Source organism: Pistacia vera, unplaced genomic scaffold (assembly GCF_008641045.1).
Source record: "Pistacia vera cultivar Batoury unplaced genomic scaffold, PisVer_v2 Contig654, whole genome shotgun sequence".
In the NCBI taxonomy this organism is placed as follows: Eukaryota; Viridiplantae; Streptophyta; class Magnoliopsida; order Sapindales; family Anacardiaceae; genus Pistacia; species Pistacia vera.
The window spans coordinates 224553-296641 of record NW_022196506.1 but is presented as its reverse complement, the minus strand read 5'-3'; the positions used below and the strand labels follow the sequence as shown (position 1 = coordinate 296641).

Genomic DNA, 72089 nt, shown 5'->3' with positions numbered 1-72089 from the left:
TTTAACTGGTTGGATTTGATTTTTTTGGGTGAGTTTGAATAATCGGTTAACCGGTTTTTGAACCAAATTATTGGTTCGGTTAGAAACTGATCAGCGCAACTCTTATTCGGGAAGAGGATAGAATTCAATGACCAGTGTATTATACGAGCAAACGATTACTGGACGCCAAGCCAAGGTATCCAGAGTTGGAACGATTAGCTTCCTTGCTGATCGCTTCTTAGAAGCTGCGACCTTACTTCCATGCCCACACCATTCATGTATTGACAAACTATGATCCACTCAAATAAGTCCTCCAAAAGCCAGAGGCCTCAGGTAAATTGCTCAAGTAGGCCATGGAACTAAGTCAGTTCGACCTGCATTATAAACCGAAAGTAGCTATTAAAGAGCAAGCTATCGCTGATTTTATATTAGAGTTCCCTTATCAACCAGATCATGAACCCGAACAGCCAGCTAATGAAGTCATCTAAGAAACTATTCGAAACTTGTCAACATGGAGTCTCTACATTGATGGGTCTTCTAACAGAAGAAGAGCCGGAGTTGGTCTTCTACTCATTAGTCCTGAAGGCACTCGCATCTATAGAGTCCTTAGGTTCGGATTCAAAGCTCCAAAAAATGAGGCTGGCTATGAGGTGCTATTTGCTGATCTGCGACTAGTAAGAGAAATGGGGTTAGATATGATCGACATTAATAGCAACTCCCAACTGGTAGTCAATCAGATTTTGGGAGAGTATCAAGCCAAATAAGAGAATATGATCAGTTGCTTGAAGAAAACCAAGGTCGCACTCAAGCCCTTCAAGCATTACACTATCAGATAAATCCCGAGAAATATTAATTCAGTCACAAATGCTTTGGTAAAGATAGCGTCATCGCTGGACTCCGATGCATCAGATAGTATCCTAGTCAAATACATCGAGGTTCCAGCATTAATTCACCCAAACAGATAGTGGCTATAACGGGTTCTGTGTCTTGGATGACTCCAATCAATCAGGTATCATAAATATAGGGTCCTTCCTAACAGCAAAACTGAGGCAAGGCTCCTACAGACTAGAGCTGCTCGTTACACTCTCATCGGAAATAAGTTGTATAAACGAGGGTTTAGCACCCCCTTCCTCGGATGTTTAACAGATGAAGAAGCAAACTATATCATGAGAGAGATACATAAATAGATCTGTGGTAATCATATTGCTGCATGATCTCTCGCCAATAAAATTATCCACCAGGGTATTATTGCCCTCTACTTCATGAGGAAACCTACAACTTTGTGGAGAAGTGTGATAAGTGTCAGAGATTCGCAAACATTCTGCAAGCTCCTTCTTACTAGTTAACAACGATGACCAGCTTGTGGCTATTCACTATATGGGGAATTGATCTCATTGGTCCTATGCCAACTAGTAAGAGCGGCGTCAATATGTTGTGGTCGCAGTGGATTATTTCACTAAGTGGGTCAAAGCAGAACCTTTGGCCACGATCATTATCAAGAGGCTTAAAGACTCTGTCTTCAATAATATAGTGTGACGCTATGAAATTCCTTATACACTCATTTCTGATAATGGGAAACAGTTTGAAAATGAGGATTTCAAACAGTTTTGCAAAAAGCTGGGGATTCGTAAGAAATTTGCCTCAGTAGAAAGACCGCATGCTAATGGTTAAGTTGAAGCTGTCAACAAAACCATTAAGCACATATTGAAGCCCAAGCTTGGCGCAACCAAGGGCAACTGGGCCGATGATCTCCTAAAAATTTTATGGGCATACAGAATAACTCTAGGGACCTCTACTTTAGAAACACCTTTCTCGTTAGCATATGGTTGTGAGGCAATGGTCCTAGTGGAAGTAGGAGCTGGTTCATTTCGGAGAGAATTCTACAATGAAGCACTTATGTATGTGAGTCTAGACTTAGTTAAAGAACACCGCAATTGTAATAACTCTCTCTAGCTAGTATACTTTAGAAAATATAATATGAATTTACTAAATATGTTATGGAAAACATATATGTATACAAGTATAAGATAGTGGGCCCAGAAATTAACTTTACTTTATGAAAAAATTCTCTACATCAAGTAAGAAAGTCATATACATAAACTCAAAATACAACAAGAAAGAAGTGTCGCTCTCCTCCGCTTCTTGACGTTCCATCTAACCATTTCTCACTTACTACCTACAAAAATAGTGAAATCAACAGAGTGAACACTAATTGCTTAGTAAGTAAATCCACTACGTTACTCTTCTTCCTCCGTTACTCGTATTCTAAATTTCTTTCCTTACATCAAGCTTCTCTATTCTTTCTCTGATTATAGTTTCTCACTGACTGGTATATAAGCACACTTAGTGAAACTAATTCTGAATAGTAAAAAAATGGCATAATGCATATGGACAATGCATAGGAGATGCATTTTTTTTTTCTTATTCTGTTTTCTATTTCTTTTCTATTTTCTTTCTTTTTCTGTTTTTTTCTTCTTCTTTTCTATTCTTTCTTTCTTTTCTATTATATTCTTTCTTTGCTGATCGAGCTCAGTTGAGGCGTGGATTTGGAACCCTGGCCGTGTGAGTGTATTCTCAAATTCTTTCTTGATTACAGTCCTCATTCACATGCACTTCTTACGGACTGTACAAATTCTTCTTTCTTATTCTTAGGCTGCTCACTGAAGGCAGCGTGCATGCGGGAAAATTCTTTTTCTCTATCACTCACGGGTCCCTCATCGCGACAACCTTCTCTTCTCTTATCTTTCTTTTAAAAATTAGTTTCAGTTTCTTTTCTTTTCTTTAATAATTGAATCTATAATGAATTTTTCTTTTCTTTCTTTCTCTTTGTTCTTTAGTGTTCTTGTACATGTATGTATGCATGTAGATGAGCTTATTCTTTGCCATTGTTTCTAAATTCAAATGTTTAAATGTAAGAGTGCAATATGGCATGTGGACATGTCATGCTCTACTTTCTCTACTTTTGCTACCATATACAAACTCATATCAAGATAATATGCTATCATAGTCATACATGCACTTCACTTTGAAATTTCATCAAACAATTTGCATGCACAAATAAAACACTAAGTTAGCTATACTTCTATCTCTCTCTCTAGCCACCAAAATTTGGAGCAAAAGTCTATAAAATCAACTTCAAACCTGGCCAAGAAATCACACTCCAAAATTCTACTCCAATTCTTTCATAATTCATCCTAACTTTCACCAATCATCATATACACAAACACTACTTCTCTTGGTGGAATTCTAACCATGATTCAACATCAATTCCATCAACAATTCTCAATATTGAAACACATAAATACATATAAGAATTTCTCTACACAATTATTGCTCAAATCATGACTAAGGTTGGATTTACTTACCTTGAACTTGAGTAATTCCAACTCCATAATCTCTCTTTGGAAATTTGATGAAGAAAATTGAGAGAATTTGGGGTGAAGGTGGCGTGTAAGGGAGTAGAAATGGCTAGTGTTTCAATTCTTGAACCCTTAATATCACATAATATTATTTATAGGTTCCCATTTTACCCTTACACTTTCTATGAAATTTCATCTTTGCCCTTTAATCAATTACAATAATGTCCTCATTTCCATTGCATTCTCCATGAAATTCTACTATTTTCACTCCCCACATTTTCAACTAATTATGGGTGGAATGACCATTTTGCCCTTAAGCAAGTTTTCCAGAATTTTCTCAAAAATTCCGATAGGTTATTTGCCCTAGCGAAATTGTTTCTTCACCTTGGCAAGAAATTCTAGAGTGTACATTGCCGCGGCGAACTTCTTTCCTTGCCACAGCGAAGTCTGCAATTCTAAGAACATGAATTGGGCACTGTGTACAATGCCGTGGCAACAAAACTCCTTTGTCGCGACAAAGTATGCAAAATGCCAATTTTTCAATCTTTCACCTCAAAATAAATAATACTAAGGGAAGTAAAGCATAAATAGAGTTATGTACCTCGATGTGGGTGTTACAATTCTCTCCCCCACTTACAAGAATTTTGCCCCCGAAATTCAAACGAACAACTCTGAGTAACGATTCTGCATATCTTGCTCTACTTCCCATGTAGCTTCTTCTACTTTGTGATTTCTCCATAGGACTTTCACTAACGGAATACTCTTGTTTTGGAGCTCTTTAATCTTTCTATCCAATATCTGTAGTGGATGCTCCTCATAAACGAGATTCTCTTCTAAGTCCACTTCTTCTACTTTTAGTATATGGGAAAGATCGCTGACATACCTTCGAAGCATCAAGACATGGAACACATTATGTACTCTGTCCATATTAGGTGGTAACGCCAACTTATAAGCTACATTTTCCACTCATTGCAACACTTCAAAGGGGTCAATGTATCTCAGTGCTAACTTTCCTTTTCCGCCAAAACGTATTACCCGTTTATAGGGGGAAACTTTAATAAACACTTTATCACCCACTTCAAATTCTACATCTTTTCTCTTTAAATCTGCATAGCTTTTCTGCCTGTCTTGAGCTTGTTTCATTCTACTTCTGATCAACTTTATGTCTTCTATCATTTTCTGAGTTATCTCCGGCCCAAGAGCTATATTCAACACATCTTTCTCTCCTACCTTATCCCAATGCAGTAGAGATCTACATCGTCTACCATACAGGGCTTCGTAAGGAGTCATCTTAATTGTAGACTAATAACTGTTATTATAGGCAAACTCCACCAATGGTAATATCTCATGCCAGGTCATTCTATAATCCATACAACACGCTTTCAAGATGTCCTCAAGTACTTGATTCGTTCTCTTAGTTTGGCCATCTGTCTAAGGATGGTATGTTGTACTAAATGCTAACTTGGTACCTAAGTTTCTCTGTAGACTGGTCTAGAAAACTGAAACAAATCTAGAATCTCTATCTGATACTATTGTCTTGGGCACCCCATGGAGTCTAACCATCTCCTTGATATAAATCTGGGCCAATTGGTCTGAGGTGGTACTATCCTTTACTGGAAGAAAATGGACTGATTTAGTTAATCTGTCTATTATCACCCATATTGCATTATACCCCTTTTGAACTCTTGGAAGGCTTGTGATAAAATCCATTGATATACTTTCCCATTTCTATTCAGGAATGCTGAGTGCCTGAAGCAATCCTAATGGCCTTTGGTGTTTAGCTTTCACCTATTGATAAACCACGCATTTAGCCACATAATCTCCAATATCTCTCTTCATACCTGGCCACCAATAGCTCTTCTTTATGTCTTGATACATCTTAGTTGCTCCAGGATGAGCAGTGTATGATGTATCATGAGCCTCCATAAGAATCTTCTTCTTCAACTCAATATCTTGGGGAATGTATATACGATTCCGGAAATGGAGGACAACATCTAATAGGTGGAATTCTGGTATCTTGCCTTCAATCACTTGTTGACTTATTTTTTGGCACCACTCATCAACAACTTGTTTTTCTTTAATCTCTTCCAGTATAGTAGACTGAATTTCTAACCTAGCAATCCTTCCCGGTATCACCTCTATTTATTCCTTATACAATTCTTTTAATAATTCTTTCTGCATTGTGAGTCGAGACAAATAGGTTTTTCTACTCAAAGCATCAACTACTACATTGGCTTTTCCAAGCTGATACTTAATTTCACAATCATAATCTTTTATCAACTCTAACCATCTCCTTTATCTCATATCCAGCTCCCTTTGAGTGAAGAAGTACTTCAAACTCTTATGGTTAGTATACATATTACTTTTAGCACCATATAGGTAATGCTTCCATATCTTTAATGCAAAGACTACAGTTGGCAACTCTAAATCATGTGTAGGGTATCTCGTCTAATATTCTTTCAACTGTCAAGAAGCATAAGCTATTACCCTATCCAACTACATCAACACAGCACCAAGTCCCTGAAGTGAGGCATCTATATAAATATCATAATCTACATCTTCTTGTGGTAGCACCAAAATGGGAGCAGTGGTTAATCTTCTCTTTAACTCTTGCAAACTTTCTTCACAAGCATCCGACCACATAAAAGGAGTTCTATGTTTGGTAAGAGCTGTAAGCGGCTTAGCCAACTGGGCAAATCCTGCTACGAACCGCCTATAATAGCATGCTAGCCCCAAGAAACTTCTACCCTCCTTTATTGTCTTCGGCTTTTGCCACTCAAGAATTGCCTTCACCTTACTAAGATCCACTGATATACCTTCCTTTGAAACAGTATGGCTCAAGAACATAACTTGATCCAACCAAAACTCATGCTTAGAAAATTTGGCAAACAGTTTCTTATCTCTCAATCGCTGTAGCACAAATCTTAAGTGTTCTTCATGCTCCTCCCTTGTCTTAGAATAAACCAGTATGTCATCAATAAACACCACTATAAATTGATCAAGACAGTCATGAAACACCTGGTTCATTAAATCCATAAAGACTGCTAGGGCATTGGTTAACCCAAAAGACATCACCACAAACTCATAATGCCCATATCTAGTCCGAAAAGTAGTCTTGGCAATATCTTGCTCCACAACTCTTACTTGATGATAACCCGACCTCAAATCAATCTTTGAAAACACTGCTGCTCCTTTAAGCCGATCAAATAAATCATCTATGCGAGGTAATGAGTACTTATTATTCACTGTCACTTTTTCAACTCTCTGTAATCTATACACATCCGTAGGGATCCATTTTTCTTCTTCACAAATAGGATTGGAGCTCCCCAGGGAGAATGGATGGGTCGAATAAAACCCTTTGTGTAGGAGTCCTTGGAGCTGCTTCTTCAATTCCTAAAGCTTGATTGTGGCCATACGATAAGGGGCTTTAGAAATCGATGTTGTCCCTGGTGCTAGTTCAATGCTAAATTCTACTTCTCTTTCCAGAGGTAAACCTGGCAAATCTTCCGAAAATACATCTAGAAACTCTCTAACTACTGGCACACTTTAAATCTCCGGTTGTGGGACATCTCTACTTTGTACCACATGGGCAATATATCCTTACCACCCTTTTCGTAACATTTTTCTAGCCTTTACACTACTAATTAACATACTAAGTTGGTGGCCCTCTCCAAAACTAAACTTATCTCCTTCATCAAGATTAAATCTTGCTTTCTTCTTTCGACAATCAATCTCTACTGCATATCTCCTTAGGAAATCCATGCCCAAAATAACATCAAAGTCAGGCATGTCAAATACAATCAAATCCACTGTTAACACTCTTCCATGGATCACTACGGACTCCCCTGGAAGCATCTCCTAGGTTACCACACTAACACCATCCAACAATTCTATCTTAATAGGTTGGCTCATTATAATAGGTTTCAAACATAATCTTTTTATCATCCCATGTGTAATAAATGAATGTGTGCTCCATAATCAATTAATGCATAAAGGGGAACTAAATGAAATAATAACTGACTGGTAATCGCAGATGGGCTAGCCTCGGCTCTGCTCTGTGCTACTGTGAAAACCTGAGCATTAGTACCTCTGGATGTCTATGCTACGGGTGTAGAAAGGGCTTTGCAGTCTTTCATCACGTGTCCTGACTGCCGGCATCTATAATATACATTCCAGCCTAACTCTCTTAGACACTCCCCTGGATTAGTTCTCCCACACCTTTGACATGGGGGAAAATCAGTAGTCCTTGGCCGTTTATTCTACCAATCTCTTCTATTCTTTTTGGGCTGAAATCTTTTCTTATTTCTCACTTCTTTATTTCTGGGGACATCACTTCTATCTCTTTGTGGAGCGGGAAGTGGATCACTAGGTACTACTGTTGATGGAACTGTTGGGGTGAGCTTATTTACAAATATTTCAACCCGTAGGGCTCGTTCCAAAGCCTCACTATAGGTTTGAGGGGGCTGGGCACCTGTCATCACATCTCGAGCTATTTCTGGTTTCAGCCCATGCCCAAACTTATCCCTCTTCAACTCTGGTGTGTTCACTACACCAGGCGCAAACCTTGCAAAGGAATTAAATCTCATAAAGTACTCCGTCACCAAACTAGACCCTTGCTATAACTTAATAAATTCTTGAGTCTTCTCATGAACTCGATCAACTATTCTATATTCTGCCTCAAAATATCTTTTGAAATCTCCCTAGGTCATAGAGGCTATATCATGAGTATCTTCCATCAATTCCCACCATATACGAGCATCACCCCTAAACAGAAAGCTCGCATATCGAATCTTCTCCTAATTGGTCATAGGGAAAAGTGTCATCATACACTCTACGAACCTAAACCACTCTTCTGCCATATTGGGTCCATTGTACCCCTGAATTCTAATGGTTGATGTTGACTTGGCAACCCATATATAGGCTCGACACGATTCTTCACTATTGGGGGTACCGGCCTTTCTTCTTTGGTGGTCGGTACAGTAACTGGGGTTTCAACGCTCTCTAGTACAGCTCTTCCCTGATTCTCTACCAATATTACAGATCCTCGCTTCATCGAGAACAGGGGGAATAGCTTTTGACGGGTTGGATGGTACCCCCGTACTCATTGTATTCTTACTACCTGCTTGGGTCTTACGTCTCATCTATATAACACCGACACTTTTAGTCAACTAAATTAACTCATCTACTACTATAAGTAAGGAAAGAAATAACTTACAATGGTCGGCTTCAAGACGTCAATGCAGCGGGAGAGCCACACTGTCAAATCTAAAAATCTTGGCTCTGATACCAAAAATGTAATAACTCTCTCTAGCTAGTATACTTTAGAAAATATAATATGAATTTACTAAATATGTTATAGAAAACATATATGTATATAAGTAGAAGATAGTGGGCGTAAAAATTAACTTTACTTTATAAACAAATTATCTATATCAAGTAAGAAAGTCATATACATAAACTCAAAAAACAACTAGACAGAAGTGACGTTCTCCTCCGCTTCTTGACGTTCCATCCGACTGCTTCTCACCTACTACCTACAAAAATAGTGAAATCAATAGAGTGAGCACTAAGTGCTCAGTAAGTAAATCCACTATGCTACTCTTCTTCCTCTGTTACTCATATTCTGAATTTCTTTCTTTACACCAAGTTTCTCTATTCTTCTCTGTTCTTTCTCTGATTCTAGTTTCTCACTTACTGATATATAAGCACACTTAGTAAAACTAATTATGAATAGTAAAAAAATGGCCTAATGCATATGCACAATGCATAGGAGATGCATTTTCTTTTCTATTTTTTTTTTTCTTATTCTCTTTTCTATTTCTTTTCTATTTTCTTTCTTTTTTTGTTTTTTCCTTCTTCTTTTCTATTCTTTCTTTCCTTTCTTTTCTATTCTTTCTTTGCCGATCAGACTCAGTTGAGGCATGGATTCGGAACCCTGGCCGTGTGAGTGTATTCTCAAATTCTTTCTTGGGTACAGTCCTCATCCACATGCACTTCTTACGGACTGTACAAATTCATTTTTCTTATTCTTAGGCCGCTCACTGAAGGCGGTGTCCATGCGGGAAAATTCTTTTTCTCTATCACTCACGGGTCCCTCATCGCGACAACCTTCTCTTCTCTTATCTTTCTTTTAAAAATTTGTATTCAATTTCTTTTCTTTTCTTTAATAATTGAATCTATAATGAATTTTTCTTTTCTTTTCTTTCTTTCTCTTTGTTCTTTAGTATTCTTGTATATGTATGTATGCATGTAGATGGGCTTATTCTTTGCCATTGTTTCTAAATTCAAATGTTTAAATGTAAGAGTGCAATATGGCATGTGGACATGTCATGCTCTACTTTCTCTACCATCTACAAACTCATATCAAGATAATATGCTATCATAGTCATACATGCACTTCACTTTGAAATTTCATCAAACAATTTGCATGCACAAATAAACACTAAAATGGCTATACTTCTACATCTCTCTCAAGCCACCAAAATTTGGAGCAAAATTCTCTAAAATCAACTTCAAACCTGGCCAAGAAATCACACTCCAAAATTCTACTCCAATTCTTTCATAATTCATCCAAACTTCCACCAATCATCATGTACACAAACAATACTTCTCTTGGTGGAATTTTAACCATGATTCAACATCAAGTCCATCAACAATTCTCAATATTCAAACACATAAATACATATAAGAATTTTTCTACACAATTATTGCTCAAATCATGACTAGGGTTGGATTTACTTACCTTGAACTTGAGTAATTCCAACACTACAATCTCTCTTTAGTAGATTTCCTCTTCCTCTTAAACCCTAAGCATATAAAACTATAAGAATTCAACACTTTAAAAATCTAAACTCGCATCTTAGTGCAAGAATCTTACCTTTGGATGCTTAGGATTAAAATTCTACCAAAATCTAACCAAAATCCTATAAATTGCCTTGGAAATTTGTGAAGAAAATTGAGAGAATTTGGGGTGAAGGTGATGTGTAAGGGAGTAGAAATGGCTGGGGTTTCAATTCTTGAACCCTTAATATCACATAATATTATTTATAGGTTCCCATTTTACCCTTGCACTTTCTATGAAATTCCATCTTTGCCTTTTAATCAATTACAATAATGCCTCATTTCCATTGCATTCTCCATGAAATTCTAATACTTTTCACTCCCCACATTTTCGACTAATTATGGGTGGAATGACCATTTTACCCTTAAGCAAGTTTTCCAGAATTTTTTCAAAAATTCTAGCAAGTTCTTTGCCCCGGCGAAATTGTTTCATCGCCTTGGCGAGAAATTCCAGAGTGTACGTTGCCGTGGCGAACTTCTTTCCTTGCCACGGCGAAGTCTGCAATTCTAAGAACACGAATTGGGCAGTGTGTACAATGTCGCGGCAACAAAACTCCTTTGCCGCGGCAAAGTATGCAAAATGCCAATTTTTCAATCTTTCACCTTGAAATAAGTAATACTAAGGGCATTAAAGCGTAAATAGAGTTACGTACCTCGATGTGGGTGTTACAGCAACAAAGCTCGGTTACCAGCAGTGAGCAAAAATATTTTTCGACTCCAAAGTCAGGAGAAGAGACTTCCAAGTTGGTGACCTGGTTCTAAAAAAATTGTCTTTCTCGGTACAAGAGAACCAACCACAGGGGTATTGGGACCTAACTGGGAAGGCCCATATTGTGTCGCTAAGGTGATACGACCTAGAACATATCATCTCAAAAGGATTAACGGTTCTGAAGTACCGCGAGCTTGGAATGTTGAGCATCTACGCCTTTATTATCAGTAATTCTGGACTTTTATATAGAGCTTAAGTGATCTATTTTACTTGTAAATGTTTCTTGTAAATATCATGAATAACATTTTCTCATTTCTTCTTCAAAAATTACTTGTGTCGTAATCTCAAGTTTTAATAATCTTATTATTTACAATGTTTTACAAGTTTTACAATCAGAAAAGCTATATTTATTTTGTAAAGTACTTAAGTTATAAAAGTGTTATCACAAGTGGTCAAAAGTATATTTATATATTTCTGGAAAATATATGCAATGGACGACCAAGAGAGCTACAAAGAAAAGCGAAAATAGAAAAGATTCTTTACGAACAAACAAAAAAGAGATCGACCACTTGTCTTAAATTTCAGGATCCCTGACTTTGGTCATTACGACCTCAAGGTCGATTGCTTGATCCTCATGGATTCTTGTTTCTTGTTGATCTTCCTCTTGGATGGATTCTTGATCTTCTTGCTCTTCAATAGATTGCATTAAAGCAAGAGCTATCTAATACTCCTCGAAGAGGTTGGAAATGTCTAAGTTTGGGTTGTTCGGCCACAGGCTATGAATGACTTTCAACTCCCAATGAGTAGCTTTCCTTTCCACCTCATAATTCAATTGCTTTATCTACTATGTCAGTGAAGAGATCCGCCTATGAGCCATCTCGAGCTCTATGCCTTTCGCCCTTCTATCCTTCTCTGAGTTTTCCCATAACTTAGTTCAAGTCTTTTCTATCACCTTCTTCGCGATATATGCTCTCTTGCAACTCCTTTGCTCTTTAGCTCAAATCTTTAGTGAGCTTCACTATTTTTATCTGGATATCTTTGGTGTGGTCGTCCTTCTTTTGAAGCTCAAGCTTTTGGAACTGTACTGTTCTCCGAGTAGAGTCCCTTTCTGCCAAACATGTGCTCGCTTGAACTTGAGCGTTACTTGTAGCTTCGTTCGAAGTCGCAAGGGCTTGCTTCAGTTTGGTGAGCTTTCCAAAGGAATTTATCTTCATCTTATTGTGAGCGACATTCGAAGCAAGCAAAGATTGAAAAAGAAAGTAATAGAGTTAGTTTTTTTTTTTTTTTTAATGAAAACTAAGGAACCCGACACGTACAAATGAGTTTGTGAAAAGAAAAGTTTGTCTTACCTGGCTTTGCATATTTAAAGTGCAGTGGCCACCTGGTCAAAAGGTCAAGAGGTCACATACCTCTCAAAGGTCGATGCCAATTGGCATTCCAAAAGGGTGAAAACCACCGACCTTAGATGGTCTAGCATCTGCCCTAAAAGGTCTAGCATAGTTTGACTTTGCCCTTCTGTAGTGAGGACCTCTTCGGTTTGTCCTTCACTAGTTTCCCCTTGGATGGCCGAAACTTCCTACACTTGCAAGGTTCCTAGGGCACCCTTTGAAGCGACCTTCGAGGAAATAGATTGGTAGGGCTATAGCCCATCCGAAAATATCCCCAAGTCTTCTGACCCAAACTCAGATGCTTTGGTCAATATTGCTCTCCTTTTCCTCGAAGCCATGGTTTTCTTCTTCGTCAGGCGAGCACTAGTAGGCTGGGGAGCTTCTTCATGTCACTCCACAACTGGTTGCCTTTCAGCACTAGCTTGTGTCTCCATCACTATTTTAAAAACCAGACCGGACTGGCCGGTCTAACCGGTTGGACCGTGAACCGGTCACGTGTCCGGTAAAACATTATATGTATTAAACCATTTTAAACCGGTTAAAAATCGAATAATATCACTAAACAGTTGGACCGGCAGAAAAACCGGTCCATAATAACAACCCCTAAATCCTAAATGCGACGCATTCATTCTCACGCCCCTTTCTCGTCTTCTTCAATCTTCAGTTCTTCTCTTTCAATCTTTCTCCGTTTTTCTCACAAAAATTTCTAAGCAATCACTCAGTTCTTTGCGAAAATTGTCACGGTTTCGGCTCTGTCTTCTGTTCTCTTTGAAATCCCACCCAGATCGCGTTTGAACTCTCTGAAATCGACGACGTCTTCCTCCCTCGCCGGAAATCGATGATGACAGCTCCGTTCCTCGTTGGAAATTGACGGTGGTAGCTTCATTCGTTGATGATAGCTCCATTCCTCGATCCAGGTATGCCATTCCTCGCTCCCTTTACATTTAAGTTAACACCCTTTACATTTTTCAATCTAAAGGCAAACCATAGCTAGAAGGTGTACAGCTATCGGGTTTTTTAGTCTGAAATTGTTAGGGTTCTTTTGTGTTGAATAAGCAATTGATTTGGGGCTTTTTGCTGGGGTCTCTGATTTCTTGCAGGTTATAGAGAATTATTGAGTGATTAGGCTTGGGTTAAAGCATTGCTCTGTTTCGGCAGATTGAGTGTGTAATTCTTGATGTTTGATTTCTTTGAATCTTGTTTGTGTTGGATTGATTTATGTGTTGGATTGATAGGTTAATTGTGTCATATCATTTTTGTTATTTTCCCATCTCCATTGCTATTAAACATTTGAAAAACTCTGCGAAGTTCTATACCGTCCATGATAATATCTATATAAAGTTTGCAAAACTTAACAATTAGATATAAAAAATAAAAATGAAAAAAACAAGTGTTAAATTACATATCGATGTGGGGGTTCATTCATGCATGCATGGGAAAGTTTGATGTTATATTGAAGAGAAATGGAGGAGATGATGATGGAAGGATTCTTAGGGATTAAGACGGTTGAAGAAGATAAATAATTGATGAATTGATTAACAAGATATGAAAAATATGTGGTGATGAATTGAGTGGTGTTCAACATAATAAAGTTTTATGTGATGGGGTTTTTTTTCTTTCTAAATTTAGGGTGGGTTTGTTGAGCAAGTCTTAAAATATGATGAGAGAAATTGGATGGTTAATTTAGAATTTGGAAGATATTACAAAATGGAATATATATTCAAGGACAGCAAAGCTTAAGTTAAATAAAGTAAAGGTTCATTATTAATTAAAGTAGATTTAATGACATGGTTCTTACAACGGTGGAAGAAGTGATGTGGTGGCCGTGGCGAACGTGAAAAACTTCAAAACTTTGTTAGAAATGGTGACAAGCCATCCATCCTCAGATTTGTTCAATTGTGTTACTCTTGCCATTCATCTATGGCATGTGGGGATGCTACCAACTACAACTAATGATTTGATTTATTATTATGAATGTGAGAAACATTATAGGCAGCATTCAAACTTGTCATTTTTGTTTTTAGTATTACTCAAATTGGGGTGGGATCTGATATCCATTGGACCATCTTCATTGGATTGAGCACACAGTCTGGATTAAACAGCTGAAGGTCCCTCTTTTTTGTGGTCACTGCCCAATGTGTTCCATTGTGTTTTTGAAATGTGCTTGTGTTGACAAATTTAATGTGGAGTATGCTGTTCTTTCCAAAACCTTGAAAGCTTCTTGTAGGTATATCTCTCTGTGACAATGGATTATATGATATTTGTTTGTCTTTCTTCTCTTTTGGTGAGTCTTCCTTTTTATGTGCTGCTGAAACTTTAATTATTCATCTTGGATTCTGAATTGAAATCTCTGTGATTCCATTGCCATGTTCTATTCTTGATTTTTTTTCTGATTTTTTTTTCTGTTATTTTTGCGTAGAGGGTGGTGATGGTTATGATGATGATGATGGTGATGAATTTTGATACTAGTATGTGAAGCTCAATCAACATAGAGGCGGATCAAAGAAAAAACACTTGCATCAAATGTTTTGTTATTAATTATTATGTATTTTGTCATTTGATATGTAAATACAACATCATGTTTGGATTTGGACTTTGAATTGTTGTTAAATACTTAAATTATGTTAGGATTGTTGTTGAATTTGAACTTTGAATCATGTTAGATAGTAATTAAATTGTTATTGTCTTATTGAAAAATAGAAATCTAAAAAAAAAAAAAAATTGTTTTTTTCTTAAAATGTGCTGACGTCATTATGATGTGTGATGATGTCACCAGTTGGACCGGTTGAACCGTGACCCGACCATCAAAGCGGTTTGCCCTCCGGTCCGATTTTTAAAACAATGGTCTCCATTACAGGGACATTATTAGGGGTCGCTGTAACTGGTCCAGTCGGATTTAGTCGGGGGAATGTGAATCTCGTAGAGTTCTTTGGCGTCTTTGACTTCTTTGATTGCATGGCTACCGCATGGCATACAAACACATCAGCAAAAAGAGTCTAATTTTATAAAAAGACCTGGGTTTTTTCTGTTTAAGAAATACTTACGAGCTAAACTGTCTAAGTATGTGTCGAGGGGAAAAATCCATACTTTCAGAGATTCTCAGTTGTTACGAGCACTTTTGTGTCACGACTTTACTTAGGAAGTCGATCAAACGCTTCGATGCAACTATGATCAATTAGCAGTGACAACCTGGTCGTTTTGTTTTCTAAAAAAAAAAAAAAAAAAAGAGTTTGTTAGCTTATTGGCTAAAAAAGAATTAAGTTTAAAGGGCGAACGACCTGAAAGTTAAAAGAAAAACATACTCGGTTCCTTAAATTTAAAGACACCATCATACTTGAAGAAAAAATATTTGGTTTCATAAGCCCCCATGTTGCTGGGGTAACCAAATATCCCTCCCTTGATTGATGATCACTTGGAGAGGTAGTACGAGTCCTTATCCTTACTCTTCTTTAAGATGTAGGCATAAGCGAGCACCAACGTCGTTGGCTCCCTGAGTTCGTGCTCACCAAATGCTATATACATAGCAACAACTATCATATATGCATTCGGCATCAGTTAAAATGGTGTAACCTGGAGAGGATCGACCTGATGTAGGGGTGAAGAGGTATCCTCACTCCACAGTCAATTACGTACTAGTCTACTACACTCTGGATCTCATTCGTTGTGGTAGTAGATCATATCACCTTTCCGAGACATGCCGAGGTGCCCGATGGTTGCAAGCTCCCCTCTCCAACTGTTCTCGTCTCAAGGACCTCCATTGCCCTTAGAGTCTGTAAAGATGTGACATTTAGGGGAGACTCAAACCTTGAATAATTTACCTCGTACGACGACTCAGAAGAGTAAAAGAACCCTGGTTACTCTTCCATAGCAGTCAAAGCTCCTAAAAATCCTAAAAACTCTTAAGAATAATTTCCTAAGACTTTTTACCCTAAGTCTTGAATCTTCAAAGTGTTTCTTGTGAACACAACCCAAATATGCTCCCCATCTAAGCCTACTAGACGCCCATAACATCTTGGCTGCTTGGAACGGGTGCTATGTTGTAACATTGGGTTCGCATTAACTAGAAGCGAAAGAACAAATTTCTGGAGCTTGAAAACGTTGTTTTTCTTTCTGAAGAATCTAAGTTTTCTAAAAACTTAAGGTAAGGCTAGGGTTTTATAAGGTGGAAGACGACATTCAGCCTCTTTTATAAAGCGATGTTTGTGCAGAAACGCGCTCCTAGCCATTGATTGCGACCACGTGTGATCAATCCATGCGAGAAGTAACCCCCACACTTCATGAAAATCAACTGACGCATTTTTGTATTGAAAATGCCAAACGTCGGTATGATTATCTCCTCCACATTAAATGTGCCCTCATCCGCATTTAATGCTCCAAAAGAGAATATCGTTTTAGCATGACTTGCATTTAATGCTCATGGATAACACTTATTACGCAAAGACACATCTGTCAAATAAAGCTTATTTTATTGGCTGAGCCAGCTGTCAAACGCAAAAGATAACATCTGAAGAGTTCGTTCAAAAAAGACAACTGTTCAACATGTCAGACTCGAACACCGAACAAGATGATTCACAAATTTCAACAGCAAAATATTCTAAGTGTTTTCAGGTCGTGAATGACAATTGGAGTTTAAAACACATCCTGATAACACATGACAAGGTCAAGCTCAGGTCCATGGATCTATGTAAACAATCACGTTAGGTCGCTTGTGTTGCTCTCAAAGTATAAATCATAACCTACACTTAGTTCGCCAGTCAGGTCAAGCAGTCAGCTTCAGGTCATCTGCAACGATGTGACTACTCTCGACTTTCATTTCGAGCAAACATTTCTGAAGACAAGTCAGGTCGCAACATAATCATGAAGTTCTCAAGATCCAATTCCTTGAATCTTAAGAACTGTAGAGCTTTTGTTATGCCTAAAAAATAAGGGCTAATGCAAGCCTACGTCAGCGAACACCAATCAGAATTCAGGAAGGCTTTGCATCGTTCAAGATTTGCCACGTCGCTCCAAGATAAAGAGAGTATGGCTATCACCAACTCATCAGATTTAGGTTTTGTCTACAAGTGAATGGGGACCGCACACATGTCCAATCCTCGGATAATTTGAGGATATTTCCTAAATTATCAGCCAATTGGATGTAAAGAAGGACTTGCACAGCACCTACCCACTTATAGACTTGTAATCATCAAGGGCTAATGCAAGCCTATGTCAGCGAACACCAATCAGAATTCAGGAAGGCTTTGCATTGTTCAGGATTTGCCACGTCGCTCCAAGATAAAGAGAGTATGGCTATCACCAACTCATCAGATTTAGGTTTTGTCTACAAGTGAATGGGGACCGCACACATGTCCAATCCTCGGATAATTTGAGGATATTTCCTAAATTATCAGCCAATGGGATGTAAAGAAGAACTTGCACAGCACCTACCCACTTGTAGACTTGTAATCATCAAGGGCTAATGCAAGCCTATGTCAGCAAACACCAATCAGAATTCAGGAAAGCTTTGCATCGTTCAGGATTTGCCACGTCGCTCCAAGATAAAGAGAGTATGGCTATCACCAACTCATCAGATTTAGGTTTTGTCTACAAGTGAATGGGGACATGTGGACTTGCACAGCACCTACCCACTTGTAGACTTGTAATCATCACCTTAAATTTAGCAGCTATAAATAGAGGACTTCCCCTCGCAAAATTAAGATCTCTAATTTTCATAACAATCAATAGCAAAGACAACCCACGGGTAAGAAATTGTCTTAATATTCTCTCTTAATACCAAGCTTTTGTATCTCTGTTTGCTGTTCGTGACCTCTTTTAACACACTTATATAAAAAAAAAAAAAAAAAAAAACAATGGATGTAAGAATCGCTTTAAGCATTCGAACCACTATAAAATTTTCACTGTCTTATCTATTATTAAGTTTTTGCTCTTTATTATAACCTTGTCCTAACTCACAAATTAATCACGTGTTACTTCTAAGACCTGCTTAGCACTTTGCACGTGCGAGGTCGTTGGTGTCAAAATTAAGTATCAACAATTGGCAGTACTACTTTATACAGTTTAATGGTTTATAATTTTGTTCCAATCGGATTCTTCTCTTTAATCAGTTTTTTATTTTAATATGTAATTTTTTAGAAATCTTCTTAAATATCACTTCTTTTGTTCAAATAAAAGAGGGTAATGATAATCATATGCTTTTATAATTTTATTTCTTAAATATAATATTAATCATAAAATCATTTTATTACTTAAATTCGATTAACTTTTATATTTTTTTCTATATTTTACCATGAATAGGTGAAGTGTCTACTATTGTGAGAATACATTAATGAGTCATCTTCTAGATCTATCAACCACGATTATTGGAGGGTATTACTATTTACTATTAGATGATCAAAGTGTAATAATGGTGCAATGTTGTTTGTAATCAGTATGATGATCCGTATGTATATGTAATATATTGGTTATTATCGGTATGATGATTAGAATGTATATGAATATATATAATTAATTAATTAAACCATATAGCAAAGTATTTACAAATAAAACATAAACTAGTTAAAAACAAAAAAGGAATAATGTTAGTTCACAAAAAGCTTATTGCATGTTTGGCTTAATATTTTTATCTATATTCTGGATCCTATTCTCCAAATAATGTTTGGCACATTATTCCAGAAATATTACCCAATTTTTTTAATTACATTTAAACCTCATAAGGTTATTAATTTCACTAAATACTCCCTGAAAAAAAGTTTAAAAATTAACAAAAACACCCCCATCAACCCAACTTGTCAGATTCCGGCAACCACCATCGGTGATAGCCGGAATCTGTACAACGGCCTAACTTCCTACCAGAAATGGCCGGAAGTTCACCGATGTGGCCTTTTCCGGCCAAATCCACCACGGATCTGGCCGGAAAAGGCCAGATCTGGCCGTCAGCAACGGCCAAAGAAATGGCCGTCGTTGACCGAAAACGACGGCCAAAGATGGCCGTCGTTTGGCCTTTTCCGACTGTCGACGACCATAACAGACCGTAGATCTGGCCTTTTCCGGCCAGATCCACCATGGATCTGGCTGGAAAAAGCCATAACGACGTGTTACGGCACAGATCCGACCGGTCTGTGCTGTAACGAAATTTTCCAGCCAGATTCCGGCGGTGGTGGCCGGAATCTGACACTACAGGTGGTGGGGGTGTTTTTGTCATTTTATATGTTAGGGTCTTTAGTTAAATTAGTAAACCTAAGGGCTTTTTCACAATTTTTTAAAATTTACCTTGTAATACTCCCCTATCCAATAACCCAATACTATCCCCAAAATCCTATCCAAAATACTAAACCAAACGCATCCTTAGACTTTATTTAAGATTGTTATAGCAATATTCAATTTTTGATAGAATCTATATAGGGTTTGTTTTATTTAGTTTTAAAACTGCTTTTGGGTTTAGATTATGAAATATAGCCAATAAATATATATAAAAAAAAATAGACATTTTTAATTAATTTTTTATTATTAAAACATAACTTTTTTAATTAAAAAAAAAACAGAAATTGGGGCAATTCCAATGGTTTCTGTAATTATTTTTTTTAATATTTTTCATTATTTTATTTCAATTTTTTTTGATAAAAAACTAATAATATAAATTTTCTTTGGGGTATTATTGTAATTAACTCTGCAAAACCAAGTTTTGAAATCTAAGTTTTAAATTTTTATTTTATTTTTTATATATAAAATAAAAAATTTAAATTCAACCTCAAGTCGCTTACAACTTTTATATTTTAAAAAGTTTCAATTACTGACAAAAAGTCAAATGAAATGAAAGGATTCTTTAATGAAAAACAAATACGTCATTTTAACTGTTAGTAAATCAAAACCATGGGGACTAAAATTTTTTATAGGCACAGTAATTATATCCAAAACTTTAAAAAAAATTTCGATACAAATATTTAAATTTAGATATGTTTTAAGATTATCTCCTCATCCATTAATTCAATTTTAAGCTATTATAAACTATCAATAGATATAACTTGACAAAAACAAAATATAAATGATATGTTAAATATATACAAATTACAAAATTAATGTTTATGAATTGTCACGTCATGGAATTTAGTTGAGGAAGGGCAAATTGTTATTTTAAATATATTATATGTTATATAAATTAAGCGTATCAAATATATATATGAAACTTCAATTCTGAAAAAAAAAAAAATCAACACATAGATGATATTTTTAAAAATTAAAAAACAAAGTTAAATTTAATGAATAGTGTTATTAAAAAACTAACTGATCTTGAAAATTGTTAAGAACAATTACTATGAACCCAAGTACCCAACGATACAGATTAAGGTCAGTGCATAGGTCCAGAGACGATGGTTCTGTAACTGTCAAGATCGAGCGCCTATGTCAACTTTGTTGGACCGAAGCGGGTGCCGACGGGCAGTGGAGAGGAAACGTAAAGAATTATAGCCATTGATTTGGTGGCGGAAATCAGACAGTAAAGAGTGCATTGATGGCCGAAATTCCATAACAGTGGCAGCCGGTGTCAAGAGGAGTCGGGGATTGTGGCAGAGAGTATTGACAAGTTGGGTCTGAGACGAGGTAAATCTGGTTGGAATTTTCTCAAGAAAATTAGTTTCGTTCTCCAAAGAAAGAATTTCAACAATTCCTTCCCTTCTTTGCTATTGTTTGGAGTAAGTGGCGGCGTTTGGAAAGAAGTCTCTGCATCTTATAGAAGAAAACAAGATCTGTTTTTGATCCTCGTCACAGAAGCAGAAAAGACACGGCTAGAAATTTTGGAAGTGTGTTACTCAAAGTTGGTGGTTCACCTTTAAGATCGGTAAGTGGAACTTTTTCTTTATATATTTATTAATTATTGAATTACGGGGTATGTATAAAGTATAAGAAGCCCTTTTGATTATTCTTCCTCTAAAATCTAGATTTATGAATTTTATTTAGTTGGGTAGATATAAATAATATTTGGACAAGGAATTTTTTAATATTTTTTGCTATAATCTTTTGTGGACTATGGTTTTGGGTAAATAAGACGAGTTGAAACTTTTGCCACTTTAAAGTTTGACTTCACTCTTCGTCTTGTTGACTCTTAAGGTTTTGACAAGATGTTTTGTACACTTAACCTTTACATATTTGCTACACAATCAAACATTTCATGTTATTATTCATTTTCCTGGAATCAATTCTTATAGATTGACATCAACCCAATAAGAAAGAAAGGTGAGCTATGGCAGAGGCTGCGGTGGAGTTTGCTATAAAAACCTTGGGTTCCCTTCTTGTCCAGGAAGTCAAGTTGCTCGGAAGTGCAAAAAAAGAAGTTGAAAGTATCAAAAGTGAATTGGAAAGCATGAGGTCTTGCCTCACGAATGCAGATGCAACAGCAGCAGCCGAAGAAGAAGGAGAAGGCGATGAATGTGTTAAAACATGGGTAAAACAACTACGAGAAGAAGCTTATAACATTGAAGATGTCCTGGATGAGTACATTTTGAAGAAGGCACAACTTCCTTATGGCAGTGGCTTTTTTGGTGTTCTCCGTAAAATAAGTCGTTTCATAAAGAAACTGAAACTACGCCACGAAGTTGCAACTGCAATCCAAGATATCAAATCATCGCTTGATGATATCAAACGAAGAAGACAAATCTACAACTTCAAAGATGAAGGATCAAGTAGTGGTACAGGAGCTATTATACCACATGACTCTCGAGTTGGCTCATTTTTCATTGAAGACTCTGAGATTGTGGGCATTGAATCTTCTAAACATAAATTGATTGATTTATTGATGAATCAAAGATCAAGTCTCTCAGTGATTGCCATGGTGGGTGAAGGAGGATTAGGAAAGACCACTCTTGCCGCTAAGATTTATGATAATGATGTTGTGAAGAAGCATTTTGACTGTCAGGCATTGATCATAGTTGAGAAAGAATACATGAAGAAGGATCTATTAAAGACAATTAAACAGCAATTTAACCGTCAAACAGGGTACGCTTCAGGGGAGATAGAGGCTATGGAAGAGACGAATGAGATGAATCTGATGACTGCACTAAGAAAGCTCTTGAAAGACAAGTGTTACATGGTTTTGTTCGATGACGTGTGGAACATAGAATTCTGGGAAGATGTTAAGTATGCTTTACTTGATAACAACAGAGGTAGTAGGGTAATGCTGACAACTCGAAACATGACAGTTGCTCATTCAATTCCTTTTGTTAATGTCCATATGCTTGAACCTTTGCCTTTAGATAAGGCATGGGAACTTTTTCGTAGAAAGGCATTTGGCTTTAATGTGTCTTGTCCGCCAGAGCTGGAGAAATTGTCTCATGAAATCATTGCAAAGTGTGGAGGTTTACCATTAACAATTGTAGCAGTGGGTGGTCTTCTGTCAAACAAAAACAAGGTTGTCTCTGAATGGAAAAAGTTACTTGATGGTTTAGGCTCAAGATTAGGAAGCGATCCCCATTTAAGAAGTTGCAACAGAGTTCTATCTGAAGGCTATTATGATCTCCCTCACAACCTAAAGTCATGCCTCTTGTACTTTGCCGTATTTCCAGAAAGCTATGAAATTAAATTTGGGAGATTAATTCGCCTATGGATAGGGGAGGGTTTTGTTCAACACAGGAAAAGCTTCCCAGTAGAACAAGTTGCAGAAGATTACTTGAAAGAGCTCATTGACTGAAGTTTGGTTCAAGTTTCGGAGAGAAAGGTTCATGGTCAAATTAGAACATGTAAAGTCCATGATCTAAAGTATGAAATCCTTCTAAAAAAGACTAAGGAATTGGGTTTCTGTCACGCCTTAAGGACTTGACTCATAAAACTCATCGTATTTCAGTAAATAAGGATATTGATGATGTTCTAGAGAAAATCAAGGAGTCAAAGATCCGTTCTATCTGTCTGTTTGATGTAGACAAACTTCCTCGATCTTTCATGAGTTCATTTTCTGCCAATTGCCAGCTTCTGAAAGTACTTGATTTTGAAGATGTCCCTATGGACTACCTTCCTGATGGAGTGGGAAAGCTCTTCCATTTGCACTACTTGAGTTTGAAAAGTACAAATGTAAAAGAACTTCCCAAGTCTATAGGTATGCTTATCAACTTAGAGACTCTAGATTTGAAGTGGTCTCTTGTGACGGAGCTTCCGGTTGAGATAAAAAATCTGAAAAACTTGCGTTATCTACTGGTATGGCATGGGGATGAATTCCCTGCCAAAATACATGAGGGTGTTGGGGCTTTAATAAACCTACAGAAGCTATATTTTGTGCAAGGAAATTCTAACATAGTTGAAGAGCTTAAGAAGCTAAGGCAGTTGAGGAGGTTGTGCATTCAACTTCCAAGTACAGATTTGAAGGATCTGTTTGTTAGTGTCAAGAAAATGGAAAATCTTGAAAGTTTGGCTGTAGGGTCAACAAGTGCAAAAGATATTCTTGATTTACAATATGTGGCTTCTCCTCCGCAATGTCTTCAAACTTTCATTTTACAAGGTAATATTAAGAAGCTGCCGGTCTGGATTTCTGAACTTCAAAATCTAAGTAATATATACTTGAGTTTAATGGGGTCAGCCGATATTGATCACATAAGAGTCCTTCAAGCCCTTCCTAATTTATTAAGGGTCACTATCAAAGTAACATATTATTGTGATGAGAAATTGCATATCAAAGAAGGTTGGTTCATGAAGCTTGAATTGTTGTCTCTCCGTAATTTCCGAGGATTGAAATGGATGATGATAGATAAAGGTGCAATGCCTAATCTAAGAAAAATTGAGATTGGACCATGTCCACTGTTGAAGGAGGTTCCAACCGGAATTGAGTGTCTAAGAAACCTTAAGACTCTTGTGTTTCGAATGATGTTGAAAGAGATTTATGGCATGATGAAAAATGACAACTGGGAGAAGTTCACTCACCTCATTCCAGAAGTATTGGTAGTTTATAAATATGTACGTGGAAAATATTTTTCTTATAATACTAGATATTTGTCTTCTTTGTCATCTGAAGATTTTGAGCAACTTATAAAGACAGCGTTGAGCCGAAGTGGCGAGCAGCCCCATCCATGAAACAAACAGGTTTGCTTTCCAAGTCTTTTTCAAATGCATCTTTTCTCTTATTTGTTTGTTAAAGTTTAATTTTTAAGTTATTTTTATTTTCAAATATATTTCATAATAAAAAATTTAAAGTTGACAAAATTAAAAATTTCAAAAGATAGATACTATATATTGTCTGGTGGTTAAAGGAATGCATAAAAGATGCGGTCAATCTTTTTCAGCCTCTTGCAAGATTTTTGAGTAACTGTTAATTTTATAGAGAAATAAAATAATACACCTAAAAGGGTAAAAAGAGCAAGGATAAAATCCTATATAAAAATCACACGCCCCAGACCAGCCAAAAACACCCAGTCCTAACGTACAGCAGTAGGAAAAGGCGCCTGCCCCCATTACAACCAGCAGACAGAAATCCATGACTCAGCCAATAACACCTGCAATTCTCACACCAGACAAGCCAAAAAGAAGTCTTGGCAACAACCCACAGACATAGCCCCAGCAGCCGAACCTTCAAGACAGAAATCATAGGAGCAGCCTAACATGACACAGCCACCCACACAAGAGAAAAACTGTAGCACCTCTGAAATATCATCCCAGCCTAAAATAACAATCTGACATCCAAGGGAAACCGACATCAGCAGCCTTGAAAAAGGAAACAACCCAGCCAAATAACCAAAACAAAAGGACATCAATCCACACCAAATTCACCAATGATCCAAAAGGAGAAACAGTCGAAAACCCCAAACACAAAAAACCCACGTCCCAAACCAATCAACAATCCAAACCACCTAACCTTCAACCGCACAAACAAACAGGGCAGACCACATCAGATTAACCTCAGCCAGCAACTTCCAGCCAACAAAAAGCTCAGCAAAATTGCCACCCCAAATAGTCAAACAAACAAAATCAAAAGAAGAAGACAAAAAATCACAAAGCATAACAATCAAACCCAGCTCACAGAAAACAACCAACCACCAGACCCAACACCTCTCCCAGCTCTCCTGCCCAAACCTAGAAAGCCAGTACTGGCCGGCCCTCACCCCATCCCAAACACTCCCCGAGTACCCAACCATCACAAAGGAGAAACGCCTGACCTTCCAATCCCAAATCCCCTAGAAGAAAAGAAACCCAGCCCCTACCCTTAGCAACCTCCCCTCCCGATGGCCAGGATGGCCAGAAAGAAACAAAGTGGGATAGCCTCCAACCACCATAAGAGGGCCTGAAACATGCTCGAAGGCAATAGAAAAAACAAGAACAACCATCCACGTAGAAATCATCTTTTGGAAACGAAAATGATAGGGTTACCAAAAAGTTTACACCGAATTTATGTGATAAAATTCTAATTGTTGATTAATATTAACTAATAATAAATCAACGGTCAGATTTAGTTATGCACAAATTTGATGCACACTCATCTATAATTATAGCATTACTTTGTTTGTAAAAGTATCAACAGATTTGTGCTCATAAGAAGGCACAAGTATCGTTATTGTAATTCTTAGAATGTAGTAAAACGACTTGCATGTTTCTTACTGATTTGCTTTCTTTTCTAAAAAATGAATATTTTTCTTACACAATGGTTTTGGTCCTCGATTATTTGTTGCTATAGCTTAATTCTATTGGTGCCAAGGTCTTAGAATTAAATGTCACGAAAGTGCATGACAAAGAAATTGGGATCACTCAGCGCTGTCTTTCGAATGGAATTTCTATTAGTTATAAGGTATAACTTTTGTTTGTATTTAATTCTCTTTTTTTTTTTTTTTTCTAATTTATTAGATTTGGGTACTTTATATGTTTTTATGTATATTTGTATGTAATTTAAGATGTTTCAGAACATGGAAACGTTTGGTAAAGTAGATATTTTGTTGAGAATCAGTTTGCATTTTTTTTTTCGTTTTTGGGGTTAATTTTTTTTTTTCTCCTTTGGAGTCCTGTTATCTTTCCCTACCTCTTCTCGTAATATAAATTTCAATTCTTATTATTATGAAGCCTATATCTTTCAGTTGCTATTATTGATTGCCTTGAAATGAGAAAAGCAACATGATCTCTAGCTCATTTTTCTCATGTACTCACATTGATATGGGTATGCGTTTGCATGATTGATTAAACTTCACACTTTATACCCTTGTTGTTCATCAGATTTCAAAAAATAAAGCTCAAGGAGGTGTTATGCGGTTATTGTTGGCGATGGGCGAGTAGCTGAAAGTTCTTAGTTGAGAGGAGCTGTTTTTATTAGGGGTGTTCAAAAGAACTGATTGGAACCGGAACCGGCGGGTACCTGAGGTTTGGTTCCGATTTCTACCCAGAACCGGCCGTCAACGGGTAGGTTCCGGTTCCCAATTTTTGGAACTGTTACTGTGCAGTTCCGATTCCGGTTCTTATAGTTGGGAATCAGAACCGGGAACCGAGACTGATATAAAATAAAAGTAAATAGTAGGAGGTTAATAAAAACTTTTGTAGAAAAAGTAATGTAAATACATTTATATTTATATTTCTTAACATTTAAAATAAGTTGGTTTGACTTTTGAGAATCTATCTTTACAAAGTATTGAAGTTTATAATTTTGAATTTATAATTTGTAATTTTGTTTTTGTTAACAAGTTCCAGGTGGGGGGGTATTTGTAAGTTTTTAAGGGTTTTTCTGTCATTTTAAAACTTTTGGGGGGTCATGTAATTTTACAGGGTACCCAAAACCAGAACCAGAACCAGAACCGTTGTTACAGGTTTCGGTTCTAGGTACCTAGGAACCGGAAGTGTCGGTTTTGTTTCCGGTTCTGGTTCTGGTTCCAAATTTCAAGGAACCGTTGGTTCTGGTTCTAGTTCCTTCAAAAAATGCAGGGTACCCAGAACCGAATACCCCTAGTTTTTATGTGTGTTTGAACTATCAGTGAGGTTGGTCGTGTGGGAAACTTTTCAAGGGAACAGGTAAATTAAGTTATACTCTATGCAGTTTTATATTTTTTGTAATTTCAAGGTTACACTCCAATGAATAATATGCACACACATATACATTGTTCTGTATTGGTTACCTTTTATGTGTGCAAGATATGTCTTCATGTGTCATTAAGGTCTAGAAATTTATTTCTTGGGTTATCTACAAATGTGTACTGATGGAAACAAGGTTTTGCTTGTACGTTAGAAGAAAAATATAATGAAAATCAGATGCAAATATGTATAATGTAGTGAATTAAAAAGTGCATTTCTATGAATAAAATTATTCCCCTCTTTCCCATCTTGTTCCATTCTATTACCTTATCATAATTAACATTTAAGTTAGGAAGGATTTGTGACCTCAAAGCATTGAGAGTTAGTCACTACAGTGAGTTTTCCCACGTTGGGTGATGCCAAAGTTAGTTACATGTAATACTTTGGAATAGTAGTTATTACTACTCAAAAATGAATCTTTTAGTCCTTTATGCTATGATTGTTTGGTGAACTACTGTGCACACTTGAAACCTTTGTTTGGAATATTATGTCTTCATATCTTTCTTTTCTGAAGCACCTATAAATACTCCCAGCCTTAATATTTGATTTTGGAGATGGTTTCTTGGTGGAGGAGCAAAAAGATAGTGAAGAAAGTTTTGAAGATCCAGAAAGCAAAGGAAAAGCAAGCTTCAAGGAGCTGGGTGAAAGAAAAACTTTCTGGATTTTGAGAAACTGGAAAACTTGATTTTTTTGTATGGAATTCCTTATTTTTATTGGTTTGAATTTACAAAATCCATTTTATGCACTGTAATTTTACAATCTGGATTATTATTTAAGCAAATTAGTAGTGCCAATACTTAGTTTATTTGGGTTTAAATTGACAAAATTTAAATATGCAACAACTATAAGGACAAACTGGTAATTTTAAAGGTTTTAAATTTATAAAGATCCAACGGTAATATCATTCATTTAAAACATTATTTTTAATAAAAATCTGGAAGGAAAAATTGGTAGTTTACATTATATATAAGGGCATAATGGCATATCATTAATTTCAGATTTAAAGAGTGGATATATCGATAATTAAATATATTGATATAACATATTTTATATAAGAAATTATTAAGTCAAATATTTAAGGGTATTTTTTGTCTTTTCAACCAAATAGTAACGAAATTTTTTAACGGAACATAACGAAGGGTAGGAAAGTGTCATTTTGAAACTTGATGAATGGAAAAGTTTCAGTTTCGCCAAACCTTTGGGTGGGACAATGTCGTTCTCCCAGAGGAATAATTTTGTCTAAAGGACTTAACGGATGCCAATGGTCATACCATAGAGGCGTGGACTAGCCATTTCCCATTGTAACACCAATATGCTTCATAAAATTATCTCTCCAGCTCCAACTAGCATCCCTAAGGACTTTAACACACTAGAAATTACTACCACGTAAACGGATCGTATGGATCCACTTAACCCAAAGCAGTCCTTCCCTGAGACCACACTCCCTAGATGATAGGACATTAAAGAGTGATTCCACCTTTTCAACACGTGGATCCCTAACCCACTCTCAGATTTACACGTACAAATATCTTTCCAAGCCACCTTAGCTCTAGCATTGAGCATGTCATTACTCGTCCACAAGAAGTTACACATCAGCTTTCCATGGCACGAGAGACAGACCTAGGAAGGATGAACATGGATGCCCAATAAACTTGCATGGAGGAAAGGACCAAAATGACCAATTGGAGATGGCAAGCAAAGGAGAGACTCCCATTAGTCCAAGCCTTGAGTCTCTTTTCCATTTTGTCGATAAGAGGAAGGCTGTCGACATGACGAAGCCAAGTAATAATCAAAGGGAACTCCACGATAACAAACTGGGAGCTGACCCTCCTCAAAGTCCATGATATTGCTAATAATAGACATGTCTAGGTCACTTACATTGCAGGCAAACATGGAACTTTTCAGCATATTCGAGAGGAGGCCTAAAGCCTCAGAGAACGTAGACTTGGTATCATGGATAACCTTAACTGAGGAAGGATTACCATGACAAAACAAGACAAAATCATCGGCAAAGCAGAGATGATTAATTTCCAGATTCTCACATCTGTAGTGATGCTTAAAATTAGAAGACTTCCTGATTCTCTTACGGATAATTAAAGACAACACTTGTATCACTAGAGTGAAAAGATAAGGGGATAATGAATCGCCTTGTCTCAAACCTCTTTTCCTTGGGAAAAACCCATGAATCTCCCCATTGATAGCGATCGAGACGGAGGGTATGGTAATACACTCCCGAATCCAATAAATCATCTGACTAGGGAACCCAAACATACGCAAGATAAGTAAGGGGAAACCCCAATCAACACTGTCGTAGGCTTTCTGAATATCCACCTTAAAAGCACATATGGGAACCCTAATATTCCAACTAAAATTCCAAAAGATCTTCTGGGCCAAAACCACATTATCACTTATTCTCCTGCCTGAGACAAAAGCCGATTGGGTCTGATCAACCACATCCTCAAGACTGTCCTTCAAGCGGTTGGCAATAATTTTAGAAATACACTTATAAATCACATTACAACACGAGATAGGGCAGAAATCGTTCACACTTGGGGTAACATCTTCCTTCGGCACTAAGGTAAGAATGGTAACATTGACTTCCTTTAGCATTCTACCACACCTAAAGAAATTGATGATCGCAACAATGATCTCATGATCCACAATATCCCAAGATCCTTAAAAAATTTATCAAAGAAACCATCTGGGCCCACGGCTTTGTCATCTCCAATGGAAAACATGACCCTACAAACCTCCTTAACAGAAACTAAGCTAATCACGGAGGCACTCTGAGTATCAAAAACCTGGGCAGGCAGTAGGTCATGCAGGTCTTTCAAGTTTGAAACAAGAGTGTTACCTAAAAGATCCTTGTAGCAAGACAAAAAGGCTCCCACCATGTCTCTACCTTCCACACAAACACCGAGTTAGACATGATTCTTTCAGTTCTTCTAACACTCTAGGAGGTTTGCAGTAGCTTATGGAAGAAAGTTGAATTCTGATCACTCAAACTTAACTAGTGAATCATGGCTTTCTGCTTGAGAAATCTCTCCTCATCCATCAGGGCCTCTTTGAGAGCCACAAAAAAGACAACATCATGCTTTCACGAAGCTCCCAATCACCTAGATCACCATCAAGAGCGCTCTGGATAATATCAACTTCCCTTCTCAAAACAACAACCTTCCAACTTATGTGACCTTACTTTCTATTTAAAGGCCTGAAACAGGGCTTTAGGGACTTCAACTTACCAACCACTGAGAACATAGGGACACCTAGAACACAAGTGGCCCAAGTTTTCTGAACAATTTCCCGAAACTCACAAGATAGTTGAAGAATTTGAAAGGGTGAGGCTTCGCTAAGGAACGAGTGGGAAAAGAAGTAACAGCGGGACTATGGTCACTAATACCTTGTGGCCACATATAGGCATGTGGCTTGATTGCTTTTTGAAAGTTATTTGTGCATGAACATACATATAGGCATGTGTGTTTTCATGCACAGATGCACCTGTGCTTGTTCATTATTCTGGCTCCTACTTTTTGGAATGGCATTAAATGTCAATAAAGTAGTTTGTTCATTGCTGTTCTTAGAAGATGAAGCACTTATTAAAATGTTGATTGTCATGCTGATAAGGGGAAGTCTGGTTTCCGTTTAGCTCATCAATTGATTGAGAGGGTGTTGGGTACTCTAGGGGCTAGTGCTCATTGGTATGATAAGCCAGGTTAGGTTTCTTACCTTGATAATATAAGCTAATTACAACGCTTATTCAGTTTTCTTTCCATTTGATGGTTGTAACAAGTATTGGCATTGCTATAAGCGCTCTAGAAGCACAGCTACATTCGATGCTGAGGGAAGACAGTTGTAATTGTCCATCTGTAGGTGCCTTAGTACTTGTATCAAATCTTATTGGATTAAATATTATGATGATTTGAGCGTAAATGCTATTGTTAAGTCATTTTTGTAAGCTTAAGCTGATGCCAAACCTTGTGGTTAAATTGTTATTAGCATTTTACCGTTTGACCATCTCATTGCATTTGTTCTAGGTGCTTAAGATGACCTGCTTATGGTTTTTTTCTTAGTTCTCTTCAATGAATTAGGATATTCAAGTTGCTTCCTATTGTTTGCTTGATGCAGACGCCCCATCCGTTGGAATTCAATTATGTTAGGCTATAGTTAATTTAATGTATAATTCTTTTAATTTTTACAAAATGGTTAAATTTGGGGTGACTTCCGATGCACAAAGAATCTATAAGCTATGCGCTCAAAATAATACTTGCATTCTTTTCTTCAAAATGAGGTTAAATTTGTCACTGTTTTTGTAACTTGTTCTCTTCTATTCATCAATGTTGAAATTCTTTACAAGTTTAATATTTTGATTATTCAGGAGTTGCGAGAGTTGCAGTAAATGATGCGAGATGTGCAGCTTTGTTCGCAGCAAAGACTGTCGGTGATGCTGACCTCCTTGCAAGGTTGGTTCTTCTCCCTTTCTGTCTGTTATAATTTCATCGTTGATCAGAACCCTATGCTGAAATTTTACTCAATATAATTTATGCATAAGACGAGAAACAGTGACTTGGAGAGGCATTTTTAATCCCCACAGCATTAGTCCCATGGCCACTATTAGTATTAGAGACCAACCCACCCATTTGAATCTCCTTAACCCCAATAGAATTTGGGCTGACATTAGAAGTGCCCAAAATCACATCTTCCTTGGAAGGCCCAAGTTCCCCATTCAAAACAATAACAGCTGCCCGGTCTCTCAACAACTCCAGGTTTGGGCCAGAAGGATTCCGTTGTGACTAAAGCAGTTGAAGGCCCAAAACGGGCAAGCCTCACAAACTCCCCAAACTTGGACTGGGTTGACCCAGTTGAGCAGTTGAAACTCCAAACCCGTGACCCGACTTATCTGATTCAATCCTAATCTGGCCCATCCCACATCTTTGAACCCTCTCGTCCTCCATGATCACATCAGGATTGTTAGAACTCGGCGCCGGCTACATTACAGACCCTTCATTACCCCTACAGATCCTCATAGGAGGATTCCTAGAGCGCTCTCTACAGTTCCCACCAGTCTCCTTCACCAGTTTATTTTCAAGAAGACCCCCAACTCACCGTTTTTCACCTTCCGACGCTTGCGAATCCACGACAATGCGGGTACGGTTTTTAATAACTTCCAAGGCGGTTTCAGTCAACTGAGCTTCCCCATGTTAATGCATACTTCTCAATTTTTAGTGTTGGATTGGAGCCCCTATTGTACATTATTCTATATATATAATGATTAAGTATATTTAAAGTGTCCCTTTTCCTATTCAAATATAAGAGGGATATGACAGTAATTGAATAGTTTTATATATCATTTCTATTTCTTAAATAGAATATGAATCATATGCTATTTACTTTTTAGGTCGTTACTTAAAATCAGCTGATTATTGTATTTCTTTTATCTATTGTCATAAACAGATGAAGTGTCTACCAAGAATACACTCGTGAATAGATGATCATGTTGTAAAAAGTGGTGCAATAATGTTTATCATGGATATGAGGATAGGTATGAAATATATTGTCTACTATATATATTTGTCTGTTGATTGTTGTCAATGAAACTTACGAGAGTTTATTATATTTGTTTTACATATTAATTATAAATTTCTGTAGTGGAAACTCATAACTGGTAGTAGATTTTTATGAATTGAAAGAAGAAAAAGAAAGAGAAATTGGGAGCATTGGATGTGTAATATATTTAGTAAAGAGAAATATTTACAATACTATGAAAGGGAAACTTTCACAAACGACCCATAAGATTTAAATGATAACTTCTTAAATGATGCTAAGAAACGCATAGCGGAGAGAGAAAGTTGAACAATCTCTTTTTATTAAAGAGAGTTTGTCTTCATCTCAAATCTTTGTTTCTATTTTTCAATACAAAAACAAAAAGGAAAAAAAAGGGTAAACGAACGTAAATTTCACATTATCGAACGTGACCTTAAGGTTTTATTATTTTATTTCGAAAACGGGTAGTAATTTTGTTAATCCTTTGCAGGGTGACATAATTAGATAACAAATACTCAAATTACACACCAACATCAGGAGTATTTTGTAATTTCTAATGCTGAAGGGGGATATTGTTATTTGCTTAAACCTCAGGGGGTGACTATTATTTTATCTCCAAACACCCGAAAATACTTACCTCATTATTCGGTAATCGGTATGAGGTAATCATGGATTACGGACGAGAACAAACTTTGAGTTTCTTTCATGATAAAATATCTACAGATTTATCATATCAAGATCCGGAAAGGTCCAAGCCTGGTGAATTTTTGGGTCCTTTTGTGAACATTAAATTAATATAAATAGTGTAAAAAAAAAAAATTAAAACTTTTAAGTGTTTTTGCGAACATTAAATTAGAAAGCATACACATACCAAATTTATATTTTTTTATCACGGCCCACGATTATTTAAGCCATGCCGTGGGCCTTAAAAAAATGCACGTGGGTTGACATATCACGACACGAAAAAAATAAAAAAAGAACTTAAAAAAATACTAATCTATGTTTACAGCAAAGATATATTTGAAGATTTTAAGAATTTAAAAATTAATGAAAATGAAGATGTATAACAATTATTAATCCTAATTTTTAAGTTTGTATTTATGATTTATAATTATAACTTATAAGTAATAAAAAGTGGTGAAATTCAATTAATATTTCAATGTCTCATTATTTTATTATATTTCATAGTAATTATATATTTTTTTAATTAATATAAATACAAAAGGTCACTAAATATAACATATAAAATATTTTTATAATAATTATTACTGATAAATCAAAATTACCATAATTTATAAATATTAAATATTTTTACTGTGGGTGTTCGGTTCCGAGTACCCTACATTTTTTGAAGAAACCGAAACCGAAACCGAAATCGACGGTTCCTTGAAATTTGGAACCGGAATTGGAACCCCACTGGAGGGTTCAGAGCTTTTATCCAGGAGCCTCTTCGATGGTACTTCCTTTCGAGGGTCATATGCAGCTACAGCAGGTTCTGGTGCTTCTGAGCCCGGAGTGCATTGCCTTGAGGCATAGGGATGGTTGAGATAAGCTTCACTCGTTAGTTGATAGCTTCGATCCAGTGAGTGAAGGTTGAGGGAGAAAGATTTGCTTTGCCAGAAGATGGAGATATGGGCTAAAGCATTGGAATCTGGATATGGACTTGAAGAGCGAGAAGTTGCAGCTCTTTCATTCGTTCCTGATGCCATTTGGTTATCTCCCTCCCTTTGCTCCGGGTACAGGGGAGAGGAATGGGAAATCCGTAGTTGGATATTATGCCGGGGGTCGAATCCAAGGCTTTAGATATGGCTAGTTGGAGCCTTCCTTCACTGATTGCTATACAGTTTCGGTTCGTTCCTAGGTACCCAGAACCGAAACCTGTAACAACGGTTTCGGTTCCGGTTTCGGTTCTGGGTACCCTATAAAATTATATTACCCACCAAAAGTTTTTAAAAGGCAAAAAAACCCTTAAAAACTTACAAATACAGCAAACCCCCCCCCCCCCCCGGGGCATTTGAACAAAAATAAAATTACAAATTACAAATTCTATTACTTTGCAAAGGTAGATTCTCAAAAGTCAAACCAACTTAATTTAAATGTTATGAAATATAACTATAAATGTATTCACGTTACTTTTTTTACAAAAAGTTTGTATTAACTCCCTGTTCTTTAATTTTATTTTATATTAGTCTCGGTTCCCGGTTCCAGTTCTAGTTCCTAACTATAGAAATCAAAACCGCATAATAGTGGTTCCAAAAATTTAGAACCGGAACCTACTCATTGACGGCCAGTTCTGGGTAGGAACCGGAACCAAACCCTAGGTAACCGTCGGTTCCGGTTTCAATTGATTCTTTTGAACACCCCTAATTTTTACAAAGCACGCAAGTTGGCCCATGACACGACCCAAAGCACGACATGATATATATATATAGTAAGTCGTGTTATGGACCTTCAAATTTGGTGGGCCGGCACGGCACAACAGGGAATGAATTTTTGTGGGCCTTGACACGGCACAACCCACAGCATGATGGGCCTTGAATTTTACGACACAGCACGGCCCACTGCCAACTATCAATGATAGCTAAGAAATTGCGGGAAAAGAGAAAGAAAGTATTCTTTTTCACTACTCATCACCCTATTTTTAGAATATTTTTTCAAGCTTTTGTTTTTATCTTTCTGATATTGATAGTTTATTTAATTTTTCTTTCTATTTTTATTGAATTAAAGGCATCTACAAAGTATAAGTAAAGAAGAAAAGAATGGGTAGAAGGATATTGATCAATCTCACAAGTCTTTAATTATTTGACTCATCCATATAGCAAATTAAACTAAAGCTATTTCTTGTTGCAAAGCATAGCTAATATAGAATGAGTGAATCGGAAAGCATTAGAAATAAATTATACGTTGATGTATTCTTACAATGTTGTAGTATAGGAAACCCTTTGTAAATTGTTTTGATTCATAAAAGCTTTAAAAGGGATAGCGGAACCCCGGGCTGGGCCAGACCACCCTAGGTTAGACGGACCTACATAAACCATCCCAAGCCCATTATCCCAATAAAAAATTTTATAAACTAGTTAGTATGTTATAGGATTTACATGTTATGATGTATAACTTTGAAATTTTCAGTTCTAAAGTATCAGATATTACGATTATATCATTTTCTTTAGTTGTAAAGAAATTTAGAAATTTTATACTTAGGTTTTAAAGAAAAATATTCAAGTCAAATAACTCTATATTGAAATTAATATGCAGTCAGAGTTTGAAGGAGAAGAGGGTTTAAAGAAAAATATACAGTACATGTGGTCCAATATTCAAGTCAAATAACTCTATATTGACTATTGAGATTAATATGCAGTAAAAAATAAATAAATAAATAAAGCACTGCAAATTTTGGTGGTAAATTGATTATAAATTGTAAGCCTAATATGGTTTACAAAATCAGTAAACGGAGTTGTTTTAAAACTATGACTCAGTCGGATAAGCTGAAGAAATTTTATCAGATAATGGCCGACGAAATTCCAGCTAGGTTTGTCGCAAGTTCTAATAAAAAATTCATTGTAATTAGGTAACCCTCAAAAATAAAATTCCTTTTGAATATTGACTAAATGTTGTCTTGACTTTCCTTCTCTTCCCCTCCGTTAACTGAATATTTTTCCAGATCTAATTTTCGAAGTAATCTACTCAATATTTTCATAGTACTCAGTAGCTTAAGTTTCCATCTGGGTTTGGCACTCTGGCAGAAGAGAAAGGAAGATAAATTGTTCAAGTGTTTCACTCAAGCTCAAAGTTGGTGCTTCATCATCAAGATCGGTAAGTGGAACTTGTTGATTTCTTCTTATATATGTACCTGCATGTGCTTTGTTTAGTAGCTAAGAAATTGTGGGAAAATGGAGTTAGTTAATTGTGTTTTATTTGTAGTTATCTTGATATATAGGCCTTTACTCAATAACATCAAGGCTCAAATATCACAAAGAAGTATAACTACAAGAAAATAAATTATTTATATCTCTTTAATAAAATTAATTCAATTTTCTCTTGTTGTCATGTCAGCTCTAAGGTTTTGTACACTTACCCATTTAATTCCATCTAACAATTCATTTATTAATATCGGCTACACAATGAAAACATTTAATGTTATTATTCATTTTCTTGGCATCAATTCTTGTAGATTGCATCAATCCAGTAAGAGATAAGGGTTGAGATATGGCAGAGGCTGCGGTGGAGTTTGCTATAGAAACCTTGAGTTCCCTTCTTGTCCAAGAAGTCAAGTTGCTGGGAAACGCAAGACAAGAAGTTGAAAGCATCAAAAGTAAATTGGAAAGGATAAGGTCTTGCCTCAGGGATGCAGATGCAAAGGCTGCAGCTGAAGAAGAAGGAAGAAGTAATGAAGGTGTCAAAACATGGGTAAAACAATTGAGGGAAGAAGCCTTTCATATTGAAGATGTCCTTGATGATTACATTTTGAAGAAGGCACAACTTCCCCGTGGCAGTGGCTTTCTTGGTGTTCTTCGTAAAATAAGTCGTTTCGTAAAGACACTGAAATTGCGCCACGAAGTTGCAACTGCTATCCAAGATATCCTTCATGTCTGAAGTTGAAATTAATCAAGGAAGACAAAATTTCAACTTCAGACATGAAGGATCAAGTAGTAGTATAGGAGGTGTTATACCACATGACTCTCGAGTTGGCTCCCTTTTCATTGAGGACTCAGAGATTGTGGGCATTGAATCTTCTAAACATAAATTGATTGATTTATTGGTGAATGGAAAATCAAATCTCTCAGTGATTGCGATGGTGGGTGAAGGAGGATTAGGCAAGACCACTCTTGCTGGGAAAATTTATGATAATGATGTTGTGAAGATGCATTTTGACTGCCAGGTTTGGATCACAGTTGGAAAAGAATATGTGAAGAAAGATCTATTAAAGACAATTAAACAGCAAGTTAACCGTCAAACAGGGTACGCTTCAGGGGAGATAGAGGACACGGAAGAGATGAATGAGATGAATCTGATGACTGCATTGAGAAAGCTCTTGAAAGGCAAGTGTTACATGGTTGTGTTTGATGACGTGTGGAAAGATGATTTCTGGGAAGATGTTAAGTATGCTTTGCTTGATAATAACAAAGGCAGTAGGGTAATGCTGACAACACGATACATGACTGTTGCTCATTCAGCTCCTTTTGTGAATGTCCATGAGCTTGAACATTTGCCTTCAGATAAGGCATGGGAACTCTTTTGTAGAAAAGCGTTTGGGTTTAACATGTCTTGTCCAACGGAGCTGGAGAAATTGTCTCATGAAATCCTTGCAAAGTGTGGAGGTTTACCATTAGCAATTGTGGCCGTAGGTGGTATTTTGTCAAACAAAAACAAGGTTGTCTTTGAATGGCAAAAGTTACTTTGTGGTTTAGGCTCAAAGTTAGGGAGCGATCCCCATCTGAGAAGTTGCAACAGAGTTTTATCTGAAGGTTATTATGATCTCCCTCACCATTTGAAGTCATGCCTCTCGTACTTTGCCTTGTTTCCACAAGGCTTTAAAATTTTTTTTGGGAGACTAATACGCCTATGGATAGCTGAGGGGTTTGTCCAGTATAGCAAAAGCTACTCGCTTGAACAAGTTGCAGAAGATTACTTGACAGAGCTCATTGACAGAAGTTTGGTTCAAGTTTCGGAGAGAAAGGTTTTAGGACGAGTTAGAACATGTAAAGTCCATGATCTGATGCATGAAATCCTTCTAAAGAAGACTAAAGAACTGGGTTTCTATGGAGACTTAAGTGGAGAAGACATGAGTCATAAAACTCGTCGTATTTCAGTAAATATAGGTACTGATGATGCTCTAGAAAGAATCAAGGATTCAAAGATTCGTCTATTTGTCTTTTCAATGTAGACAAACTTCCTGAGTCTTTCATGAGTACATTTTTTGCCAATTTCAACCTTCTGAAAATACTTGATTTTGAAGATGGTCCAGTGGAATACCTTTCTGAGGGAGTGGGAAATCTCTTTCATTTGCACTACTTAAGTTTGAGAAGAACAAAAATAAAAGAACTTCCAAAGTCTATAGGCATGCTTATTAACTTAGAATCTCTAGATTTGAAGCACACTTTTGTGTCTGAGCTGCCGGCTGAGATAAAAAATCTGAAAAAATTACGCTGTCTAATAGTACTTCATAGGGACGGATTCATTACCAAAATACATAAGGGTTTTGGGGCTTTAACGAACCTACACAAGCTACAATTGGTGGAAGGAAATTTTGAAGTTCTTGAAGAGCTTAAGCAGCTAAGGCTATTGAGGAGTCTGGACATTAGGCTTGAAAATAGAGATTGGAAGGATCTGTTCGTTATTGTCGAGAATATGGAAAATCTTGAAAGTTTGGCTGTAACATCTAAAGTTGAAGAAGAGATTGTTGATGTATCATCAATGGCCTCTGCTCCACAATCTCTTCAAAGTTTGTTTTTAGAAGGGAATATTAAGAAGCTGCCGTTTTGGATTTCTGAACTTCAAAAACTAATTAAAATACAATTGGTTTTTAAGGGAACAACTGATATTGATCCCATAAGTGTCCTTCAAGCCTTACCTAATTTATTGAGGCTTATGATCAGGATGACGTATTGTGATGAGAAATTGCATTTCAAAGATGGTTGGTTTCCGAAGCTTGAAGAGCTGCATCTCGAGAACTTTGGAGAATTAAAATGGATGATGATAGATAAAGGTTCAATGCCTAATTTAAAACAATTTCGGATTGGACCATGCCCACTTTTGAAGGAGCTTCCAACAGGAATTGAGCATCTAATATATCTTAAGACTCTTGTATTTCGGATAATGTTGAAAGAGATCTATTGGATGATGAAAGGTGAGAACTGGGAGAAACTCACTAAACACATTCCACAAGTATTGGTAACTTATAAACATGCATATGGTTTCGGTTTTTATTACAACACTAGATATTTGTCATCTCTGTCATGTGAAGATTTTGAGCAGCTTGTTGAAAAACAGTCTCATCCATGAAAAAACAGGTATGATTTCTTGAAAAGCGTCTTTTTAAGTTAATTTCATTGAAGCTGTTTATTGAGAAATGATTAGGGCGATAGTTATGGAGTTATATTAATTTGTTTGGAAATATTTATTACATAAAGCTGGCAATATAAGACATATTTTTCAGCTTGATAAATCAGCATATTTTTACCGTTAATTGTATTTTCATCTAAAGGTGGAAAACTTGTGTCAAAAAAATGGGGTTGTGGAACCTTTCCCATATATATATATCCGCTACCCCTTGAATTAACGCAAAATGAATGGTTAAAATATGAATGAGATATTTATAAAATTAATTTATCTCTCTCCCTTATTTATTGCAACAAACGCCTCTCCTAATTAATTTTTTAAAAACTTCTCTTCACATATTTTGTGTGCTACTCATTAAGTTTATTTAAAACGTCACTTCTTTTATTCGACTAATTTTTATATTATTTTTGTATGTTACCATGAATAGGTGAAGTGTCTACTATTGTGAGAATCAGAAATACTATGTTTACTCACGAGTTTTACTAATTGTCTTACTACCTTTGTTAAAATTACACATAGTACCTGTATTATGCGTATGGTACCCGTATTATACGTTATATTTACAAAGGATAGTAAAATGGTTAGTAAGATGGTGAGTAAGCATAACATTACTCTTGTGAGAACACTGTGATGAGGCATCTTCCATATTTATCAACCACGATTATTGAGGGCTATTTACTATTAGATTATCAAGGTGTAAAAATGGTGCAATGTTGATTGTTATCTAGAGTATTGCCTATTAAGTTGATGTGTTTTTATTTGCACTTTGTTTCTACTACTTTGTAATTAGAGTGAAAATAGACATTTTTTATTTTTTTTTTATTTTTAAAACATATTAAAACTTAAATTTTTTAAACAAAAGAAATTGGGGCAATTCAATGGTTTCTTTATCTTTTTGTTTTTAATACTTTTTATTATTTTATTTCAAAAAAATTTAATAAAAAATCAATAATATAAGTTTTCTTTGGGGTATTTTTGCAGTTAACTCCAGCAAAAGCAACTTATGAAATCTAAAAGTCCTTTATTTTAAAATAAAAACTTTTACTTTTTTTTTTATGAATAAAATAAAAATTCTAAACTCAACCTCAAGTCATTTACAACTGTTTATATTTTAAAAAGTTTTAATTACTGATAAAAAGTGAAATAGAAGAATGTTTTCTTTGATAAAAATTAAAATACGTCCTTGACGTTGTTGAATCAAAACTATAAGGACTAAAATTTTTGAACCTTAATCTAAGATATATCTAACTAGACATGGCAAAATAATTATATCCAAAACTTTTTAATTTTTTTCGATACAAATATTTAAATTTAGATATATTTTAAGATTATCTCCTCATCATTTAAATTCAGTTTTAAGCTCTTGTAAACGATTAATAGATAATATTTTATAAAAAAAATATAAAAAGGATATGTTAATGATAAAATAATATTATTTTATTTTTAATGTTTCATATTAATAATTTAAATATATTATATGTTAATATAAATTAAGGGTGTCAAATATATCTTATTTATTTTCATATATATGTGTATACAACTAAATGAAACTCCAATTCTAATTTTTTTTTCTCAACACATACTTATACATACAATACCATGATAAATGAATTTTTAAAAATTAAAGAAAAGTTAATAAATAATATTACACTAAAAAACTTAAAATATAGATCATAATTGTTTTGACATTTAATTTATCAATGCCCTCGTTATCTAACTTGATGTATGACGATTTATTTTTCTATAATCAATAAGGTATTAAATATATTAATCCGACACAAATTAAGATTTGAAGTTAAGGTCTAAAATTCGTAAATTAGTATTATTGAAATTTTATTTGTATTTATAGCATTATTGAAATTCAATATAGAACCTAACTTATATAAAACCAAGGATTAAGATTTGAAAGAAAGAAAATTAAATATTTTATTTTTAGCAAATTTTATCATTTATTAGAATTTTTCATCTTATTTTGCTTTGTGTTTGGTTGTAAGGAAAGTAATATTTGATCAGATAAGGAAGTTAATGTTTATCAAAAACACCATTTGCAATTTATTTTGTGGTAATTACGTTTTCAGTTAGAAGTATTTGTTCAATATCTGTTGTACGTGTAGGAAGGATCATACACCTGTTCATGGATTATCTGAGATGATTGTTGGTGTTCTTGGAGGAGGACAATTAGGTCGAATGTTATGCCAAGCGGCTTCACAAATGGCTATTAAAGTCATGGTTTTAGACCCACTTGAAAACTGTCCGGCGAGTGCACTTTCTTATCATCACATGGTTGGTAGTTTTGATGATAGTGCTACGGTTGAGAACTTCGCGAAGAGGTTCAGTTTTTCTTGAAATTGTTGTAATTTGTGGTGATGCTACTATGTCTATAGTTTTTAGTGGAAACAAATTTTTTATATGCTGTCTTTGTTGCTGGTAGTTAGATGTGGAGTGTTGACTGTTGAGATTGAACATGTTGATGTCGCTACATTGCATAAGCTTGAACAACAAGGAGTAGATTGTCAACCTAAAGCCTCTACCATTCAGATAATCCAAGTAAGTCTCTCATCATTCTCACTGTGTTTGAATGTCATCTTCCAAATTGTTAAGTGTATGCATATATAAGCTATACAAATAAATGTTTTAGGCATTGAGTTTTTCTGCTCGAACAGTGTACCTTTGTTAGTGGATAATATACATATTCACCAATGTAGATTCTTCTTGGATGTATGATACTATAGCTAAACTTTTCATTTGGGGTATTTGATAATAGAAATTTTGTAGTTAGCCTTATGCATATATGAGGCTAAATTATTTGAAAACAAGAAGGTTTTACTGTCGTATCCCTTTTTCTTTAGGCTTGTTTCTCTAAATATCTTTTGTTGACAACTACCATAGATACCGTTATCCTTAGGGAAGATGATGTGAGGAGCAAGAGTTGCAAATACTTGATTTTTAATGTTATGTTACTGTATTACTATTCAGGCTAGGTTAGCACTTGGGTGGTTAGAGGAGCCTTTTTATTGTGTAATGTGTACAATCAAGTCAAATGGTTTAGATGTTTGTGTGTCTCTCTAAAGAATCTTTAGTTATATATAATTTTGTAGAGACCCATCTTTGTGCATGTAATGTGTTACAACTCTTCCATGAATTTCCACCTAATTATCCTAAACCCAGTTATTGTCATTGTTTATTCAGAATTTTTGATGTCAAACATAACTCTGTTCCTCTTTATCTGCATTTTGCTTGACCCGTGTTTTCATCTTACAGGATAAATTCCTCCAAAAGGTCCATTTTTCTCAGCATGGAATTCCACTTCCTGAGTTCATGCAGGTTGGCTTTCATTCATTATAAATGTTTTATTGAGGATTTACAGAGTGATTTTCATATTTTCCTACCAAATTATTCGTGAAAGAAAATATTTTCAGATTTTAATTTCTTGATCCTGATATATGGCTGAGACAGATAGATGATCTTGAAGGTGCTAGGAGAGCAGCTTGTCAGTTTGGCTACCCTCTTATGATCAAGAGCAAAAGGTTAGCCTATGATGGGCGTGGCAATGCTGTTGCCAAGAGTGAAGAGGAGCTTTCTTCTGCAATAAACGGTAAAATTTTGTTTCCTGAAAAATGTAAACCATATGAATTCCGAATGAACTGAAACCTACATCTATTTTCATGAAGTAATGTTACTCTTACTTGCCATGTTATGGAAGATTCTGTTTGGTTTGATAAAAAATATAATGGCCACTTATTTGGAATTATAAATATTCTGGTCACCTCGTCCCTAGTTATGCTTTGTGTAAAATTTGGTTACTGGTGGTATTTTATTTATTTTTGAATTCATAATACTAATGAGTGGGTGTTTCTTATTTCCATGTGATTTTAAGCTTTTCAATCTTTTGCAGCGCTTGGAGGATTTGATCGTGGTTTATATGTTGAGAAATGGGCACCCTTTGTCAAGGTCAGTGTCTGGCTTGTACCATTTACTCTAATAATGATGATGGTAGTTTTTGCTTCAGGTTCTTTTTGTCTTATTCTCAAACCTTTTCTTCGCATTGCAAAATCTCATATGCACATAAAAGGTTATTGGAAACAGGCGAAATAGGATTTGAGAGTTATATGAAAATAGATAGGTTTTATGGTATCATTTGACAGATGCACAACAGTACCAGCATTTTTATCAATTGTTTACATTGCTGGATCTTTTTCTTGCAGAGTCACTTGTGCAATTCAAGTTTCTTAGGTTTTTCCCTTAGCACATTTTTCTACTTTAAGGTGTTAGAAACTTCATAGATTCTGTAATGGAAACATTGTTGATTCCAAACTTTAAAAGTATGAGAAGTTTATTCTTATTTCTTACTCAAAATTTAGTAGTTACCTTCTAGGAAGTGGCGCTGAACTCACTCCCCGTTACCTCCTATTTCTTTGATTTATGAGAAGATTTCAAGTTATTTTCTAGAACCTATTGTTTGGTTTAATTTTCGTCTTCATAATGATGACATTTTGCTTTCTAATTTTCAATGACTAAAGGAGCTGGCTGTCATTGTCGCAAGAGGAAGAGACAATTCTATCTTGTGCTACCCTGTTGTTGAAACAATTCACAAGTAAGATTTAGATTCAGCATTTCATTTTCTGTGGATAACTTTTTTTGTTTTCTCTGTTGTGTTTAAACTTTCAATAATGTCTAAGTTTCCAGATGAATTTTACCAAGTAATCTGTGCATTTGATCTGGATATGATCTTGTAGGGAAAACATATGCCACATAGTCAAGTCACCTGCTGTTGTGCCATTGGAAACTAAGAAACTTGCCAATGATGTTGCTTACCGAGCTGTTAGTTCATTGGAGGGTGCTGGTGTGTTTGCAGTGGAGTTATTTTTGACGAATGATGGACAGGTTGTAATTTTGCAACTATTATTAACTTTGCATGACATATTCATTTCTTTAAGCTGCTGCATTAGCTTTTTCAAGTTTTTAGCCTTGTTTTTATGCTTTACTATAAACATATGAACAGATTTTACTAAACGAAGTGGCTCCTAGAGTTCACAATAGTGGTCACCACACAATTGAGGCTTGTTACACCTCACAATTTGAGCAGCATTTGCGTGCTGTTGTTGGCCTTCCGCTTGGTGATCCATCAATGAAATGTCCAGCTGCTATCATGTACAATTTACTGGGTGAAGATGAGGTGAAATTCTTTTCTCTTTTCATTCTGTTGTTATGCTACTGTAAAATCTGGGGCCTAAACTTTTTCTTTCAGGTCATGTGGCTTGATTGCCTTTTAAAAAGTTATTTGTGCATGAACTTGCATATAGGCATGTGTCTTTGCATGCACAGATGCACCTGTGCTTGTGCATTATTCTGGGTCCTACTTTTAGGAATGGCATTAAATGTCAATAAAGTAGTGTGTTCATTGCTGTTCTTAGAAGATGAAGCACTTATTAAAATGTTTATTGTCATGCTGATTTTATGATTAGGGGGAGCCTGGTTTCCGTTTAGCTCATCAATTGATTGAGAGGGCTTTGGGTACTCCAGGTGCTAGTGTTCATTGGTATGATAAGCCAGGTTAGTTTTTTACCTTGATCATATTCAGTTCTCTTTGCATTTGATGGCTGTAACAAGTACTGACATTGCTATAATGTTGCTGCAGAAATGAGAAAGCAGCGGAAGATGGGTCATATAACTCTTGTGGGGCCATCTATAGGCACACTAGAAGCACGGCTAAATTCGATGCTGAAGGAAAACAGTTGTGGTTGTCCATCTGTAGGTAATTTGCCCTTTTGGTGCCTTAATTCTTGTATCAAATCTTAATGGACTAAATATTATGATGATTTGAGTGTAAATGCTATTGTTAAGTCATTTTTGTAAGCTTAAGCTGATGCCAAACCTTGTGGTTATATTGTTTTTGGCATTTAACCGTTTGACCATCCCATTGCATTTGTTTTAGGTGCTTAAGATAACCTGCTTATGTTTTTTTTTTTTTCTTAGTGCTCTTCAATGAATTATGATATTCAAGTTGCTTCCTATTGTTTGCTTGATGCAGACACCCCGTCTGTTGGAATCCTCATGAGCTCTGATTCAGATCTTCATGTGATGAAGGATGCTGTGAGGATATTGAGCATGTTTGGTGTAGCTAATGAGGTTACCCTTTGATTGCTGGTTCTGATTTTTGAATTTACCAGTTATTGGACGTATAATATGTCCTTATATATCATCCATTTCTATCTCACCTTCTGTAATACAAAATTATAATTTTCAGGTAAGAACAGTTTCAGAACATCAGACTCTGTTTTCTTATGCCTCAACTGCTCAGCAGCGAGGCATTCAAATTATCATTGCTGGTGATGATGGCCACTTGCCAGGCAAGTTAATAAATAATGCTTCATATATGTCGTTTTAATGCATCAACTGTCTCGCCAGGTTTACAAAAGCTCTGCCTTCTTTTTGTAGGTATGGTTGCTGGCCTTACTAGCTTACCTGTTATCAGTGTCCCTATTCGCTCTTCTGAATTGGATGGAAAGGTAAGACTGTTTTTTTTAACTTCTATTAACATTTATAGGGTACATAACAATACCACATTAATTATTGGGCAAATTAAGAAACTCACACCTGGAATCTATGATATGCCGCTTTTTGTTAGTGGGTTGGTTTTCTTAGCTTATTATTATTGTTTGGGTTAAATTATTGATGGAGAGCTAGTTACATTGTGGGTTTTAGATTTATTGAGAAGCAGTATTAATATATGTTAGCACATGTGCTTTGTTGGTTCAAATAACTTTTGGCAAAGGGATGATGAATATACTTCTGTTAGGCTATAGTTATTTAATGCATAATTCTTTTAATTTTTACAAAATGGTTAAGTTTGTTATTGTTTTTGCAATTTTTTCTCTTCTATTCATCAATGTTGAAAGTCTTTACAAAATTTTATATTTTGATTATTCAGGAGTCAGCGGATGACCCTGTTGCAAGAGTTGCAGTAAATGACGCGAAAAGTGCAGCTTTTTTCGCAGCAAAGACATTGGGGGTTGTCGGTGATGCTGACCTACTTGCAAGGTTGGTTCTTCTCCCTTTCTGTCTGTTATGGTTTCATCGTTGATCAGATCTCTATGCTGAAATTTTGCGCAATATAATCTATGCATATACAATACATGCAGAGTGAACCGGTATCAGGAAGACAAGAAACAGTGACTCGACAAAACCAGATAAGCATTAGGAATGAACAACATAAGATATGAATTATATTAGAGCTACAATTTTTCGGATGCATACGATTGTTTTGAGGATCACTCAAATTCAGTTAAAAGTAAAATTATTAGTAAAGCCTAATGACCTTGCAAGCTAATCTTTTATCTTTTTGGTCTTTACAGACTACAGTATTACACAGGTTTTCTGCTATCTTTCTGTATAAGTTCGGGGAAAGCAAATTGCTTTGCTGAATCAAGAACTCTGTTATTGAGAATATGTTCTATCTTACAATAATGAATTTTTATTTGGATTATACGGTCAAAAATATAAACCTACCTCATTCTGTTATAAAATGGGTGTGTTCATATTACATTGTTAATTAAAAACACAGCTTTTATTCATAATTTAGCTCCCGAGCTACTCGGGCTTGGCTCGAGTTGAGCCGAACTCAAGCCCAAACGGCTCGTATATTATACGAGCTGGGTACCGAATGCTAAACGAGTCGAGCTCGATCCGAGCTTGAGCTTCACATGCTCGATCGAGCTTGATCTTGAGCCTGAATTCTCTGTGCTTGCAAGGCTTGAGATCGAGATCAAGATTGCTCCAATTTCACGAATCAAGTTTCGAACACCAAGAGTTTCGGCTCATATACACCCCTAGGCACATTATACTGTATTAAGTTTATTCTATGAACTTGTAAAGTTTTATATTTTAAAAAGCTAATCGTATACGAAAACTCGTTTGATAGAAACGAGTCTACATGTTTTTAAAAATAGATTCTGAATATTATCCTAAAAATTAGTATAAAATTAAAAAAAAATATATATATATATATTAAATGACTTTGAGTGAATATTATATTAACACATTTTGTACTATATAATTAAAAAAATTGAATATTAGTTAGGTTTTGAAAATTATTTTCGGATCATAAATTAAACGGACCCTTTTGTACCTCATTAATTTGTTTTCTACACTAAATTTCAAGTACATATTTTTCTAAAAGAAGTGATTTTTAATCCCCCACCTAATTGAACTCCACCCCCCAACTTTTAAATCTATTTTTTGTTTTGATAAATTTAACTTTAATTTAAATTACTATAAATAATATTATAATTTCTAAATACATTCATACTCTATTATATTTTTTTGTTTTAATTTTTAACATTTAATCTTACATAAAACTAATCCTAAATTTTCATAACTATTAAAATGTTTTTGTTTTATTTTAATTAGATAAATGCTAAAAATCACTTTCCTTTTTCTTATTTTTTTCTAATTTTCATAATTTTTAATTAGATTTTTATCGTATTATAAATCTTCGTAATTCTAACACTATATAACTATACTAACATTCGTTTTGGGAAAAAAATTAGGGCAACACAAATCTAAAATGTATCTAAATTTAATTGTGAAAAAAAAAAAAGATTTTGAATATTAAATTTTATACCTTTTTTACAGGTTGATAGAACCCGACCCTTCTTATTTGGTTAAACCCGGTTAATTCGGCTTAATTTCTCTGCTATATAAATCAACAGGTAAGTGCAGCAGACAGTCACCAGTAAGAGCCACGCCTGCCGCGGATTAAAGTACAGCCGTCGCCACCGCTGCCGCTTCCGCCGTGGTGCTGACAGCACAGAGTCAGTGAAACTTAAAATGCTTCATAACGTAGTGCTTTCAAAAAACTTTGAGTCTTGTTTCACTCCCAATTTCACCTTCAAGTCTCCGTTTCATAAAATTTCACTTGGAAAACCATACAAACTGGACTTTCTAATGGAAAATCAACCTAGCAAGTCTTATGAAACTTCGAATCTAACTTGCCAAGCCTCACGTGACTCTCTTGGGACTTCTTCTCCGAGGTCCACACTTTAATTTCAGTAATTTGCTTCACTTGTTTATTTTTTCTTTTTGATTTGCTGTTTGGAGCAGTTTATTCATTGAAATTGAGTTCTCTTTTATATGAAATTATATTATGTTCCAGTATCCTTGCTTGTGGCATACACTGTTGTATTAGTGACATTCAGCTTAAAGTTAGTAAGGTATCGTTTTGGCATTGTAACGGGGCGATTAGCAAAGTATCCAAATGGTAATCTATAAATTCAAACGGTTTAATTAGTTACATTTTCTCAGTGTCCAAGGTGGAGTTGAGTATTATATCATCATTGAGGTGTAGGCATATGACTCAAGTCTATAGAGTTACCATCTTTTATGCCAAAAAAGAAATGCTCAATAGTTATTCAAAACACCTTTTGTAGACCCTTTCATGGTAGGAATCATATGTTGTGGTTAAATATTTAATGGTCTATTATTTAATATAGGAATCCAACTGTGTAGGAAGGATGATTCACTTGTCCAGAAACTCGAAGAAAGCTCGAATGGTCAGTCTTCAGGTAAGTTTCAGTATTAAATAGTATTGGCTGAAATATCATTGTGTTGATAGCTTCAAACAGATTGAAGTATTGCCCAGACAACTGTAATGCTTATGCAATTTTCATTTTTTGGAAAAATTATTGAAGTGAAATAGGCTGCATGCTTTGCTATTTGGAGTATCCTTTCCTTCTTACTACATATGTTTTGCTGAAAGTCGAATTTTTTTAGCTTTCAAATTGATATTTTTCTCGCTTACACTAGATAGTATTGTTGCTGGGGTTTTATTGTTTGACCATTCCATCTTAGCTTCTTATGATTCTCAGTTGACAATTGCTTACATTTTTGCTTAATGCCTCTCCAATTTAGCATGATATTTAAGTTGCTTCCTACTATTTGCTTATTGCAGTCACACATCGTGTTGGGATTATCATGAACTCGGATTCAGATCTTGCTATTATGAATGATGCTGCAAAGATCTTGAGCATGTGTGGTGTACCTTACGAGGTTGCATAGTCGCGATTTATAGTTTACTTTTGAAATGATGTATAAGGTATCTTTCCGTACAATCCAATGCTAACTCTAGAAATCGTATATACTATGAGTTTTCAGGTTAGAACAATTTCAGCACATCGAACTCCTAGAATGATGCTTGATTATGCCTTATCTGCTCAGGAGCGAGGCATTCGGATTATCATTGCTGGTGATAGTAGTGCAGCCCACTTGCCAGGCAGGTTTATACATTCTGCTCTATGTATAGTGAAGTAATGCACAAATGGTCTTACTGGGATTATGTGCTCTTTCTCAATATTTAGGTATGGTTGCTGCACTTACTCCCTTACCTGTTATTGGTGTCCCTTTGCGTGCTTCGGCATTGGATGGACTCGATTCACTCTTATCAGTGGTGCAGGTAGACTGTAGTACAAAAATGTTTCTTTTTCTATCTTATCCTCTTTAAATACTATGAAATGGATATTTTAGCACATCTCCAAAATTCAGAACTGGAACCTAAGAGGTACCCTTTATTGTTGTTTGCTTTCTTGAGATTTTTCTCTATCTATTGACAAAGAGCTAATTACATATTTTTGAATGTAAAGAAGCGAAATTTACCATTTTCAATTATTTTTACAGCATGTGAAAATTGTTTGCAATGGGCCTCTTGAGGCATTTCTCTTACATCATGCTTATGAATGCATAATTTTTTCATGTTTCCAAGATAATGTTTGAATGACAATTTCAAAGAGATGTATCCATCCCTTTAATGTGTGCCTAACGAGTTCCATTCTATGAAAACATTTTTCAGGTAGCCACACATGCAACATATTCCGTTTATTGTTTTATTCAAAATGAAATTTGATTTATTTATTTAATGTGATTTGTCTTCTAAAATATTCTTCGTAAAAGCTTTTCTGTTTGATTAATCAGATGCCTAGAGGTGTCCCAGTTGCAACAGTCGCAATAGATAATGCAAGAAGTGCAGGCTTATTAGCAGCAAAAATGTTGGGGGTAAATGGCAATGTTGATCTACTTGCGAGGTTGGATCCTCTCTCTTTGTGGTTGCAAATAATGCAAACTTCTAATTTTTTAAAATAAATAAATAAAAAATTAGATGAATTTTATTTAAATTCCAAACGAATAAAATTATTGTATTACTCTCTCTTGTTGAAATGTGGTGCACTATAAACTATATAACTTTCATGTTGTTCCAATTTATGATATTGGACATGTTATTTGCAGAGTGAGCCAGTATCAGGAAGATGCAGGGGATGATGTCCTAAAAAAAGCAGAGAAGTTACAGAAAGATGGTTGGTCATTTTATTGAATCCTTGGGTACCTCAATGCTTTTTTGGTGATTTATATTTAAATATGGGATTTCATTGGCTACTGTAAGTTTTAGTTTGTTGAATAGTATACTTGAATTCAGAAAAAATAGTATTAAGATTTTATCAAGACAGATTGAAAAACTTTTATAGTATTAATTCCTTCAGTCAGCTCCATCTCTTTGCTGAAACTATTGTTTTTTGGTCTGGGTTTGCAAATAATGATACTATTTTTCCTCTTCCACCAATTTGAGAGTTGCGATGTTTGATTCATATTGGCATTTTATTGTTGGATCATACTGTAAACAACAGTTGTTTACATTGGTTGTGATTTGTAGCTGGATGCGCTTTTGCTTAATGCCTTCACCAATGAATTGAGAAAGTATGACACTGAAATTCTGTTATTTGCTTAATACAGTTACCCCACATGTTGAGATAATCATGGGCTCTGATTCAGATCTTCCTGTTATGAAGGATGCTGCTAAGATCCTTAGCTTATTTGATTTACCTCATAAGGTTAGAACCTTACTGTTATATGCATATATTCATATTCTTCAGCCATTTGATGTGTGATATTCATTTGTGTATAATCTATTTCTACCTGACCTTTTGTAATTCTAATTCTCAGGTTAAAATAGTATCAGCACATCGGACTCCTGAAATGATGTTTACTTATGCCTCTTCTGCTCAGGATCAAGGCATCTCCATCATCATTGCTGGTGCTGGTGGTGCAGCCCACTTGCCAGGCAAGTTTTAATAATATTCTCCATAAACAGTATCATAATCCACAATTTTTCGTTTGGAATTACATCAGCTCTGGGATGAACTCTAGGTATGGTTGCTGCACTTACTCCCTTGCCTGTTATTGGCGTTCCTGTGCGGTCTTCTGCATTGAATGGAATTGATTCACTCTTATCAATTGTGCAGGTAGTCTGTTTATTTAACTCTTACTATTATATTTATAGGAGACGTAATGCTCAGAATATTCATTCTCCTATGGTCTTAAATGTTTATGAAATTAATCTATTGGCACCCAAAATTCATGTACGATATATCTAAGAGGTACCCTTTTGGTTTGTCGGTCTCTTTTCTTATAAGCATTTTTGCAATAGCCAGGGGCTAATTACATTGCAGTCGTTTGGATATTTTTAGTGAAATCAGTATTCAGTAAGTTTATTTTCTTTGACTCATGTAAGCTCTAGAAACATCATGACGCTATTATGTTAGGCCACATTTATTGGATCTATAACTTTCACGGTACTAGAGAATATTTAAATGACAGAATGACATAAAAACTACTTAAACCTGTTGGCGTATCCATGATGACTTCCCTTGCACAAAAGTAACGTCCAATTGTATAGCCTGACATACCAATTATTGCTTGTATCAATTTCTTCAAGATGAAAATTTATATGTTACATTAGTTCTTTCAGAATTTTTTTTTTCCTCGTACTGATAAATTCTAATTTGATTATTCAGATGAGCGGGGATGTCCCAGTTGCAACAGTCGCAATAAATAATGCAACAAATGCGGGTTTGTTCGCAGTAAGGATGTTGGGGGTTGGCAATGCTGATCTACTGGGAAGGTGGGTTCCTCTCTCCCTTTGGTTATATAGATAATTCATGAAAATAGTAATTTAAATGATTTTCCTTTGCTCCTGCTTATTGATTTTTTGAAAATATTTTGTGCAGAATGAGCCAGTACTTGAAAGACATGAAGAACGATGTCTTGACAAAAACTGAGAAGCTAGCCGAAGATGGTTGGGAGTCTTATTTGAATCATTAACTATGTTAATGCTTTTATGGAGAGGTGTTTTTTGCCTGAAAATTTGGGTCTACTAATAAGTGTAAAAGTCGGTTACAACATTTGTCTGATTACATAATTAATAAAGGTTAACTTACAATCTAATCTTACATATTCTCTCATAACTCTGATGTGATAGTTAGCAATTGGTCAGTTCGCAATTAAACAGACTCATTTGTGAGTTGCCATTTTGGGATTGCTTAATAAAGTTTGTGAGATTGGGTTGTAAGTGTAATATTATCCTTATAGAATACACAGACAACTCTAACAGGATTGAAATGTAGCAAAGATCATTGTAGGAAAAAAGGTTGAGGGAAGAGGTAAGCCGTAAGTCTCTGATTTTGTTGCTATAAGGTGGGTTTAATTGATAAATTAGAATCAGTTTTTTCCTGTTCTGGTTTGATTAACTATTTAATTTGGGCATGCATCTTATTTATATTAGTAAAAATACTACATTTATAATCTCTTACAAATTCTCTTATAATCTTAACCATCTCAACCTGACAGTCTATTACTGATCAGTTTGCAAATAGACAAGAAATTCATGACAAGCAAACGAGATTCATTTGCGAATTGTTACATTAAGATTATGAGAGAAAAATTGTGAGAAGAGGTTGTGGGTATAGTATTACTCTTATATTAGAGGTTTGTGAAATTATCGAAACCTCTTTTCAACCTTCTCTTTTTAGTTAATTTCGGTAGCTACTTAGTTTTGCAATTTGTTATAAGATTAAGAAATTAATTTTGGGGAAATACTTAAAAGTCAATACCTCACACCTGCCGCTCAATTCTTTGCTCGGAAGAATAGTGTGATGAACCCAGCTTATCCGACGTAGCGGTCTTCCACAGTCACCCAGCTATGCTGCAATGTCGGTATGCACTCAAACTTAGGCTTTAATTTATTTTTCACTCTGGATTTAAATTCATCCACATTAAAATTAGGAATTAGTACTTTTTAAACCTTGAAACTTGGATTATACCGTGTTTAGTTACTATCCCACCTATAAAAGCTTAAGCTGGTAGGTGAAGACTTAATATTATATTAATTTAATTATAATCAATTTGGTTTATAATCAGATAACAAGATCTTAGATTATTCAAAAGTTTTGTTAAAAAAAAAAGAAAAACTACAAAACTTAAAATTAACTGGTTTTTATAAGAGGGTCGAATAAATCATTATTATTAAGTGTTTGTCTCTTTAACAAATTTCATATGTACGAAAATTATCGATTGAACTATACAAAATAAAACATAAGCGTTCTCAAGAGATATTAATTATAGACATACAAATAGAATAAACTATGATTGTCAAATCGTGTATCGTATCGTATATTGAAAACCTAATTTTTTAAATCGTGTATCGCATATCGTAGGATACGTATTTTCAAAAAAAAAATAATAAAATTTTTCTAAAAATTAATATCATCCCCAAGATTAATTAACGAATTTTGTAATATTATTGACTTTAAATTATGGTATTACATAATAAAAATTAATCACAAATTTAAGAATCTATATAATTTCCTCTCAATAATTGATACCATTTTCAAGATCAATGTCAATATTTATATCTCCACTTGTGTTATTATTATCATACAAAATGAGTAACACATCTTCCTTGATCTTCACTTTCTCCATACAAAATGGGTAAATTTAGATGGGTTTCAGTGATCCAACCTGAAAACTTTTTTGGGCCTTCGACCAAAATTAATAAAATCGTATCAATTTGTATCGATATTTTTAATGATGTAAACCGATACGTATCGTATCGTAGAATATATATCAACGTATCGAAATGTTTAGGATACACTCTCTGATACGTATCGTTGATGATAATCATATTATAAGATACATATCACATATTGTAGAATACTAATAACCATGAAATAAACACACAAAAAGAAGTAAAATGAATTGGACATTTAAGAGAAGAAGCTAAATTTTACAATTTCCTAATTTATTGAACATAAAAGTCCAAATCTAATTTCTTATTTCTCGATCATTCTGACATCGACATCTAAAGTGTTGAATAATTTCCCCGATCTTTATTAATTACAAACTGCTATATTATGACTTTGTTAACAATAATGTTGTTTTTAGACTTTTTTATTTTAGTCATTTGGAAAGAATGTGTTAGCCTGTTAGGTGGACGAGCATTTATTTGAGACAACATTTTGTAATTTATTCTTTTATATTAATGTTAAAGTCTTGTATTTAGATAAGTGCTTACAGAGTTACAGCGAGTTAATAGACTAAATTCAATATTGTCAATAAAAAATCCCAGGACCAGGGTTGATTTTTCTACGGTTTTTTATTAAAATCCCAGAATCAATGTTGATTTTTCTACGGATTTTTATTTTTATCTTCTTCTAGCTCTTTTTTTTTTTTTTTTTTTTAATCATATCCCAAAAATCTTGGGAGTTGAAAAAACCTACATTTGACCGCTCCACTATTTGTAATAGTCTCCTTCAAATATTGGTATTTGACATAGAAAGTATGAAAATAAAGTAGAAAGAATATTTGATACCACAAATATTGGAACTTGTATGAAGACAAAGTAGGGACAATATTTGATGTCATAATTTGAGTGGGGTCATCAGCCTCCACTCGTCACAATGCAGATCCGCCTATGTGTGACTTTGATATCATTTGTAAGAAGATTTTTTGATATTAACATTTAAAATTTAAGAAATAACATTCTTATTATTGATTGAGAATAGACTACAAGAAATTATATATATTTTCTCAATGATTTCTATTATAAAAATTTTCCTCAATCTACTAAGACTAAAACTTTTATCTTAGTCCTAGTTTAGTCTGACAATGGTATTCGAATACCTCAGTTATAAGAACAAAAAATAAAAATATCCTTTAGGGTTAAGATTACAAATTTCTTAAATGAAGTACCAAAGAGGAACAGTAAGGAACTCTAGAGCATCAAAAGACATATTATAACAAAATTTAACAACCCCCGTTATAAGATATTGAGAGAAGAACCTAAATTTTACTATTTCCTAATTTATTGAACATCAATCCAAATCAATCGAACTTTTTTTTTTTTAAAATAATAATTTCTTAAATCAGTATGAAATTGAAGGTGTTAAATAGTTTCTCCAATCTCTATTACAATGATGAATTTTTTTGTTTTTAATCATTTGGGAGGAGTGTTTTAATTTGATGAGTATTTTGTTTTGAGTGAAAATATTATTTTATATGAACTATTAAATTCATGCATTCAAATAAGGGCCTGTCATGAGTTAAAAGGTGGGAAATTCAATCTCAATAAAAGTCCCAGGGTTGGCCTAACAATGTTGATTTTTCTCAGCTTTCAGCTTCTTTTTTTATTTTTCTTTTGGTTTAAGCCATTAGGGAGATGTTTTTGTTGGACAAGTGACATTTTATTTTATAAGAACATTAAAGTCTTGTATTTAGAAAGTAAAAATAAATTTATTGTTTTGGTCATTGATGTTGAACAATGCTCATTTTTCTATGGATTTTTTGTTTTAGTCATTGATGTTGAATAATTGTGACACATTGTTGACGCCACGTTTTTATAATTGATTGCAATGAGGAGGGTAAGTGGTCACTATAAAAGTCTACTTATAATGCTGATTGAACTACAAATAAATCTTTGTAATCTTAAAATAACAGCATATTAGAAGATAGAAAGATGGGTTCTCTAGATAACAAACAACAACAGTCCATTAACAACACAGGGAATGAAGATTGCTTGAATGCCTTTATGTTCAGCAACTTAATCGCATTCCCTATTGTCCTCAAAGCCGCCATTGAGCTGAATTTATTTGCAATAATGGCTAAAGCAGGCCCTGGTGCTCATATTTCCGCCTCTGAAATAGTGTCTCAGCTACCTACTAACAACCCATCCGCAGCTTCAATGCTTGATCGCATGCTGCGGTTGTTGGCTAGCCATTCCATGCTTAAGTGCTCTTTGCGCACGCTTGAAGATGGTAGAGTTGAAAAGCTTTACGCTCTCACACCTTCCTCTCAACTTTTTGTCAGCAACGATGATGAACTGAGCTTATCAGACGTATCGATCCTTTCCTATCACCCAGCTTTGATGGAAGCTCGGTATGCAGTGGAACTTCAATACGCAAAAACGTCTTCAACTTCAACACTTAATGTTGTATTTATTTTAACTTGGTTTTTGTGTTTGTATAGGTTTCGCTTGAAGGATGCAATTCTTGAAGAAACTGACGGTGATTTGTTCAAGAAAGTTCATGGTCTGACTTTGTTCGAGTACATGAACAATGATCCAACTTTCAACAATATTTTCAACAGTGCAATGGTCGGTCTGTCTCAGTTTGTGATGAAGGGGATTCTAGAGGTATACAGAGGATACGAAGGGCTTTCATCATTGGTTGATGTTGGTGGTGGAATTGGGAAATGCCTACACATGATCACCTCCAAGTACCCTCATATTAAGGGCATTAATTATGATTTGCCTCATGTCATACAAAGCGCACCATCTTATCCTGGTATTAATTTGTTGTATATACTTATATTCTCAGATACTTAAATTAATAATCTTTTTTATAAAAAAATTTATAAATGATTTTTATTTAAATTAATATAATAATAAAAAGCATTAGAAATAAACCAAAAAAAGAAAACTGGCCAGCGGAGTCGCCACTCTGGTGGCCGATTGCCGTTGTTGCCGCCAATGACGAATGGAGCAACAACCACTGAGATCATCGTTTGACAATCTAAGGAATGGTGTTGCCAGTTTGGTCAAAGGCAGCAACAAGCCCAAAAAGATTCAGTAGAACTTCTCCGACACCATTAGTTAGATTGTTGACTGGAATTCTCAACGGTATCAACAGTGTCAACACCTAAGCAAAACAAACACCTTGAAACTTTTACGTAAAGTCTTAATCTCTATATAATTTTACACAGGTATCGAACATGTTGGAGGAGATATGTTTTCAAACGTCCCAACAGCAGATGCAATTACGTTAAAGGTTTGTTTGGAAATAAACTTCTCTTCCGTAAGATCTGATATATATTGAACATTTCAATGACTAATTAGTTGGCTTAATTTGTCCTCTCTCCTCTTTACAGAATATACTTCATGACTGGAGTGATGAAAACTGCATTAAAATTTTAGGGAACTGTTACACAGCTTTGCCAAGTAATGGGAAACTTATAATTTTAAGCGCAGTATTACCAGAAGAACCTGAGTCAAGCAAGTACTCTATGTATGTTTCTAGAGCTGACAACCTTATGTTAATGCATACTCCAGCTGGGAAAGAGAGGACAGAAAAAGAACATGAAACCTTGTGCAGAAAAGCTGGATTTTCCAACTTTCAACTTGTATGTTCTTTTCAGGGTATTCATGCAATCATAGAATGTTATAAGTAAGGGCGTATGATCTGTCTGCGAGATTATTCTCTCCGTCAAAATAAAAAATAAAAATCATGAATCTATTTATGATGTATCTGCGAGAATTCTATCAAAATAAAATAATGAATTTATATATCAACGACTTCCTTAATTACTTAATTTCTTTTGCTCCAAGTGTTAATAATTGATAAGCTAATACTTTGAATATAAAATATTCTTCTTTGTCTTTTATGCAAGAGAATTAAAACAGAATGAAATATTATTATATAGTTTGTTATAAAACAAAGGCAAAGAAGATCGAACAATAACACAAAAATATCCGCCTTGAAGAGTCGGTCGTGCGATTGGAGGTGGTGGGAAATGGTGAGTGAGGATGACAAATGAAGGTTTGGGTTTTGTAGCGGGGATTTTGTGGGTTTTCTTGGAAGTGATTTGGAACGATGGGATTAGCCGGAAAACGAACAATAACACAAAAACAGCCGACTGCGACGCTGCTAACGTTGCCATCTCTTGCTAACATGAATCGTCCATTTTCTTTTCTTTTCTTCTTTCTCTGGCGGCCAAAATGTTTGTCGACTATTTTACTCTTAGTTGTAACAGACTTTTAACTATCTTATCCTCCCTCATAACATACATTACTAACAAAATTATGTTTTAGATACTAAACTAGTATTTTAAAAGTTTGAAGGTAAAACAACGTCATTAATTTATTTTTTTTTTTGGTGGGAAAACGTTGTTAACTCTATTATTAAGTTTTTAATAGATTTGGCTAATGTTACGCCACTGATGAAGTGATTATCTAGTACAATTGTGCATTTTTTTCTTTGTTGGTATTTGGAAGTGTTTGGGTCAATTTGTGCACACTTGAACAAGTCCTTTGAGACCCTATAGTTAATAGTCAAATAAGTTTTTAGTGGCTACTCCTTATTAGTAGTATTTCACGTGATAATGTAAATTAATAATTTTACTAATTCATGCATTCTTACTAATGTGTTATGTGTCTGGGTGACTTAAAATTAAAGTAATTAAAATAATTTGTATTGGATTTATAATAAAATAAGCATGTTTGTTTACTTCAATTAAAATAATAATAATGATAATAAACTTCTAACTCTCAATAAATTACAAGTACTTGATTAAAATTTCAAAAATCAAAACAAAAGTCTTGACCAACTTCACCAAGATAAGAAGCTCTGTTAAATCTTAAATGTTCATTAATTAATGTAATTAAAAACTAGAGCCGTGCTGAATACGGCCAGAGGCAGGAAATTTATTTTTAGGGGTCAACATGTAATGTTCAGCAAATAATTTGCTCAAATATAGAAAATTAATTTAGGAAGTCACCTTTTTTATTTTGGGGGCTTAACTGTCAAATTCAACGAACGAGAAGGTTAAAATAAATGAATATTAAAAAATGAAAATGACATGTTTTTTGTGTAAATTAAAATTATCTTTGTTGGTTGGGTGGCCTTCGTATAGCTCCGCCATACTTGTGTAACCCTACAATGTTTGAAAAACACTTATAAAAGCTTCAATTAATTTTTGAGAAGATGAGAATAATAACTTTCTTTAAAATCTCGTTTCTTCAAGAAGTTAAAAATAATGGTTTTTGGTTATGTAATTGAATCTGGATCCTTGTAGTTTCTATTTTAAAAAAGTATTTGATAAAGGTTTATTTTAAAGAAAACTAAAAAAAAAAAAAAAAAATCAATGGTTGATTTTCTAAAACAAAAAGTCCTCTAAGTAATTTTTTTTTATATATGAAATATATTTTAGTAGACATGGGTAGGGACCGGTCCTAACCGAGCTTGGGTCTGGGCCCGGTTGGGACCAGTCACTCATGGGCTTGGGACCGGTCCTAGGCCCCTGAGAAATTTTAGGACCTGGACCGATCCTGGGCCCATAGGACCAGTCCTACGGGCTTGAAAAGTTATTTTTCACCCCCCAATTTTTTTTTTTTTATATTTAGAGGCAAAAAAATTATGTAGGGGGGTTTATGTAATTGTTAGGGGCTTGGAAAATTAATTTCCACCCCGAGAGATTAGTAAATTTTTAATTAATTTTAAAAAATAATAAATAAATTAATGGTTAATTATAATTAATAATTATTTATAAATATGGGGATTTAAATTTAAACTTTAAAGAGATAATTTAATTAATTAATTTTAACATAAATATAATATTCACACAATCACACTTCAGAAATAAATAATTAAATAAATTGTTTTTATTAAATTATTCATAGTCAACAATATTTACATCTTGCAAATTTGTGTTTCTAAAGAGTTCGAGATCTTCAAGGTCCTGCTGTAGTCTTATCTCTGCATGAGTCCAATCTCGTAAACACGTTATCACTTCAATCATCTTATTGGTTAAAGAGTATCTTCTGTCTTCAACAATTCGGCCACTCATTGAGAATGCTGACTCAGATGCAATTGTAGAAACCGGCACATATAAAATGTCATGTGCCATTTGCGTTGTTGTTTCCACCATTTAAGCACATCCATCTCACGTTTTCTCATTCTTCGTCATGTAGGACATGTCCATTTGTAGATAGCGATTCAGCTCATTTGGTCTATGTATGTACGAGTTGGAGCTGCTACTTCCACCGCCATGTTCCATATACGTCCACATGCTCGATTCTTGATAGTTGTCTTCATCAGGGTCATCTCTGTTGGACGTTCCAGTTCCATTATACCTGCTCTGATATAAAGGAAAAAGACTTTCCAATTTTTGCTTAAAATTAATCAAATAATACGTATAATCATGTCCTAAATGCTGGCCTATCTCAGTAATTATACAATTAACTACTTGTAATTTAAACCTATGATCTACAACAAGGCCTAATCCATATAAGAATAAAATATCTAACCAATATTTCTTGTATTTTTTTTCCATCTTTGAAACAATTTCCATTAAGACGTTATTATATCTATATTTAGCAAAAGTTTTAGAAATTTGAAGTAAAATATCTAACCTTAAATTAGTAGTAGGATAATAAATACCACTTAATGTATTAGTGGATTCATAAAAAACTTTAAGAAATGAATAAAAAAGTTCACAAACCATCCAATCATCATAGCTGACAACTTCCTGCAGATTCTTTCGGTTAATGAAATCTGTAATTTGTTTTGCAGTTGGCAAAGCTTTTTCCAACATCAAGTAGGTGGAGTTCCAACAGGTAGATATGTCCATACATAACTTCAAAGGTTGAACCGGTGGATCCTCTTGCTTATACTATTTGACGTACTCTTGCCATCTTTTGTTGCTACCGCTGACAATGAATCCGATAGTCGCGCGCACCCTCTCAATCTTTGAATTTATAGCTTCTAAACCTGCTTTAATAATTAAATTGATGATGTGGCAAGCACATCTCTAGTGAAAAAATTTGCCTTTACCATGCGGATCCAATCTCTTTTCAAATAAAGAGATAGCTGTGGTGTTAGTAGCTGCATTATCTAGCGTTAGCACTGCAACTCTATCACGTAATACATATTCTTGCAAAATTTCAAGTATTGTAAAATAAATAGTGTCAACATTATGTGCAGTATATAATGGTCTAAAACCTATCAATTTTTATTGTGAAACCCAACCATGATCTAAGTAATGAATTGTAATAGTTAAAAAATATGTTTTTGATTTACAAGCCCATATGTCTGAAGTAAGTGTAATAATGTATTCCTAAAATTTTGAAATTCATTTTTAAGTTGAATATTTATTTGGTTATAAAGTTTTAGTATGCCTCTTCTACTTGTACTTCTACTAACAGGGGTATATACTGGACAAAATGCAGTTTTAGTCAATTGAATAAAAAAAATGATTTTCAGATAAAGAAAGTGGAGAGTCCGCAGCAACTATGTATTTTGCTATTTCTTCTCGTGCTTGGAGTGCATTGTATTGCCATGTTGATAGAGTTGAGGATTGTGGATTAAAATTAAGTTGAGTTTGAATTTGCTTACCTGGTCTAGTTGAAGATGAACCAGGCAGCTGCATTATTTGGGGGTGCTTCTTCTCCAAATGTTGTCGCATCATCGAGGTCTCCTTCTCAGTGTCAATAACGGTTCCATAGAAATTACATACCCCGTACAATTCTTCCACCCTCCCATTCGCCTTTGCCCGTTTTGTTTTTGTGAAGTGTCGCCATACACCAAACACAACTCTCTTTGATGGTCGGGAGGGTTGGGCTGTGGAGTCGTAGCTCGCTTATGTTTGGCTACACCTCATCCCAGCTGAATGTGGTTGCTGTCGTTGAATTGCAGTTGCTGCCTGTGGAAAGAGTGAAAATGGATCGAACCCTTCTATTTCTTCAATTGATGGAACGTAAAACTTATTTGGCCCTTCCATTATGAATTTATGATTTAAATAATAAATAATTAAAATGAAAAAAATTAAATAATAATATGAATAAGAGATGATACTGAAAACTAGAAAAAATTGAATAATATTAATAAATAAATAAATTATATGAATAGATTATAAATGTAAATATAAATTGAATTGAAGAAAATATGAATGAGAATTGGATTGGAGTAGAGAGATTGAGAGTTGGTGTGAAAAAAATTGGAAGTGTGGGTTTATTTATTTATTTTTTTTGTAAAATATCAATTTAACCCTTAATATTTTGTCAATTTCAAAATATTCAAAGGGTTTTTGGATATTTGATAGAAGACTTTTCAAAATTAAGCAAAAAGGTTTGGTCCCAGGCCGGGCCTTGGAGGAGGGCTCAATCAAGGGACCGATCACTCCTCCTATAGTCCTGGTGCAGTTTGGGACCAGGCTCTACAAGGACCTGTCCTAAGACCATTCCTTTGGACCGAGTTTTAGGGACTAGTCCCAAAAGCTCAGGTCTATATTTTATGATATCCTTTTCACTTACTTTCACAAACATCGATACAATAGTTTCAAAGGACATCCAAGTGGGTCTTAAATCTCTTGCTAAATTAATTAATGAATATTGTAATAGAAAAAAGAAAAAACTTCCCACGTTTGGAATGATTTGTGTTAAAAAACTCTTTTATTTTCCACACATTTAGACCAAACGATGTATTCCCACCTAGGTTTAGCGAAATCCCAAGTTATATCTCTGATTGCATTTATTCTGGATTCTCATCTTTAAATTAATGTCATTTTTTTTTTAACAGATTCTTAACTTTTCACTATAGCGTGGTGCACGTTAGCATGCTAAAATGCGCTAGTGATTTCTTTGAGAAAAGATGGGCTCGTGTTAGCAAAAAAGGGTTCACATTAGCAACATCCAAGCCAATGGTTTTTTGCTTTTTTTTTTTTGATTGATTTCGAAGTCTAAAATCACTTCTGAGTTCACCCATGGACTCCCCACAATCTTGTATACAAGACTCATACCTTCACTTTCTGACCTCACTCATCATTTCCAACCACCTCCAATGATCACTAATGGTGTTAGTTTAAGGGAGAAAATTTGAAATAAATACAACCAAAGGTATCAACTTGAGATTTTGCTAAAGCTCGGGTGGGAATATGTCGTTTACTCCACACATTTATTATAAAAAGTAATTTATGTGATTCCTATGCAATTAGGTGATCATAACTGATTGGATTATTATTATTATTATTTTTTAATTTGCAAAGTTGACTGGATTTTCTTATACATGATTTTTTTGTACATCATACAAATGTTGATTAAAATATAAAAATAAATGTTATTGTTGATGCTTGATTTTGACACCAATTAATCACATGTGAGAAATGCTGAGCTGACTCAGAAGACACACGTGTATATGGGGGTATTGGGTTGAATAAAAAATGAAGAACAATGTTTAAAGTGGTTCGGATGCTTAAATAAGCGAATCCTATGTCCACTGGTATTGTATTAATATATGATATCAGGTCGCGTTCAGCGACCTGATTTATAGCTTAGAGAATACAAGTGAATACACAAAAGAGAGAGAGAGAGAGAGAGAGAGAGAGAGAGAGAGAGAGAGAGAATGTATGCAATTTTAGAGACAAATTAGCTAATCCCACAAACGGGAGAGGAGCCTTCTATTTATGGTAGGATGAATTGAGGTAATGATTACTATTTATGGTAGGATGAATTGAGGTAATGATTACTGAATCTGTGAGTGGGTCAGAATGCAGTGCAAATCCTTCTTTATGTCCCGCTGCTCACCTGCTCGATTGATTTCCTCGACTTGTGCAAGGATTGGACATGTGGAACGTTTCCAGCCTTGCGCCACTTTGGCACATATCCACTACACTGGCAGGAGCATGCTGCTCACATCAACATGCGACGTGGCTGCGTCAAAATGGCTGCAGAACTTACCTAAGCTCTGACCGCCCACGTTGATCAGGCTTGGCATCAGTCATACTTTTTCAGGCATAATAGAAGTCCCCTAGTTTTTAAGGTTTGAGGATCCAACCTTGAGAACTACACAATTATGCCTTGATTTGATGTGCGTCGAATGGACACTGGTCGATCCTACTTGGTTACAAAGAGGTTGCGGAAACATTCCTATGTAGGTGACCTGAAATGATCTTCCTCAAGGTCTGCGACCTGTTCTAGATCTTTTCCAATGCCATAACGATGATTCTGGTCTTCGACCGAGGTTCTCGACCTGATTACACTTGGCGGATTTTTTGTTGAAAGCAAAGTCACGTCACTTCGCAACTGACATGCGACGAGGGCAAAGAGTCACATCACTTCGCGACTGACACGAATAAGAGTGTTTAATGTAACGACCTCTTTAGATGTTATCTGTTGCACTTTTGCAGCTGATATCCTGTGCGCAATAAGTGACAGCCATGCACATTAAATGTAAGCCAAGGAGTCACTGTGGATGCTAATCGCTATTGGCAAGAGAAATCGTGGTTGATCCCATTTCTCTTGCCAACCTCAATCCAGCGAGCAGAGCTTCATACTCGGCCTCATTGTTGGTCGCTTTGAACCCAAAATGGAGAATGCCATGAATGTGAGTCCCTTCGGGACTTAGAAGAAGAAGGCCTGCCCTGACTTTTTTCCTATTTGATGACCCATTGACATAGAGGCTCCAGGTTGATAGGTTCTGAATAGTTTCTTGGGTGACTTCGCTGGCTTGTTGCTCGGATTTCTTCATCGGATGATATGAGAATTCTGAGATAAAATCGGTAACAACGTACCCTTTGATGGTTGCTTTCGGTCTGTACTGCAGATCGAATTGACTTAGTTCCATGGCCCACTTGAGTAATTTACCCGATGCCTCTGGCTTCTGGAGAACTTGCTTGAGCGGGTAACTAGTCATTACATGGATTGTGTGGGCATGGAAGTAAGGTCGCAACTTTCTGGAGGCGATCAGCAGGGCACAAGCCAATCGCTTCATTTTTGGATACCGCATCTGGGCATCCAGCAGATGCTTGCTCGCATAGTATATTGGCCATTGGACCCTGTCCTCCTCCTGGATTAGAGTTGCACTGATCACATACTGAGAGACAGAGAGATATAGAAGGAGAATTTCTTGCGGGAGAGACATGGACAGAAGATGTGGCTTTCCGAGGTGCTCTTTAATACATTGGAATGCCTGTTCACACTCGGGAGTCCACTCAAACTTCTTATTGGCCCTGAGTATATTGAAGAATGGCAAGCAGCGATCTGTTGCCCTCGATATGAAGCGACTGAGTGCTGCTATTTGTCCTTTAAGACTTTAAACGTGTTTTTGGTTGGTCGGGCTTTTTATGTCGATGAGAGCTTGGATTTTCTCGGGGTTGATCTCTATTCCCATCTGGTTAACCATGTACCCCAGAAATTTTCCTGAGGATACTCCAAATGAGCATTTGAGAGGATTAAGCTTTATTCTGTACTTCTGGAGGATGTCGAACATCTCAGCGAGATGTGCTATGTGATTTGAAGCGACATACGATTTGACTAGCATGTCATCAACATAGACTTTCATTGACTTTCCGATCTGCTTGAAAAACATTCGGTTAACCAGTTGTTGGTAGGTAGCTCCAACATTTTTTAGGTCGAAGGGCATAACTCTATAGCAATACAGCCCCCGATCTGTAACAAATGAGGTATGCTCTTCGTCTGATGCATACATTGAAATCTGATTGTATCTTGAGTAGGCATCCATAAAACTCAACAGCTCATGCTTGGAGGTGGCATCAACGAGCTGGTCAATCCTTAATAGGGGAAAGGTATCCTTAGGACATGCTTTGTTGAGGTCGGTGAAGTCGACGCACATCTGCCATTTGCTGTTGAGCTTCTTTACTAGAACCAGGTTGGTAACCCAGCTCGGGTAGAGCACCTCCCGGATGGATCCATTTTGAAGGTGATTATCTACCTCGATTTTCAAGGCAGCATATTACTCCCAATCCATTGCTCTTCTCTTCTAGCGGACCTGCCTAGCTTTACTATCGATGTTCAGAGTATGGCAAATGATATTCGGGCTGATCTCGACCATGTCGGCATATGTCCATGCGAACACATCGATGTTTTCTCTTAGGAAGCAGGTCAAGTCACTGGCGAGCTGGGGGTTGAGATTGCTTCCAATCCTCAACACTCGACTCGACTCGACTCGTTCTAGTTGACTGACACTTTAGATAAATCCTCAACCGGCCTACTGGAAAGGCATTCTTGGATATGAGGATCCAAGTTATCCTCTGCTAGACCAAGCTGTGGTTCGATCAGGCTGATCGCCATTGCCTATTTGGGAATGCCATGCAGAGTGCCTTTTCCCCTGCATGCCATCTGCACTACCCTTATATAGCAATCGCGAGACACGTGCTGAGATCCGCTTACTGCCCCTATCCCCTTCGGGTTGGGGAACTTCATCTTGAGACGGTAAATCGAAGTGACTGCTTTGAAGTTTCTCAGTAAAGGTCGCCCTAGAATGCCATTGAAAGCAGATGGGCAATCCACTACTAAGAACTCAGTGATCTTAGTCACGTCGTCGGAGTCACCCAATGTGATCGGGAGTGAGATCGTCCCCTTAGGGATCAGGTGAAACCATATAGAAGGATGGAGGCAGGTTTCAAGTCGGCCTCATCCAGTTTCATTCTTTCGAAAGCTCACTGGAATAGGATGTTCACAGTGCTTCCGTTGTCCACTAACATTCTGTGGACGTCGCAACGCCCTATCTGGGGCGTGATGACGAGAGCATCGTCATAGGGATGATGCAATTTGGCTGCATCTTTTTCAAAGAAAGTGATTTCCTCCTTCCTACAAACCTTTGACAGTCGCAGCGTTGTGTTCATTACAAGGATGGGGTCGTGATGGGCTGCGTGAGCATACTTCTCTTGGGCACCTCGTGAATTCCCTCTGAGGTGCGCTCCCTCAAAGATTATCCCTACGTTGCAGATACCTTTGCGACCATGACGCTTCCTACCCGATTCCTCCTGATTTTTCTCCCGCATGGGAGTAGAGTCATCAACATACTCTTTGAAGTTCCCCTGCTTAATGAGGTCTTCAATTGCTTACTTAAAGGCCCGACACTCATCTGTGTGATGCCTATTGTCCCGATGATAGCGACAATACTTTTACTGTTTTTGGCTAAAAGGGAGCCTTTCATGGGTTCAGGCTCTCCAAGCAGGCTGGCTTCTTCTGACTTATCAAAAATAGTCGAGATCGATGCATTCAGAGGGATGTACTAACTCTTGTCGTGATTACGACGAGAAACTGGAGCGTAAGATTTCTTGGGCTCATATCGCTGCTTTTTTCTTTTTTGCTGATCGACATTAGCCCATCTGCGATCAGCCCTTCTATTCTCCCCCCGACCAGGCACACTGTCCGAAGGGCCGGGGTTATTGCGGTTGAGTGCTGTACGGAGTTCTCAATACGAAGGTATTTTTTTGTAAGGCTGTAGAAGCGGGTGAAGGAAACATCATCCTCAGATTATAGCTCTTTCCATAGGTCTGTCTGTAGACGAACTCCTGCGATGATGAGAGTCTGAATGGACTTTTCGGGAGTGTAAGCTACCTTATGAAGCTCCCGATGGAACCTATCGATATAGGATTGGAGGGGCTTATCCCTCTCTTGCCTTATGTTGCAGAGATAGATTAGAGGCATCGAGAACTTCCTGTTCGCCTGGAAGTGTCTTAGAAATGTCAAGCTCATTTGAGGTCATGAGCTGACTGATCCTGCTAGGAGTGACTTGAACCATCGCTTGGCATGAGAAGTCAGAGTGACTGCCAAGCAACGACATTTTGCCAAGTCAGAGACTTGGTGGAGTTCCATGAGGTCGTTGAACTTGTATAGATGATCCTGCAGATCAGAATTTCTATTGAATGCTTGCTTATCGGACATTCTGAATCTTGATGGAAGAGGGACGGCTAACACTGCCAGAGAAAAGGGAGACATGCGACCTGCCTTTGCTCATTTCCCTGAGCCTTTAACTGATCCAAGTCTCGCTGTAGTTCCTCAATCTGAGGCAGCGAAGCCATATGGGGATCGCTTTTGGTAACGCTGGTTCGACCCTCACAGTTGCGATTGAGGAAAGACCGTAGGTTGGATTCTTTCTCGCTTGGGCCGACAGTCCCAATTGCTCTTGACACACGCTAGCTAGAGTCGTGTGATGGCATTGAATGGTACGGGGAACCTTCCTGACCTCCGCGATGGTGCGAACTGACCCGCGGACAGTGGGAACTTCCTGCATGATGATGATCGAGGGTATTTTACCCGAGGTGCGGTCAGTGTTCGCTGGTCCTTCAGAGCCTCTAGGCCCGCTGTTTGCCACTTGCTTTCTCTTTCTTTGACATGCTACAGTGCGTGCGGCATGGGCTATTGTCCTTTTTCGCGCTTTCATGCAACCTGCAGGCATTTTTAGCGGTGGCACCGCCTTATTCGATTCAGGTGGCACGACTCGATCCAACCGGTCTAACCTTTGGCTGACCATTTAGAGAGTATTGTTGAACCTCTCTAGGTAGCTCATGACGGTTGGGTCAAGCCGCGAGCTTGAAGGGATATCCCCTATGGTATTTTGTGGGACTAAGGGCACATTGGGAGAAGTGTCCTCTTGTACTTGGGGGATCTCCTCATCACCATAATTGGTTCGCTCAGATTCAAATCGGCGAGCCATTTGCTGCTGTGGGACTGATTAGTCAAAGATTCTCCTGATGAAGAAGAAGTACTAAATCAGGCCCTCTTTCTAGCGCTAAACTGTTGATGCTTGATTTTGACACCAACTAATCGCACCTGGGAAATGCTGAGCTGACTCAAAAGACACACATGTATATGGGGGTATTGGGTTGAATAAAAGATGAAGAACAATGTTTAAAGTGGCTCGAATGCTTAAATAAGTGAATCCTACGTCCACTGGTATTGTATTAATATATGAGATCATATCGCATTCAACGAGCTAATTTATAGCTTAGAGAATACAAGTGAATACATGAGAGAGAGAGAGAGAGAGAGAGAGAGAGAGAGAGAGAGAGAGAGAGAGAATGTATGCAATTTTAGAGACAAATTAGCTAATCCCACAAACAAGAGAGGAGCTCTCTATTTATAGTGGGATAAATTGAGGTAATGATTACCGAATCTGTGAGTGGGTCAGATTGTCGTGCAAATCCTTCTTTATGTCCCGTTTGTAATACTCCGTATTTTCTTTGTGGGTTTTATTTAATTTTATTTATGTGAATCTAGGGGGTAATGAAACTTTTTAGAGATGTTTTAGTAAGAAATAAGGCATAGTGGGTTTATTAAGTAGTTTTGCAAGAGCACTTGTGTGAAATTGGAAGTGTGAAAATCTTTCAACAACATTAGGAAATTGATTAAAGATGAGGGGTCTTTTTAATAATGTGTCATGCAAGGGTACATGCATAATTCTCCAGGGGTGAGATCATGATAAAACTTAACTTTATTTAAAGGATTTTGGGGTGCAAGATGTAAGAATCAAAGACTAAGGGATGCATTTATTTTTGGCCATTGCAAGATGGATTAAAGGCAATTTCTTTTGGAGAATTAGCCCACGGTTTTTGCACATTGTTTTGCCATTGATGGTTGTGAAATTTTATTAAATTGAGATGAGGAATGGTGGAGTGGAGAAAGAGTTAGCCGGGAGAAACAAAAAAATAAAGTGTGAGGAGAAGCTTGTTTTATTCTTTTTGTCTTTCTCATTTCACATTCATTCTCCTATGCACATTGAAAGAGAGAAAAATAACATTTGAGTTAAAATAGAGGAGAGCCGAGTGGTGCTTGTAGGAGAAGAAATTTCAGAGAAATTTTGGGATAAAGGAATAAGGTTACACATGCATTTTCAATCCTTTATTGTTTTTAATCGATCTTTAATCTTCTCTTTGTTTAGATCTTAATTCCTATAATAATTTTGGATCAAATAGGTGAAGAAGATTGGAGGACTGAGCACTTGAGTTAAAAGCAAAGGAGAAAGTGTGAGTGGAATATTATTAAACTTGCATTTAAAATCATGCATGTGTTGGTTGGAATGATCATATGCGTGTGCATACCCGATTGATTGAGGTTTTATTTTAGTTCTTTAGTTCTGAATTTCTAATAAATTGAAGATCTCCGTGACATGCATGTGTTTGGAATTGAGAGTATGAAATTATGTTTATGAAAATATTGGGTAAATTGCTATTAAAAAGAGGTACTTATGCGTTGCATGTTACTTATAATTAGGCATGGCTTTTACATGAATTGAATGGTATATTGCATGTGCATTTCGGCTGCTGGAAAGGTGTATTAATGATATAATTTTGTTTAATTGCATTGTAAGATGCAATTGCATGTGTGGGAAGTCAGCTAATTAAATTGTGTGGAATGAATTGGAAGGTTGTGGGTTAGTTATAAAATTCACTTGATTAGAAACATGAATATGGGTGGATACTAAATGAATTTTGAATTTTATATTTGAATGTTGTTAAGCTTTGTGATGAGTGGACGGCTGGAAAATTTGGGAAATAATGGGCATGAGACTGTTGGCCTATATTGTATAGAATGTGAACGTTTACTTTGCCTAAAAGGTTAGAGATTGGCTGGATTTTTTTTGGGTGGTAATAGGTATGAAATCATGACCTGGAGGTTTACTTAAGGTATATATATATTGCTGTATTGTTGTTGCATTGTTGGCTTGGTATTTTTGGAGTCATCAATGTAGTAATTGCTGCATTTTTATAAACTGCGGACTTGATTAAATGTGATTGTTGAGTGGGAATAAAAATGTTAGATTTTTTCTTATGGGCAATAGGCTCTTGGTAGTAGGGGGTTAATTGTCATGTTTAGAAGTTTTGGGATCTTAGTAGATTGATGATAAATATAGGGTGTAAATAGAATTTTACATACTTTTGTATTTTGACGTGGTGAGCATTGCATTCATGATTACATGCCTTTTATTGGAATTTTATATCATATTATACTTTATATATGCATAAGGCATGCATGATGCATATTTGGAATGAAATTGTGGATGCATGATTATTGTTATGTTTGACTTCCGGATTGGAAACCGTACCCATCCCCCCCTCCAGACATCAGCTAGTATTTGAAATTTATCCTCATGCGCGCATTGAGATGGTCCGTACTACCGAACCATTAGGATATCCTCCTAGAACAAGACGGACGCTTGACGAGCTCCGGGCAGGATTACACCAGGCGGTTATTGGCCGGTGTGGGATTTTGGATGCCCCGAGGGTAGACTGTGGGCGAGATTATATTTGATACCATATCATGACGCCCCAAGGGTAGACTGTGGGTCGAGCATGGTTATCCAA

General features: G+C 35.9%; 4 protein-coding genes across 9 annotated transcripts; all 4 read left to right on the top strand.

Annotated features, from left to right (window-relative positions):
* The first annotated feature begins 21510 nt into the window (after positions 1 to 21510).
* On the top strand, positions 21511 to 22953 carry LOC116111919 (putative disease resistance RPP13-like protein 3). The gene has a single exon (XM_031398077.1). It carries the CDS (start codon positions 21511 to 21513, stop codon positions 22951 to 22953), a length of 1443 nt encoding a protein of 480 aa, XP_031253937.1.
* Positions 22954 to 36309: 13356 nt separating this feature from the next.
* LOC116111939 (putative disease resistance RPP13-like protein 3) lies at positions 36310 to 40726 on the top strand. Of its 2 annotated transcripts, none has more exons than XM_031398099.1 (3): positions 36310 to 36402; positions 36496 to 36647; positions 37006 to 38789. In XM_031398099.1, exon 3 carries the CDS (start codon positions 37420 to 37422, stop codon positions 38716 to 38718), a length of 1299 nt encoding a protein of 432 aa, XP_031253959.1. In that variant the 5' UTR covers positions 36310 to 36402; positions 36496 to 36647; positions 37006 to 37419; the 3' UTR covers positions 38719 to 38789. The 2 variants fall into 2 exon arrangements, with proteins under 2 accessions (XP_031253959.1, XP_031253960.1); XM_031398100.1 differs by adding an exon at positions 40321 to 40726 and having other exon boundaries at positions 36319 to 36647; positions 37006 to 39844.
* Positions 40727 to 42011: 1285 nt separating this feature from the next.
* On the top strand, positions 42012 to 53282 carry LOC116111936 (phosphoribosylaminoimidazole carboxylase, chloroplastic-like). 5 transcript variants are annotated; one of them, XM_031398096.1, is made up of 15 exons: positions 42012 to 42223; positions 42325 to 42440; positions 43155 to 43217; positions 43350 to 43488; positions 43789 to 43844; positions 44414 to 44487; positions 44630 to 44777; positions 44896 to 45069; positions 45359 to 45446; positions 45532 to 45648; positions 51672 to 51769; positions 51882 to 51999; positions 52086 to 52180; positions 52733 to 52839; positions 52946 to 53268. In XM_031398096.1, exons 1-15 carry the CDS (start codon positions 42190 to 42192, stop codon positions 53037 to 53039), a joined length of 1521 nt encoding a protein of 506 aa, XP_031253956.1. In that variant the 5' UTR covers positions 42012 to 42189; the 3' UTR covers positions 53040 to 53268. The 5 variants fall into 5 exon arrangements, with proteins under 5 accessions (XP_031253956.1, XP_031253951.1, XP_031253952.1 ...); XM_031398091.1 differs by lacking the exons at positions 51672 to 51769; positions 51882 to 51999; positions 52086 to 52180; positions 52733 to 52839; positions 52946 to 53268 and adding exons at positions 45925 to 46022; positions 46141 to 46243; positions 46332 to 46402; positions 46825 to 46934; positions 47036 to 47416; XM_031398092.1 differs by lacking the exons at positions 42012 to 42223; positions 42325 to 42440; positions 43155 to 43217; ... (5 more) ...; positions 45359 to 45446; positions 45532 to 45648 and adding exons at positions 48634 to 48925; positions 49401 to 49456; positions 49843 to 49940; ... (2 more) ...; positions 50859 to 50968; positions 51171 to 51238 and having other exon boundaries at positions 52946 to 53281.
* A 3421-nt stretch (positions 53283 to 56703) lies between these two features.
* On the top strand, positions 56704 to 58514 carry LOC116111931 (caffeic acid 3-O-methyltransferase-like). The gene is made up of 4 exons (XM_031398089.1): positions 56704 to 57146; positions 57237 to 57553; positions 57972 to 58036; positions 58137 to 58514. The coding sequence occupies exons 1-4, from the start codon at positions 56728 to 56730 to the stop codon at positions 58434 to 58436; spliced, it is 1101 nt and encodes a 366-aa protein (XP_031253949.1). The 5' UTR covers positions 56704 to 56727; the 3' UTR covers positions 58437 to 58514.
* Positions 58515 to 72089: the final 13575 nt, after the last annotated feature.

Excerpts from the sequence above, each read along its gene's own strand:
- LOC116111936 (XM_031398096.1), top strand. The coding sequence starts at position 42,190 with ATGATAGTGCTACGGTTGAGAACTTCGCGAAGAG. Across the intron at positions 45,070-45,358 it reads ATTTACTGGGTGAAGATGAG|GGGGAGCCTGGTTTCCGTTT; the intron begins GTGAAATTCTTT and ends TTTTATGATTAG. Across the intron at positions 45,447-45,531 it reads TCATTGGTATGATAAGCCAG|AAATGAGAAAGCAGCGGAAG; the intron begins GTTAGTTTTTTA and ends ATGTTGCTGCAG.
- LOC116111939 (XM_031398099.1), top strand. The coding sequence starts at position 37,420 with ATGTCTGAAGTTGAAATTAATCAAGGAAGACAAAATTTCAACTTCAGA.
- LOC116111919 (XM_031398077.1), top strand. The coding sequence starts at position 21,511 with ATGGCAGAGGCTGCGGTGGAGTTTGCTATAAAAACCTTGGGTTCCCTT.
- LOC116111931 (XM_031398089.1), top strand. The coding sequence starts at position 56,728 with ATGGGTTCTCTAGATAACAAACAACAACAGTCCATTAACAACACAGGG. Across the intron at positions 57,554-57,971 it reads AAGCGCACCATCTTATCCTG|GTATCGAACATGTTGGAGGA; the intron begins GTATTAATTTGT and ends AATTTTACACAG. Across the intron at positions 58,037-58,136 it reads CAGATGCAATTACGTTAAAG|AATATACTTCATGACTGGAG; the intron begins GTTTGTTTGGAA and ends TCCTCTTTACAG.